The following is a 72,089-nucleotide window of genomic DNA, read 5'->3' on the forward strand; positions in this document are numbered from 1 at the left end:
CCAGGTACTTAGAATAGTATTTTTATGTTTTAATTCCAATATTACATCTCGATTAGCTGAATTCAACTAGACTACATTCTATGCTACACTCTAAATTCATCGTTTGAATCTAGCTAGGATCATGTTTAACTGACTAGATTAAAAGCGATAACGGGATTTTTGGAAACAAAAAATATAGTTTTTGGCATTATGTTGTTTTCAAAAAAAATAAATCCCTTATTTTTTATTATGAAATTAATTTTTTATATTTTTTCTAAATGACTAACCCCCTCCTGGCTTATTAATGGGGCAGCAACTTTACTTTATGTGTTGGTGGTCTAGTTGTTGGTGCAGACCAATGATCCTTGGGTTTGGTATGGTTTGTTTGTTTTGGCTATTTTTTGTTTTCTTACGCATTTGTCCCCTTTGTGGGTTTGGCTTCTTAGCAAAAATAATAAAAAACAAAAAAAAATATCATGAATGAATGATGTACAGAACAAAATTATTTTAGCTATAGGTGGACCATTCCAAAATTCTGAATAAAAACAACATTGCACCAATGTTTATTCATTCATTGCAACAATAAATTAACAAATACGTACATTTGGTCATCACTTACATAAATTGAACATATGCAAAAATAATAAATTGAATAAAATCCTTCGCATGAACAAAGGAGTGAATCTAATATAATTAATGACAATAAAGGTGATGTAGACTTCAAGTGATTGTTCTATAGGTTGAACCTTTGTTTGTACGTGGGGATCTTAACAGTCGAAGTTTCCTTTCATCTGAAAGCAGTTTGGCAAACCTGTTGGGTTTATGAAAAACATGATCAGTGAAATTACTATCAAAATATATAAATTATTGACTAGCAACAACCAACAGTAGTGTAAAAATTATATATAGTTTTATACCTTTTCAAAGCTTCTTCATTGGTGCCTCCATTCGGCATTGGATCACATATGCCCATTTCTAAGTTTACCCTTGAAACTGGTTTCTTTAATAGTGTTTCACCAATTGTCACTAGTCTATTTAAGTTCTCTTCCGTGGAAACATCAACAGAAGATTCTGTCCCAATTAAGGTATCGTCCTGATGATAATAAACAATTAATATATTTTGATGAAAGGTGTGTCAATTATGAAAGCAAAGGAGTTATCTAGAAAATTCATTATTATATAACTTCTATTAATTAAGTTATATATAAATAATACAACCCCATCCTTTTAGTGAATCTTATAGTTTAAAAAAAGATTCGCCAAGCTTATTCATTATCACAAGATTAGGAATTTGAAGTGTATATAATTAGGGTTTGTTTCACTTACTTGAATACGAAGATATTTGTCTTCTGAATGGAAAGCTTGGAAAACTACAAAATTAAGAAGATCGACTATGTCTCCACTTGCTTGACTAAAAACATCCACTAATGGAGTGGAACCCCCATTAAGCAACCAACCAAGCACACCCCAGCTGGCTGCCATTTTAGCACTGTACTTCTTTTCCAGCTTTGCGGAGCCAGTGCCTATGGATATAACCAGCAACCGTTCAACTTCCATGGCCTTAATTGGGAAAAAATCCGGATGCTGGTTGAACATCTGCTTTGTCACTTGGTTTATTGCAAGTAAAGCCTGGAAATTAAGCATGCATGGTAACAATTAATTATTTGAATGCCACAATATATATACTAATATTATATTTAAGCACCACTTAATTAATATATATATATATATCCCAATCAAAATTATACCGGATTATTTGCAGCCACTCCACCATCGATGAGATGAAATTCCCGAACATTTCCTTGATCATCTTGGTTCTTGAAATGATAGGCTGGAAGGTAAGTTGGGGCTGCGGATGTGCTTATGCATATGTCAGACAGCCGAGCATCTAACAGTGGTGAGTCTTTCACCTGTATGTATCAATATCATCCACAATTATTACTACTCTCTACAAACTACAAGATGCTAGAGAGGAGGTGGAGAGCAATTAAGAGAGCCACCTCATAAGAGGAGAAAATGGTTGGCTGCATATTCTTGATATCGAATGTGGGAATAACAACGTTGGTCAAGGTCTGATGCAGCCGGGATTCTCCAAGCTTCTCCCTTATGATGTGGTGAAGGTAAGCTCCGTCGTATTTGGGCCCATTCAGTAACTTGAAGGTGTTTCTAATCGATGCAAATAGGCCCCTTCAATTAATTGGAAGCAAATTGAAGTAAGTTTTACCTTCATTATCAGTTAACAAACTACGTTAATAGTACCCAAGTAAATCAATTAAAAGTACCGATTTTGTGGGAAGATCTTAGGGGAGTGCTCCAGATAGAATTCCTTGATGTCTGTGGCAGCAAAAAGAGGACGGTTATGTTCATTCGGAGCAGTTAACATGGCCGTGACAAGACCACCTGTGCTTGTTCCAGCAATCACATCGAAGTAATCAGCAAGTCTTGCATCCTTCCCGTCCAGCTCCTATAATAAGTCCAACCTTGCATTACTTGGATTGCTATTATGTTTTCGAGTCCCAAAAGAAGAACGTTAATTAATTGTATAGGAAACAAAGTAATTAGTGTTGCTCTCGCTCTCAACAAGATTGCTTTTATTCTGCATAACAAGAAGATTTTTAACTCTTGAAAATCAAGTATAGCTTTAGGTGACATTCTACATACAAAATGAAAACAAAGACAGAAGTCAAACCTGCAGCTGGGATTCAAGATAAGCAAGGATGGTGGCAGGAATGATTCCTCGAACGCCGCCTCCATCAATGCTGAGAATGGTTACCAAATTCCCATAAGTTGGGGGCTGGATTTGCAAAGAAGACGATGCTGCTCTCTTCGTCAACATCATTAATTCAAACTGATTACGTACGCCCAAGAATTGAACTTAATTTTGATCAGTTGAATGATAGAACAAATTAAATGGATTATCTATAAGAACGAATGGATAGTTAAGAGGCTAAGTTTGGTATAGGACAAATGGATTATATGAGAACGAATGGATAAAAATATTGAACTTCTAAGGTTTGGGATCGATGTTTGATATTTCCCGCTGAGTATGTGTATTTATAAGCCTCGGTAGCTGCTTGTATATACGACTTGGTCCATGTTTATTCATTGGCTGCATACGGCAGTCATGGAGGCCGCAAGGGGAACAATATATGAATATAATCACGACCCAATCAATCCACAACTTCACCTTGAAATGGTCCAAACAAGTGCTTGCGCACACTTGAACTTGAAGTTAAATTAGTGCTCAAACTAAGTTATTACAACTTGTGCACATAACTTGATGTTAATTTATTCTCCAATCATTAATTATTGAAACTTGTGCACATGAGATATGACTAATATAGAGTAAGTCCTCCTCCATACATTAAGTTTGGGTGGTCATGGAATAACTCCTCTCCCATATCCATTTCTTAGGAGTTCTATTCAGAAACACAAACCATATTTCTCATTTGGACTCCATATAATTAAAATCCATTACGTGGTACAATACATTAATTAATTAATTAATTAGTCATTATAAAGATTAGTTCATGCCGTTGAATGGTTGCAATTTAGAAACTGATCATACAATTTAAAATGAAAATGGAAACGTGAACATTAATTAAGATGTGAACTCGGGTTTTACAAATACATATAAGCTTAATATAATTATTAAGTAAATAAAGTTTAAGGTAAATCAACTTCATTTGAATATCATATTATATATGTCCCTATTCCCGCCAAAAAAAAAAAAAAATTATTTAGGTTATCCTTCTATTGGGAAAAGCGAAGGCTTGACCCATTCTACTGGGAAAGATTTGGCATTCTTATTTCAACTATTCAAGCCAATAAGATTATAAAATTTAGGTTATCCCTAAATCTGCCGCAGTTGTATACCAAAATATTTAGAGATACTGGGTTTTAGTTAATTTTTAAATAATTTTTATTATTTTAATCTTTTAGTTATGTAAGTTCATAATGGTTTCCAATATTCCTATTCCCCCTTTGAGTTGTACGTAAGTACTATCATGTTGACTATTTATACACAAATTTAAGGTATAGAGAAGTTAAATACAGGATATATATCAACTTGACGAGGTATGAATTAATTAACCAGTTAAACGTTATTGTAATTGAACATGCATGTGACATCTATACAAATAATTTTTTACTTATTTAGATTAAGATTTATAAAAGTTAGGCAATCTTGTTCAAAACGTGACATTAAAAGTAAGAGATAATCTTATTTAGATTAAGATTCAAGGTAAAAAAGTTGTTTGTTTCCGGAGTAGCCATCTCTCCACGACGAACCAAAGGAAAAACATGGCCCTCTCTATTTAATTCTTTATTGGTTGTATGTGCCAGATTATAGTTTCAATACGTAGAACCTATATTAATATATAAATTCACAGCATTTAAGTGTTAAATATTGAGGCAAAGGCTTTCGTGTTTTATCTCATTTGATAGTGTCATCGACCACTAATTATGTTTCTGTGATCCCTTACTATTATCAATCAAGTTTAAGGATAAAGGGACTACCATTAAAGTTCAAGGAACGATATTAGAAGTGCCATAAATATTATCTAGGCGTAGCTGAATCTGGTAGGATTTGCATAAAGTGGCTAGAGGCTGCTTAGATTATCTTCATGAGTAGGCAGGTGGACGCTGAATTTGATCTCTGTGCAGAAAGATTTATTGATATTGAATTTTTTTTAGCGTGAAAATCCAAAAGTCCCCACTGCAACAGTCTTTGGTCAGGATGTCCCATTTTCCTTATATACCAGAGCCCCTTGCACCTTGGGCTACGCAGAACAAACAAGTGAGTCAGCAAGTTAAAATTTAGGTTTTGGCCTCATAAATATATGTAGATTATTAATAGTCACGTGGAGACAAATTCGATCTCTCGACTTTATAATAACTTAAACTCTAGAATGTGTGCAATAGACCATCTATGCTACCTCAAGAGATTTTGATATCAAATTTATAGATATATACAAATTATCAATAGTCGCACGGAGACAAATTCAATCCCTCGACCTTGCGGTAACCCAAATTCTCGAGTGTAATTAATAACAAATGACAAAACAATAAAACGTGAATTAATACACAAAAGACAGCTGGAAATAGAAATAGAACGGAGGACCAAAGACAAAGTCATAGTCATAGGAAAGAGCCATTCCTTGAGCGTGCAGCACGTGGTTTGCTTAAACAAGTGGGGGTGCTGAGCTGTCAGTTTTAACTTTGGCTTTATCGTTTCCATAACAACAGATTGGCCCTTTCTGAAGGATGCAACCAACGAGAGTCGATAGCTTGTTTGACAACGAAATTGTTTTCCTGATAACTGAACGTCTGCGTGCTGTTAAGATATCTATATTTGTTCCAGTCCACGATAACAGTGGGTTCATGCATTCAAGTTGGCCCTGCAGCACATATATAGAAATACTAGTCAAACTGGCTATCAAACCGAGAATTGGAAAAATATCTCAAATTCTCATTCATGAAAAATGTTGTGTTTCAGCTTTTAAATACATCTGCCCTATTTAGCCGAAATAACTGTACATTGCCCACTGCACCTAACTAATCCATATAAAATGAAAGATAACAACACAGCCAAAAAACATGCGAAGATAATACAAAATGTTTATTACTCCCCCTCAAGATGGATTCCGGACGTCAAGAACAACAATCTCGGATAACAAAGGAAACAACTTGGCCACTGGAATAGACTTAGGAAAAACATCAGCTAGTTGATGTTGACTCCGGATAGGAAGTAACTTGAGACTACCCTCGACAACTTTGTCCCGAACAAAGTGGCAATCAAGCTCAAGGTGTTTTGTGCATTCATGAAACACCGAATTAGTAGCTATATGTACAGTAATGTGTGATTTATACATAATTAATTCGGACAAGTGTACCCTAATCAAATATGCATATAGTGATAAAAGGAGTGTTGATCCCACCAGAACTAGATCACAATACCAAAACAATTTTAATTAGCCTGTGTTGAACTAATTAATTAATCGGATAAATAAAAAAGAAAAATAAATAGAAACCTGAATTCTTTATGAGAAAAATTAATTAATTAATGCACTAGGGTTTAGATTTCATTTAATCTGGGACATGTAATTATCTATTCAACTATATTCAAAATCACAAATACCCTTATTATATTTTATAATTATTTGCATGTGATGGTAGATTTCCCTCAATTAATTAATAAGATTTTTCAAGTCATATTAATTCTTTATTAATTCAATTTCACTGTCAGATTTCTGAATAGATATCAACGAAATAAATAAACATTAAGTTCTTTGGAAACCTCTAATCTTGAAAGGAGATTTGACTCACTAAACTTTCTCGATTCCCACACATGAGCTAATCATCTTTCGATCTCATAGTGAAGCATGTAATTTATATTGCCTATGAATTTAATTTATAACAATCTTTTTGTTAGTTATGTATAAATTATTAAATTATTAAAAGGTAGTCAATCTTTTAAAACATTAAAAACAATAATATAAATTTTTCATACAAATAATAATCAGGTTTTGAATCGAACTAATCAAATAATCACATAACCCTAATATTAAAATCCATCTAAACCCTAGTTGAAACAATTTAGTTAAGTATTATTAAAATAAAAAATAAAAATAAAAAATTAAATAAAAAAAAAAAGGTTGCTTCCTGCCTAGATCTGTTTCAGATCTAGGTCGCGTTGCTACGCGGGAGGCGTGCGTGAGCCGTCTCTTCAATTTCTCATTCCGTGTGCGCCGTCCCAACAGCCTCCAATCTCTCCTGACTGTGCGCCTAAGTGCTCGGCTGATGCTTCAATTTAATCTCTCTCACTGTGCGCCTCCCTCAGATCTTCAATTCCTTGCTCTCTGTCTCCAATTGCGCCGCCCCCAGCCAATTCCCTTCCTCTCTTGTTTTATTATATTAATATATATATATATATATCATTTGCTCGGCCGTTGCCCCCTCCTTTATATATTATAATAATATATGTATAATATAACCCTAAGCCTGAAGTTATAATAATTTAATAATATTATAACCAAAATACCATCCCCGCATCCACATTCACGTCACTTATAATATATAATAGAATATATATATTTAAATATTATAATATATAATATTTAATATATTATTAATTATATTAACTTTAATTATATAATAATATTAATTATATAAAATATTTATTTATTTTTATTTATATTATAATATAAATTTTGAAATTAACTTTATAATATATTTTTTTTCTTTTTATGCCAAAATCTTTAAAATAATATCATTTTTTGGGTTCCTACAAAAAGAGATTAAAATAATATAAAATTCATATAAACACACATTGTATGTAGAAAAAATAGCATAAGATTAAAATAAAAATTAGATAAAAATATATAAACAATTAAGCCCTATCATACGACAGCTTGATTATCACAAAACAGTAAGGTAGGAGAGACAGAATTAACTTGGAATTCCAAGAGCAGCTATGTGAGCCAAACAAGCTCGCTGGCAGTAGATGCAAGCGCCAGATACTAAGCTTTAGTAGAAAATCAAGAGACAGTGCTTTGTCCCTTTGCTTTCCAAGATACTAAGGAGTCACCAAGAAAAACACAAAAACCCGTAGTAGACTTTCTTGAATCTAAACAAAAATCCTAATTAGCATCAGAAAAGGCCCAAAGTTGAAGAGAGAAGGAAGCTGAGAAAAATAGACCCTGACCTGGGACAACTTTTAGGTATTATAAGAGATAGTGGGTTGAATCAAGATGTGGTTGTCAAGGTTGAGATATAAACTAGCTCAATTTATGAACAACAAATGAGATGTTAGGGCAAGAAATAGTCAAATAGGGAAGTCTACCAATAAGTCTTCGGTATAAAAAGGGATCTTCTAGTAAGTTTCCTTCAAAGGAGCTTAACTTGGAATTAGAAATCATAGGCACTGAGGCAGGCTTACAAGCCAAAAATCCATAACTTCAAGTAGTTGCAAAGTGTAGTGGCATTGAGAAATAAATATACCTGTAACGCCCGCCTTCTAGAAACTCATTACCAGGGAGAGTCAAGAAGGTGGAACATTAAACTAGATGATACGGATAAAATGGAATCAAATCAACCTTCATTATCGTTGTTCCAAAGGCAAGGCCACAAAATTTATTACAACTCCTACTCACAACATTGGCCTTCATGGCCTAGCTTCTCATACAACTCACAACACATAGGGCACAATAAAAAGGTAAAATACACCTAAAGTCTATCTTTACGCCCTCAACACGCCCATGAATCTTTCGATCTAGGTGTCACTGTATACAAGCTACCCAAGACTCATGCTCTACTACACTTAGCCCTTTCCTTGTAACAAAGAAGTGAGTCACAAGACTCGGTAAGTATAATCAAGGCATGCCATAAATAGCATACATTATAATGTGAATAAAGCAATGGAAGTTCAATAAGTCTAAACAGGTCATAACATCACACCACCCCTTCCCATACCGCGTCACGACATATGTCAACAGTATTAACATATCGAGCGAATATCAACAAAGTAATTGTATTGTTATGAGAATTAACGAGATAGCTACATCTTATGTCCACAACTCCGCCATAATGTCCTGAGGGCTAATATAACAATACTCTGCCACATCAACATTGGGATCAATGTCCTCCTATGCACTATTTGGTGTGTTAAGATGTTTTTTAGTCTCCTGTGGACACATTATCATACTAGATACCAAGATATGTGCTCGCACGGCCAACGGACAACGAACGGACCACCATAGAAGATATGTGAATTCATCGCCAATAGACAAACCACCATAGAAGATATGTCGATTCACTGCTAACAGAAAGACCGCCATGATATGCAGATTCATCGCCAACGAACAGACTGCCATAGATGATATACGGATTCACCGCTAATGGACAGATTGCCATAGATGATATGCGAATTTACTACCAATGGATAGACCGCCATAGAAGATATGATGATTCATCGCCAACGGACCCGCCACCATTATAAGAATGTGCGGGCATACCGCCTTGGAAATACGCAGGCAAATCGCCAACGGACTCACCGCCATGGTAGGAGTTCCCAGACTTGTCGCCAATGGACACACCGCCATTATAGGATGACAGGTGTTTATACACCTACTCACAACAACAGACACCAACATGCATGATTATGAATTTAATTCCATTATCTCCTTAGGAACATTTTATGAAGATATTACTCTCTTTCATGCTTCCCTACATCCACAACATCCAATGCTTACTCTCATAGAATATTTGTATAAGTGCATATCTGTAATTGAACAACCATTTCCCCTTTCATGTGATGGTTTGGGAGCATATTATAAGCATGTTAAGCACAGTTACATACTCTTTAAGGTTTTATTTATATTAGTATGCTATAACACCCTCCTATATAAGCCCCTTACGGCCATGTTCCCATTCTTGCCAACAATACCTAAACTAGAATATAGTAGGTGCCCAATTGTTTGGGCATTGTTTTCCCCCACTAGGAACACACATGTAGGCAACCACTAGCATATTTATGGGATTAAGCCATGGATATACAAGCATGAAGATTAGGGTGCAAACTTTCTTAACATTTCCATACACATGTACAAACGTTATGCATCCCAAACCATGCATTTGTTTGCTTATAAACACCATGCACAACACCACTTACCAACTTAATGCACAATGCCAAACATAATGTCATGTTCATGTTCAAAACGCGTAGAACATACCCTAAAGTGGAAAACATGATTTAAGTAGGTGGAGATGGGCATCAAAGCTTTAAGGAACTATTTGAGTAGGAAAACCCAGGTTTAGTCAACAGTTCCATAAGCATTGGTCGACAGATGCCCCCAGTCTATTAATCGAGGCAACATCTGTCTACAGACAGAAACCCATAACTCCCCGAAACTCAGCTTCTCAACCTCGAAATTGTGGCAAAATGAACCAAAACCTTGCCAACTCTTCACCCTACCAATCAAGCATCATTCCCAACAAAAGAAAGGAGAATAAATCCCTTTGGAAGCACTCACAAGGACATTAAATAAGAAAATGAAAATATTTTACAATCATGTAGCTATTTTTGTAATACCCGAGATTTTTGAACTCAAATGCTTGGAAAAAAATGACATTTCAAGGGATTATGAAAGTTTTGAGATAAAAGTACAATTTTGGAGTTGGTGGCAAAATCGTAATTTTTTAGCCTTGGTAAAAGTGTAGTTTCAGAAAAACTCAGAGCACATGTGTAATTTATCAAAATCTTAGGATATTAACGAAATAAACCTTTCTCCAGGGGCATAAAGGAAATTTTAGGACACCCCGAGGACCAAGTTGCAAGGGGTCTAAGTGCAATATTTGAAAGGTTCGGGCCAAAGAGAAATAACATAAAGGTTACGTGAAGTCTTATTCCAATCTTTGGACTCCAAATTTAGTTTTGAACTTCAAATCTTATTAAATTTAGTTTTGGATTCCAAATTACATTTCAATATAACTTTGGATTCCAAAGTTTATTCCAATATGCCTTTGAAAGGTTTGGATTTCAAATCACATTTAAATCTACCTTGAGGACTCCAAATAACATTCTGATTTAACTTTAGATTCCAAATCCTATTCAAATATAGTTTTGGACATGTGGCAAGATAAGGATTGGGGCAAGTGGCACCATCTCATTTGATGCACATGAATAGTAATAATTGTGCACAAAGATCAAAGCAACATGTGGCGCGATATGATTAGCCCAAAGAAAAAGACATTATGAGGCATGAGTTGGCATAATATTTAAAAGCCTTTGATTGGTTGCACATGGGAAGTCATGATGATGGTGCTTAGGTGTTATAAAATTATTGGCCATTAGAAAAGTAATGATGAAACCACATTAATAATAACCCCCAAGGTGGAAGAAAACTATTGGCTTATTTGAAAGTCATGATTAAACATCATTAATGACCTCGAAGTGGCGAAGCGTGATTGGCCACAACTTGGAAGGCGATTATGAGACATGAAGTTCAAGGCACAGGTGGCAAGAAACTATTGGCCATGCACAAATCTCAAGGCACAAGTGGCATGGACAAGTGGAATCTCATAATGAGATTAGAATCTCGAGGCGACATGTGGCGGAAGATAATTCGCTGAAGATATCTATAAATAAGGCTTTTGGGAATGGTTTTGGGGTATTCATTTGAGAAGGAAAGGTGAAGATTTATAGGCAAGATATTCCAAAGAAAAAAAGGGGGGAGATTCTGCAATAAGAATGAAAGAAATCAGTGAAATAAGGGAGAAACAAGCTTTGCCGGAAAGTTCGGAGTTCATACCAAAACTGCCAAAAAATAGCAAGGTAAGTCCGGTTTAAGCTTATATTCCTATAGAGGGGAAAGAAAGGAATCCATTCTTTAACTTGAAATTTCTAGAAATCTTGTTTAATTAAGTTAGAATAATCCTATGTAAAAATATTTAAAGTCTAGTTTATGAAAATACGTGTTTTCTACAGAAAATCCATTCTCGTAGACTATGAAAAGTACACTTGTAAGGTAAACAACCAAGGTGAGTGGTTTATGCATGCTTCTTACTTCTTCTTGTTCACCCTTGGTTTCATTTGTGAGTGGTTTATTGCTTACATTTCATGTTTTCTTGGTTTCAAGCATATCCTTTCTACTTTGTTGCATCGGATTTGACCATGACGGCTTTCGTGCGTGGCTTGTGGCTCACATATCATATTCCTTATGCTTTATCATACAACATGTCATGGTTGGTGGCTTACATATTATGTTTCCTTGCTTTGAGCATATCTTGCCATTTTATACACATCTAGGTGTTTGTATTTATGGCTAGTTGAGAACATGATGATTGGCAACTTGTTGGTGGAACATCATGATAATCAGGGGCGACAATCTCGTGCCTAGAGGAGAGGCATGAGGGGTTGGACCACGATCACATGCCCAGAGGTGGGGCTTAGCCTAGAAGTGAGGCTGAGATGTTCGACACGAATGCTGGCAGGGATGATGGTGACTCGAGAAGATTTTATATTGACATGATCTTGGGAGATTTGTACTTATTTCTGCATATTTCCTAGCATAACTATATATTGCTCTTGCATACATAGTTTCCTTTCTTGTACCACTCACTTAGATGTAACAATCTAACTCGAGTATTTCATACCCTTGGAATATTAGACATTCCAGGTATGTCAGATGTGATAGGTATCCCAAGTTCCAGTTTGAGTAAAGACAAGGAGGTGGTGGGCATTTAGTTTTAGTTTTCTTGATTTGTTCGTACAAACTTGTAATTCAAAGAGTTGTATTGTAAATATGATACTTAATAAGAGGATGTATGGATGTGGGTGTGCTGAAGTGTGTACGGCCTCGAGAAGTAGACTACATTCTGAGAAAGATCCACGAAGGGATATGTGGAAGCCATATTGGAGCCCGAACCCTTAGCTAGAAGGCTCTTCGGCAAGGGTATTATTAGCCAACGATAACGAGGGATTCGGAGCAGCTGGTCAGAGCCTGCAATAAATGCCAACAAACCTCCAACCTGGTCCATTTTCCAACCATCACTTTAACCCATCTAATCACACCCTGACCTTTTGCTCAGTGGGGCATTGACATCTTGGGTCCTTTTCCTCCAGCAGCTGGGCAAGTTAAATACATTATTGTTGTTATAGATTATTTCACAAAATGGGTCGAAGCAGAACCACTGGCCTCCATTACTGCTCCGCGAGTAAAGCAATTTCTATGAAAAAATGTGGTGTGTCGGTTCAGAATCCCTTGATTCTTAATTTCGGATAACAACACTCAGTTTACTAACCGATCGGTGCAGGAATGGTGCTAGGAGTTCGGAATAAGGCAGCATTTCACTTCGGTGGCTCATCCGCAAGCTAACAGCCAAATCAAGCTTGCTAATCGAACCCGATTGCATGGCCTAAAGGCCCACGTGGATAAAGCGAATGGAAGCTAGGTGGATGAATTATCTTATGGTCTTACTAAACCACGACGAGGGTATTTACGAGCGAGACATCATTCAACTTATGTTATGGTTCAAAATCTCTAATCCCGATGGAGATAGGGGTGCCAACCCTCAGGGTAGAACATTTTAGCCCAGAGTCCAATGAGCAAAGTCTAAGAAACAACTTAGACCTCCTAGATGAACTTCATGATCAGGCGAGGGTTCAATAGGCTACTTACAATTAACGTACTGAGATGTACTACAACCGAAGGGTTAAGGCTCATAATTTCCTTCCCGGAGATTGGGTGTTACGGAGAGCAAATGTTCGAAGCACTTGGGAGGCGAACAAGTTGACACCTAATTGGGAGGGCCTGTAGAGAGTGGTGGAAGCCCTCAATCCTAGCGCTTATAGACTCGAAACCGCGGAGGGTACACCTATCAAAAATACTTGGAATGTACAAAATTTGAGAAAGTTTTATCAATAATATTCCGTCTTGATGTGACCCTCGGGTGGTTAAACTTGTTTTCTCCCAACATTTCAGTTCCTCACAACAAAAATTCCAAGGGACCACGCCTAACAAAAAATAGGACAACTTGAAGGATAAGATATGATCCTTAGGGCTCCCGAGCCCCCGATAAAAAAAGGGGTCAGATATGATCCACGGCGGCCCCGAACCCTCGATAAAGAGAAAAAAGGATCAGATATGATCCTTGGGGGCTCTGAACCCCCGATAAGGAGGAAAAATAACCTCTAGCAAGAATCGAGAGTGAAGACACCTAACTTTCTCTCGAATAGTGGTTAATTAGTGCTAGTAACATTCAGTCTTCATGAAGAAATGCAGAAATTTTGTAAGATTTTGAAAAACAAGAAAACGAAGAAAAAAGAAAATGATAATGCTAAATTTTATTAAGATGTTGTGTTTACAAATACAAAGGCATCTATTCCAAAAGAAGATAAAGCAGCCGAGACATCAAAAGTAATGGAGTCCACGTCCAAGTTCAAAAAGCGCCCCTTCGCAAGTTTTCTCATATACTCAAATCCACCCCGAAGAATGCCTTCTAACTCCAAAGCGTAAGCCTTGAAATTTTGGAATTCCTCGTGACCATTTTGAAAAGTCATGTAGACATCTTTAAGGGCGGATTAAAGCTTTGTGTTAGCTACTTGGAGGTTTTCCTTGCACTGGGAGTAGGACTCCATGGTCTCATCTTGGCTCTTTTTTCTTTTCTTCATCTCTAAAGATAGCCTCTTTACATTATCCCTAAGCTTCTCATTCGCGGCCTTCACATCATCTAGCTCATCCCCGAGCCTAGAGTTGGCCTGATGAGCTTCCAACATCCCATTGTATGCCAGTTCCAGCTCCTGGCGAGCTTGAGCCTTGGCCTCGCTGGCAAGCTTCACCTCCTCTCAAGCCAGTTCAACAGATTTGTCTAGAACGCGCACATGGTGCTCGAGATTTGCTACCTTGGAAGAGAGGGCTTCGGACTCTTGAATCCTCTGGACTTTAGAGTCCAAAGTCTCAATGCAAGCCAGGTGGTCAGACTCTCATTGGGCTTCGAATTTCTTGAAGGCCGAGAGACACTACCAAAAAATACAAGAATGGTATTATTATCAAGCCTACTGGTATAACCAAGAAAAAGCCTAAAGAGGAAATCAAACGATTAATACTACCATCAAGGCCTCGGCATAGTAGTCTGTGTCGCCAGGGACAGGCGAAAGGTTATAAATGGTTGGGTACAAAGGGTCCACTCCAGGCTCAGAAGCAGAAGCTGGGGATGAAGTTGGAGCCATCAAGACGCTTGCAGAAGCTTCGCCCACCTTGGGGTCTTTACTCATCTCAGTCGAAGAAGAAGTGGAAGTATTTTCAACTTTTCTCCACTTTACTCTTCGGGCTAGAATTTCCTTAGGAGATAGGACCCAGGTCTCCTCAAATGAAGCTTTCCCTGTTAATTATGGGTGGTCCTCTAGTGATAGGGACATTAGTATGCCCCTAAAAATGGAGGGAATTGGAACAGTGCGGTGTACTAAGGTTGACCCCATACCTGAAGAATGTTGACTCCTCGGAGCCTCCGTTCCAACCACCTCAAGCGCCTGGGCGATTGTTTAATCATCATCGCCGGATAAACCTTGAGAAGAAACAGGCGATGTTGTCAATTGGTGGGAAGGTTGGGAGTCCCTCCTACTCTTTGGAGCTCGGGACCTGGAGGAAGGGCTCTTTGGGCAAACCCCGGCACTATCTTTCGAGGCCTCCTGAAAAGTCCTAAGTCTTCCTCGGCCGTCTTCTTCGACCTAGAAGGAGCAGGAAATCCTTTACCTTGGGAGGTCTTGGGAGCCTTCTCAGGGGGAACAGAGAGTTCTTTACCCTGAGAGAAGGTCTTGGAAGCCTTCTCGACTATTTTCTTCGATTTGGCTGGGGCAGAAGGTCCCTTGCTTTCAGGAAAGTCTAAAATCATCCTTTCAGTGGCGGGGTAGTAGGATATCTCCCAAGGATCTTTAACTGCGTAAGAAAAATAAGAGAATCAATACTCAAAAATAGTGAAAAGAATAAGGGAGTAGGGAAAGAGGATAAGAGTTAGCACTTACAGGTCCTACCATCCAGGCCAACTTCAGATTTGTAAGCCATTCCTCTTTCCAGACCCTGCTTATACCCAGGATCCTACTAGCCGATTCTTTAATAGCCTCGACGCTCGGACGCTTATGCTTGGTGTCCAAAGTCCACCCGTTGCACACAAACCAAATTCCTAGGGCAGGGTTGGAACCCCAAGGGCGAATGGAGATGTAACGCTCCTTCCAATCATCTAAATCTTTGGATCCCCTGGACAACATGAGAGACGTGGACGTGACCTCAAGATTGGAACCCTCATTGGACACAAGGAGGCAGCCTTCCTTCACAACCCTTGGCGAGATGGAAATCCAACTTTCAGGATCATGGTTGATGGTGAAAAAGTAATCGAATAGCTCCCCCAAGGGCTATATTCTGTCGAGACTGCAAATGACGACAAAACCCATCAAATATCTCCATCCAAATGGAGATAGGTGGGCTAGAATGATGGTGAGGTGTTGAAAGAGGAACATGACCCTTCCTCGCGGGGGGGGGCAGGTGAAAGCCCCTATCGCAGGCACATTTGTAGACGCAGAAGTGGCTGAAAATAGGATGACATGTCCTCAAATGGGTGTTGAACTCGACCTCCCAGTCTTCTGGAACATTATACTTCTCCCTAAAATGCCAGCATTCTGACTCACTCATCCATTGGCAAGGGATGGAGGAAGCAGGGTGAGTTTCCCACTTAACTAGCTCTGCACCTGCCGAGTTGAGTCTTCCAAATCCAATAATCGCCATGGAAAGAGAAGTTTGAAGAGAAGATGAAAAAGGAGCAAGAGGCGAAGGAAACTCTAAAAAGTAACAGTAGGTTAGCCAAAAACCGATTGAGGAGAAAGAATGAACAGAAGGGTGAAAGTTGCATATCGGAGCCTTATAGGTAGAGAATAAAAAGGCGGGTAATGATGAGCATTAATTGCCCTAGATTTGTGAGTCTCGAGAGAGAAAATTCAGACAACACCAAGACCAATGGTGGCCTTGAGGAAAATTATAGCAACTCTATGAAAAGACAAAACTCCTCGTTAAAATCTAGCCTTTGGGAAAAATGAGGCTCGAGCCCTCGGAGAAAACTTTAGGGATGGTGCGAAAGTCAAGTCCTTTCGAGATGATCGGCCTAGGTACCTCCCAAGCACAAGCTGACTCAACACTCCTTGAGCCATTGAAACCAAATGACTCGAGGAATGGGGGGGGGGGGAAATGATGAGGGAAATGTCTCCGGGCTAGTAATTACTGATCAGGCTTAATTGTATGCATATTTTTATCTAATTTTTATTTTAACCTTGTGTTATTTTTCCTAAAAAATGTATGTTTATATGAATTTTAAATTATTTTAATCTCTTTGTAGGAATCTAGCAAATGAAATAAATTCAAAAATTTGGGCATAAAATAAAAAAGAAAATAATAATAATAAATAAATATTAAAAACAATTAATATTATAATATTAATATAATTAATAGCATATTAAATATTATATTATATTATATATATTATATTACTTATATATATATTATAATTATGTTATTAAGTGAATGTCGTGAATGTGCAAGGGAGGGCTAAGCCCATGTGCATACATCTATATTATAATATGCGCACAGATGAAAGGAGGATTTTGGAGACTGGGACGGCGTAAGGGAATTGAAGGCTTCTTGGATGGTGCATAGTTAAGAAGAAATTAAGGAGAAGGCAGCGACAGAATTGCAATGCAACATGAAGAAATTGGACGGCCGCCCACAATAAAGCAAGAACACGTTGTTCCTCCGAAATAGCAAACGGATGCAAGCGGCAAAACTGTTGGATCCGTTTTGAATCAGATCTGGTTCTAGATCTGGACAAGGGCTTCTTTTATTCCTTCTTTTGCCTTTTCGTTTTCTATTTTTTTTAATTGTTTAGGATTTCAATTATGCAGCAACTCTTGATTGATTTTGAGAATATTTTATTTATTATGAGTAGCTAAATAATTGTCTAGGGTATTTAAAGGATCCTATGCATTGAAACTTTATTGGTTACTCAATTTTTGGTTGTGATTGTTACATTAACTATGTTTATTTTGTTCTAAACTTAATGCTTGTAATTGCTTGATCACTAATTATATAATTTGAGATTTCTTATGATGCTAGACATAGATAAATAAGAAATAGACTTTGGACAAAATAACATATGTTAATTGGGGAAGACATTTAGTTGATTACATGTGCAATTTGTGATTATATTTGTAATGAATATTTTCATATAATGAATACCTATGCTTAATGTATTCTCTAATTTTAATTCACATAGATACATAGTGAATTAGGTTAGTTGAATAAACTTGTTAGACCTAGACATAGGCTAACAAATAAATTAAAGTGCTCCATTGACATAGTTTGTAATTTAATCCACCAAAAATTGAGGTAATTTGATAAAGTGAATTTGCTGGGTGAATTTAGAAAACCCTAGGTCTTAACCAATTGATTTTTAATTCTTAGGCAATTGTTAGTTATATATTAATTAATTTCCTTAATTAATCAATTGTCCAAATATAGTTAATTGTGAATAATTTTAGTATTTAAAAGATTAGTAACCAATCTTCGTGGGAACGATATCTTATTCATCACTTTACTTGTCTTGATCGCGTATACTTGCGTGTTATTCGTGGGTTATATAAAATCACCCAATACCCCAGGAGAATAGCCAATGAGAGCGAAAACACGTGTCTGCCAGAGAACCAAGCTAAGGTCGCCATTTAGCCCAAGTCCGGAATACACACGTGGCAGATACGTCTCAACTAATCAATTAGGAATCTTAGCCTTTGCCCAACGAAGATTCCTCGAATTCCTTGGGCTGCAACCATCATTTCAAAGATCATGGAAGTAGGGATTATCTCGAGCCCCTGGAAAACCGATTACCATATCCATACCATCAAGATCATGGCTCCGCAAAAGATGGGATCTGGATCCCGGAAGTTCGAAAAGGGAATTCTTATCTTGACAGGAGGATAAAAAGAAGCGATCAAGACGAGTAAGGGGATCATTTTCTTTTTTCCTTAAGTTTTTCAACTACAGACTTTCACTTGTATAACCCGGTGAACTGACTTGAACATCGGAGTGATCACGGGGGAGTGAGTTCCCAACTCCGTTTTGTAGGTACCTGACCCGAGGCAGAGGATGATCGGCTCTGCATCATCAGGCATTAACCTCCCATATTACCCTTAGCATGCATTTGGTCTCTCCTATGGCCATAGGACTCTACTAGATCACCTATAGAACATACACAACACGCAATTGCACACAACATATATTTATCGATTTTACCAGACATTTGTAAGGCAGCCACTTTTGGGGTCGTCCCTTACCTGGCTCGAAGCCTTATCTTTGCGAAGGGCCAGAATACCTAGCTGAACTCCAAACTCTACTAGGATTACTGCCTCCTCAGTAGAACCTAGGCACAATCACACAAAAACCCCAAATATATCAAAAATTAAACTCGGGACTTTGCCTTTACCATACACTACAAAAATTCACCCATCAACAATTTCCAAATAACCTCAACCCAAGGTTTAATCTAACCAACTCTCATTCTACACTGTCTCTCATAATGCAAATAACTTGAAAATAATAAATTAACTTACCTCAATCAATCTGGAGGAGAAAATCGGCAAAATGCGCGCACTGGCATCACCTCCCTAACTACTACTTTGCTTTCAAAATCCCACTTTTGAGCCTTTAGCACGCTCATCGAGTCCCAAAATAATTTTTAGGATATTTCCCAATTTTTTCGACATTTTCCCCCATTTCTCATTTTTTTTCCAAATTTTTCATTTTCTTTTATTTTATTCTTTTTTCTTTTTTTTTTCTTCATCTTCTTCCTGCTGCTTCTCCTACGCGCGCACCAGCGCCGGCCATCGCTTGGCCTCCACCCACTAACTGCTATCGCGACCAGCCCTGCTGTTGCTAGTCGCCCCCAATGGTCGCGCCACCGTCAGCCTGCCATCGACGCCACAAACCACCACGACAAGTAGCACCACGCGCGGCTATAGCCGATCGTCGTTACTCGCATCTGATTTCAGATGTCGGCTGGCCACCGGCGCCCTTGGCACCACTGTCTTCCGCAAGCTTCATCGTCGGCCGACGCGGCTCAGCCCAACACCATCGTCGATCGACGATTCAGCCACCCACAACGCATGTACGCTGTTGCTTCGTCGCTGCTACCATGGTCACTTCACGCCGTGACCATACCACCAGCTCGACCAGCCATCGGCCAACCATCTTCGTCGAGTGCCATTTCCCTTTCTCTCACTCGATCTCCCTACTGTTTTCTCTCTCTGGCGATGCTCTCCTCTCTCTCACTCTAATTTAAATTTCAGAGAAAAGGGGCACTATTGCTCCCTTAGCCCAAGCCACTTACATATATATATATACATGAATATTACACATTTAACCCCTCTTACTCTCTTTAATTTTACCTAAGAATTCTGATAATTACACTTGGACCCTCCAAGTTTTAAATTAAATACCACTAGACCACACCATAACTTGATTTCTCAAAAATTAATAAATGACTTTTACTCGATAAAATCGATTTTATCCTTGTGTCTGCACGAGACCTTTTCTCCTCCCGAAAATACTTTAGGGTTACCTCACTGGCAAAATCGGACCACCACAAAGGTCCCATCGACTTCGCAGAAGTCCCTTACGACTATTCAATACCGTCAACAATTTGGGCTTATATAGAAATTATTCCAGAAACTATTCCTGGCCTGATTGCTTTCAGCGTCATTAGTCTCATCTCGAGATTCTCACAAATCTCATCCCCTCTTTTCTGGACTTCCAAGTCTTAAGGCATTCCCAGTCGTTGATTTGATAATTTTATTAATTAATTTTTAGAAATTCACTTTTTAAACTCTCCGAACCACCCAAGGTCCTTTAAAATAAATTATATATTTTTTAACACCATATAATACCTGGTATTACACCCATCCCACCAGCCCAACCCAAAATCTATTATCCTATATAGATATATTTCTTTTAAATAACTTGACATTTTGACCTTATTTTTAAGAAGACCTAAAAATACCAACTCCATCTGATAATAGCAAGCCACTGGGGCTTGGAATTTTTTTTTTTGACTACCTTTGCCCCTGCGGAGATTCATTGTCTATTTTGCAATGGTAGTATCATAAAAAGAAGTTTGAAAGCCTTCGAGATAAAAGAGAATTTAGGTTGTGTTTGATTGCATTACCTAAAATTAATATTGTCTAGAAAACAAAAACCACCCCACTCCATTGGAAAATGAATTCCATAGAAAAAAGATTTAAATGCTTGTACCATACACATTTTTTCATAGAAAAGTTAAGAGTGTTTGATTATTTTTATAAAAAATATGATAATAATTACACTTTTTTTATGATAAATGTGTGCAATCAAACACACTCTTAGTGGTGGTGATGTTCTTTCTAACACTCCAGTCTAGCCTAGGGCACCACAGAAAAGCCGCCTACCTCCTAAGCTCAAGAAAACACTTCACAAACTATTTAAACTAGAAGTATTAAGATCCAAAATGATTTGAGACATTTTCCCAACCCACCTGGGCTTACCATGGAAGCACATAGTATTTCACTTGATAAGACTTGTCTTATTATTAGATGAAAATGTTACAACCCTAATTTTCAAGAAAATCTTTCCCACGAGAAAATTATGCCACATAATTAAACTAGCATCCATACAACAACATGCATTGATAACCTAACCCATAATTGGAATGTCCCAAATGGGTTTTGGCCAACAAACCCATTGTGTATAAGTTGTGATAGAACCCACTCGAATGGGACCCGTTTTGGTTTCGTCCAACAAAACCCATGTGGGTTCTAATTGAGAGGGGAAAATGGGGTGGAAAGAAATGTGGGGGGGGGGGGGGGTGGGGTGGGGGAAGAAAAATACTCAATTTGTATAATAAAGGACAAGAGAGGCAAAAGACATCTTTAAAAATAACCACAATGATGATCGCTCTTATTTATCCTCTTATCAAGAGAACGAAAGATAGGTGAGTCTTGTCTTGCTATCAAAGAAATCGAGTTCGGAGCGGTGAGGGGAAACCAAAGGCAGATAAATGTCAGGGATGGAGAGATTGCAGAGAATGTTTGCCGGCGCTGGAGGGGCCTTGGGACACCCGCCGCCGGACTCGCCGACCCTCGATTCATCGGAGCAAGTTTACATCTCCTCGCTTGCTCTCCTTAAAATGCTCAAGCACGGTAAATTTTTCGGACTCTCGTTCTTTCAGTTCTAGGGCATTGTTGTTGGCATAGAGAGTGTATATGTTCAGATACTAAGGTCCGTATACATACACATGGTATGTGTGTTCCGGAGTCTAATTAGGGTTTTTTGTGTGTATTATGTTTTGATCAAAATTTGGGGGAATTGGGACAAACAGGTAGAGCGGGAGTTCCGATGGAAGTGATGGGGTTAATGCTGGGTGAATTTGTGGATGAGTACACGGTTCGCGTCGTTGATGTCTTTGCGATGCCGCAAAGTGGTACCGGCGTCAGCGTCGAAGCTGTCGATCATGTTTTCCAGACTAACATGCTTGATATGCTCAAACAAACTGGAAGGTATTCATTCTTTTCTTCTTTGTTAGTTTTTTTTGTCTCTATTAATAAAAGTTTGGTGCGAAGAACCTGCTGTTATGGAGCCTGATTACTAACAAAAGTGTTGCACTGGGAGTTAATATGATACACACCAAGAGGGGGTGAATTGGTTATTTTAAAAACTTGATAGAACTTGAAATCCTTTTGATGGAAAATTCAATGCAAGTGAGGATTATTGAAATGCTTAAAATAATAAATGAAACAAATTCGCAAGCAAGAGATGAACGCAAAGATTTATAGTGGTTCAACTTAACGCAAGTATAATCCACTACCTTAACTCCTCACAAAGGATTTTCCAAACAATCCACTAAAATTCCTACTTAAACCAAGTAGGTCCTCTAGTTCAAGATTAGGAATTTACAACTTCCTACTTATACAACTAGGCCCTTTAGCTACACAAGTTAGGAAAAACAAGAAAGGTAGAATATGAGAGAATCTAAGAGATGAATCTTTTAGTTACAATGTCTCTCAAAATACAAATAAGGCTTAAATGAATGCATACAAATTAATATCAAAGTCTTGAAGAGAGAAAAATAAAGCACAATCAATATAAATACAAATGTGTATAAGATGTAAGCTCAAATCATTTCCTTTCCATCCATTAACCTCTTCTTGATTTCCTTGATTTGTATTTATAAGCATCCCAAGAGCCTTGCCCAAAACTAGTCGTTTTGTGACCGTTGGAGTTGAAAAACTAGCCGTTATGCCTTTCTACGAAAAAAGTTAGTCGATAGAAGACAATAGATAGTCGACAGATCAAATTATTCTGTTGACAGAACCATGAGGATAATCGCCAGATCAAAAACATAGTTGACAGATGCAAGGCATAGTCGACAGATGCAACCCATAGTCGACAAATGCAAGGCACATAGTCGACTATACTCTTAGAAAAACTTAACACTTAGTCAATAGATGCTACAAAAATGCTTTTAACTTCATTTTTCAATATTTTAAGATTTAATGTGTTATTTTTCCAATCTCCTAAATCATAAACAACACATATATATTGGAAAATATTTTGACCACGAACATATGAGATTGCTTAAAACATCATTTAATTTGGAGCATTAATATAATAAACACAATGGTTTTTCATTATCAAAACTATATCAAAGACAAAACATCAAAAAGGAATTTATAAGCCCTAATGTTAGAAGAATAGTCCGGTTTCTAGATTTCAACTTTTGGTTTGGTCTACGCATTAAGTACTTGCCAAAATACATACGTCCATATGTACACATTGTACACTCTTAAATTTTGAGCACATCACAATAAAATCTGAGGTTAATCCATGCTATAATTGTTTTTTTTAGGCAAGTAATCCCTGCTATAATTGGCTCCTCTAGTATTGGGCAGAATTTTTACAAGTGATTGCCAATGTTGTACTTCCTCTGCCCCTTCTTCTAGATGAAAAAGGCACAAGTGATTGAAGATTTTGACACGAATACTCTCCTTTTGTCCAATAGTTTTACGAGTTTTTAATTGAATTATTTTTTGTATTTTACATAACCAGCATCGGGTTTAAGGTTTTTGCCAAAATACTATCTGATGTTAACCAAGCCTGGGCTGATTGGCACCTCTCTTGCTTCTCTTTGCCAACACTTTAGCAAAAGGTGCCAAGTGTTTGACATCAGAAAGGCAACCCACCAGTGCAATCGGCAGTCTTGCCTTTGCATAAGACAAAGCTAAAAGAATACATCCCAGTTAAGAATGATCCTGAAAAAGAAGAAAACTGATATATATATATATATACAAGCTTTCTGCACTCTGGAAGTGCTTCCACTAGGATATGAATAAGGAGATAACAAAAGGAAACAACATGCAGATAAAAAAATCTTTTAATCTTGAACCATGTATCCAAACAAAAATTGATGCAAAGGCAAACCTGCTATTGTGATTGGTGGCTTAGCTTTCCCTTGCTTCATAGACCCGCCAGTCTAACTGGAAGGTCTCTCTTAGCCCAGGTTCAAGAGTCATCCGATGCTACTTTGGTAAAAATCACAAAACTGATGCTAGTTATGTAAAACACAAAAACAGAAAAAAAGAGCTAATTTAATAAAAAATTCTGTTTAGAGTGATGACAAGATGCATCACATTTTCATTAGTTCTTGTAGCTGTCACAGTTAGCTTGCTCTTTTGCTTTTCTTGCAGACCAGAGATGGTGGTGGGATGGTATCATTCGCATCCTGGATTTGGCTGTTGGCTCTCTGGTGTGGACATTAATACACAACAGGTTAGTGTTATCATCATTTTCTGTTGTCTACAGTTGCAGCTTTATATGATCCATGGTTAACCGTAATTTGTGTATGGGGTTTAGATGGTATTTTATTCTTGTATTGTTTTTGCATTGAATGTGTGCAAGCACTACTGAAACTGGAAGATAGTTTGTATTCTTTGCTTTAATGTCCAACTTTTCATATGTTGTCACATCAGCATTTTGTGGTTGACCTCTTCCTGGGGGTATAAAATATGCATTCTCATTCATATTTGCCCATCTTTTAATTTATCTTTTCACACCGTATGAACACTTATTTTGGATTTCTGTATGCTTTTCATCCATTCTTTCATTCCTAAGCTGATTCCAAGAAATTCTTGGCATTTTCCTCTGTATTTTGTTTAATTTTCTGTTGATTAATGTATATTGAATGCTATGGAAAATGAACTGTGAAGAAACTTCCATACCCATCATTGTCTTAGGAAGGCAGGCCATATTTTGAGTCCTACTAATGGTGACTTTCACAACGGAAGTTCACATCTGATTGGGATGATGCACAGTCAGTACTTTTCTTTTGTCATGTGTAGTTATAACCATCTGGGTTTAACATAGCTCTACCAACCCTAATTTTATCCAACAGTAACATGTCACCTATAGTGTGGTGGAGGTCTTATATGCAAACTATATGGTTAGAATATGATGATGGTTGATGGTATCCAGCATAGAGGTAGAATGTTGAGCCATGACGGAGAAGCATTTATGTGACATAAATTTGTCACTTATATTATTTATGTGGTTAGGAAATGATGATGCTGATAATCTCCTGCAAAAAGTGAGAATATTGAGTCATGACTCAGATGAATTCCCCTTGGACATGCATGGCATGCATGCAAAATTGTTAGAGCTGATGTTTTAACATGAATGTGAGATGTCAAAAATAGGATTTGTGTGCTTATGCAAGTCCTTGTGTGTATATGTGCTTACAGGCACGTTATCTAATTGTTTGTCTTATGTGATTTGACTAGGGATTTAGGATGTGTTATCTCTGGAAGGTAGTGGTGTCCCTTTGCATTAGTTAGAATTACTTTAATGCTAGCAAAGCATGGTAATAAGTGATACAAGGACAAGGTAGCTTTTGGTGGGGTGCTAAATAGCCTAACCAAAGTCAAAGAAGGTTAGCTAGGCTTAAGAGGTTATTGCTAAGAGTAGAACACCCTTGAGGAGGTCTATCTGTATTAGGCAGCCATATTCTGGAGCTTATCCAGTGTAGAGGGAATACTTTTAGAAAAAAGGTTATAACTTGTTGTGTCCAAGAAAGTGGGCCAAGCCTAAGATAGGCCCAAGAGAAAAAAGCCCAAAAAGGGAAGCCCAAGAAGCCTTTCTAATAGAATTGTCCCAATAGACTTTCTCGGGGGCCTCTCTTGGGTACTCCGGGAGACCTTCCTAGAAGTCTCTCCTAGGTTCAAGAATGTTTCAAACCCACCTTTGATGTCTCTGGCTGGACATCCGGAACAGATGATTTGAAAGACGTAGATGCTCATTTTCCTATCAACTTTGACTTCTATAAATAAGAGGTTATTCCTCCGATCGAGGTAAGACAAAAACTCTATTCAAACTATAATCTTCTTGTTTTCCTATACTCTTCTAGAGACTAACTTAAGCATTGGAGGGCCTCCACAGGAGACACCCCGTGCCCCTAACTGCTTCCTCTTTTGTGGATCTCCCAAAGACTAGAAGCTCGAGACAGATACTCTTCTGCAATTACAAATTTATGGTTATATCAAGTGTAAAGGAAATACTTCTAGAAAAAGGTTATTATAACCAAATCAACTTTCTGCTAAGAATATGGGAAATTAGAACTGTAAGTATCATCAGGTTATTTTTCCCAGTGTTATAAAATGCGGCCAAGGCAACCACCTAGGCACTAGGCGGCCCTTGGCCGTCGCGATTAAGCCCTAATCGACACCCTAGGCGTCGGACCGATTAATTTGGCCCGATTGGCGCCTAGGTGGCCCAGGCGGCGCCTAGCCACCTGGGTCGGACACGGCATGGGCTGCCTACCTACTTGAGTTGCGCACGGCCTGGCCGCTGCGATTTGTAAAAGCCATGTAGGACGAAGGTGGATGAAGTGTCCTCGCCTCTGAAGCTTAAGAACGCGCCATAATTGTCGCTGCTCCGAGAAGCGGAAGAGGAGGAGGCGGGCTCTTCACCTTGTCTAGGAGCAGAGAAGAATGGAACTCGTCCGGGACTGGGAGACGAGAGATTTAGGGGGGAAGAATGGAACTCGTCCCCGCGGGGGGGGGGCGTCGGGGGGAGGAGAGAGAGAGAGACCAAACATAAGTCAAAGTAATGGTCAAAAAATGGGCAACAGCTAGGAAATTTGTGGGAAAAAAAGTCAAGAAAAATATATTTTATGGGTTAAATTATTGTTAATATATAATTTAATTTGTGTGTGATTTATTATTAGATGAAAGTGCAAAATAATGCAAGAAAGCAACAGATGTTACAACATAATACAAGTTTATGCGCTAAAAACAACAGTTTTTCTAGGCTCTGCCTAGGTGCTAGGCCCCGGTCTGGCGCCCGACTAGCGCCTAGCGCCTTTTAGAACACTGATTTTTCCAGGACCTTTGTTAGCTGTTAGGAGCATTTGGATGCAGCAGGTACCAATATCACATAGCTGCTGATTGTACTGAGAGAGGTTAGAAAATACAAGTCTCTTTTCCCCTTCTCTAATCTTCTTCTTGTAGCTGACTGCTGGCTAATATTTTGTGACCTAATCTGTTGTATCATTTGGTGCACTCTTAGAGAGGAGACATTGCTTTGTGCAGTAGATCTAAGTTGCTTGAGGTTGCCATTGAGAAGCAAATCAGAGGTGCTTACCCTTCTCTCTAACTTGCAGAACAACCAAAATTAAATAAGAAAAGAGGTTGATATGTTGGTGATTCCATTGTGGTGGCTGCAATTGGAGAGGATTGTTTTAGCTTGAGGCTAACAGAGGTTGAATTGCTTCACCTTCTATTTCTAAGTGCAAGATCAAAGGTAAGCTATAACTGAGTTTCTAGCCAAGGCCATTAAACTAATATTCCTGGATTTTCAAAATTCCATTCGCCTTAATGCAATCCATCTGAATTTCTTTGTGCGAGAATGGCTAGTTAAGGTTGAGCAGCACTTAAATTATCATTAAATGTAAGAAGAGCAGAAATTTCAACTGGCTGATTTCATTTTAATGATCTGATAACACCCTAGGGTTTTATTGGAAAAATTGAGGAAAATTGCAAAGATAATAGACTAAAGAAAAAGGGATTTTGATCATTTCAAGGGGATCAACCTCCAAATTAGCCAAGGCTTTGAATTGTATTCAATTGCTTGTAAAAAATAAGCCATATGCAATGTCACGACCTAGATGAATTAGGAAGTTATTTTTTATTTCTTTTATATCTTTATTTAGTTGTTATTTACAGTTATGTTGGGTATAATTTACAGTTATGGCGTAATGGCAATTATAGAATAATGGGTAGGTAGTGGAGGAGTGGTAATTGCTTGGTATAATCTGTTGGTTAGCTTTATATGTAAAGCCATAACCCATGGTGTCGAGTTTAGGAATGAATTGTCAAGAAGTTATTGAAGTCTCTCATTTCCCCCTATTGTTGTCTCAATTTCTCCCTACTTTCTGTTAGCTTCTCTCTCATTTCTGTCTAATTCTCCCTATTATTCTATCTGTTTCTCCCTCAATTCTTCCTATTTTCCCCTCAATTCCAATTCTATCTTCAAAGAAAACATTAGTAAGGAATAGGGTCCTGACATTTGGTATCAGAGCAATAGTTTCTCGTCCTTAGATCTAGCTTTTCTTTTTCGAATTTTCTCCATGGTTGAAGGTTTCCAAACGCTTGTGTTAGGATTAGAGATGGCAAACAGGCTGGCCTGGCCCGCCACCAAGTGGCCCGCGGGCCGGGCCAAATCGGCCAGCTTAAAAAACGGGCCAGCAGATTGCTAGCCCTAGCCCAGCCCTAGACGGGCCAAACGGGCCAGCCCAGCCCGCCCAGATTTTTTTTTTTTGTTTGATACCATTTTTGGTCATTTAGCCCACTTTGACTACGTGGCCCACTTCCGTTTACCTACTTCCTTCTTTAGTTGCAGGTCAATTCCCTTACACCTGCCATTCTCAAAGTTGTAATGTATTATATTAGAAGTTACAAAATAGACAAATAATTTTACAGATATTTAAAATAATTAAAATTAAATTAAATAAGAAAATGGCAGCCACCGCAACTAAAATGCTGCAAGGTTACACATTGTATCAAAGAAAGTGGTATGTGGCAGTAAACTGGTAAAGCAATCCAATCACAAAACATTCAACTATCTAACTAGAGAAGCAATTAAAATTACTACTACATGAGCATACAAATTCCAGATGAAGAAAAACAACATGCTCAAAGAGCCATTTCTGGAGGCCAAATTACAAATAAGAAGAAAAAAAACAATTAAAAATTATGCCTCTAATCTTCATCCTCTTCATCAACAACAACATTTGAGTCTTGTTTAGAAAGTCTTATATCATCAACGCTTGACTCCTCCTCATCATCTATAATAAAAAATTACATATGTTAATTATTTATCATATAAGAGAAATGTTTAATGTTATGTTAAATCTCAGATATTAGAAAGTTTAAAAAAAATTACCTCCAAAACCATGCAACCAACTCCGTGTGCACAAGAGAGCTTGAACTGTTTCATCATGCAAACGACTTCTATACTTGTTCAAAATACGAGATCCAATGCTAAAAGCAGACTCCGATGCTACGGTTGTTATCGGAATACTCAATATATCACAAGCCATATTTGCAATAATTTCCCCTCTATTAGCTCGCTCTGTCCAATATGCCAAGACATCAAATGCTCCCGATATTGGAATCCTTGGCTCTTCCAAATAAAGATCAAGTTGGGATTTTCCGGCATCGTTAGAAACTTGGCAATCAAATGCTTCAAAATCCTATCAAATAATCAAAAAAATAGTCAACCAAATATTTATATCAATTATATATGAACAAGTTTTTAAAAAAAATATAGACTTACATCATATATATTTTTTGACTTCTTTGCTTGTTCACCTCCAATGGAAATTTGTGATCCACTAACATTTGAGCAAGGCATTGAATTTGAACTTAATAAACCATTGTTAACATATTCACCATAAAGCCTATACAAAGCCGTCTTCACCCTTTCCAACTTCTCTTCATAGTTATAAGGATTGAGCTTTGAATAAGTGTACCTCAAAAAGTTAAACTTCTTGGTTGGATCAAGAATCGCCCCAAATGCAAGAACCATTCTATAATCACTCCAATACTTATCAAATTTTTCTTTCATCCTTGCACTCATACTTGCAATCAACTCATTATCATTTTCCAAGTTGGAAGTCAAGAGACACTCTATCCTCCAAATTTCCCCAAAATACAAATTAGATGTAGGGTAAGAGGATCCATAAATCAAATTAGTGATAGTATAAAATGGCTTCAAGAATTCACAAATTATCTCCCCTCTTGTCCACTCATCACTTGATGGGCACCACCTATAATTTTTATCACATAAGTTTAAACTATGAAATGCACGACGATACTTGAGTGCACTCTCAAGCATTATGTAGGTGGAGTTCCATCTAGTGACAACATCCGGTCTCAACCCAATTCCTGTATCAATTCCACCAACTTGCTCAATACATTGATAAAATTGTCTCATCCTAGCTTCTGAATCCCTCACATAATGAACACTTTGTCTTATTTTATGCAATGCCTCACTAGTTACCTTCAAACCATCTTGAACAATAAGGTTCAGTATATGAGCACAACATCTAATGTGAAAGAACGCTCCATTAAGCAACAAAGTATTCGACAAATTTAAATGTTCTTTCAATATATTTTGCATGTTGTCATTTGAAGTGGCATTGTCCAAAGTGAGGGAAATTTTTTTTTTTCTCCAACCCCCAATCCTTTAAAAATTCCAACACCTTCAATGATAATTCATGTCCACTATGTGGTGGCTATGAGCAAATGACAATATCTTACTATTCAACTTCCAATTGCCATCAACATAATGAACAGTAAGAGAAATAAATCCATGATTAGTGCATGCAGTCCAAACATCAGAAGTCAAACAAACTCTATCAGGAATTTGGGCCAATTGTTGTTTTAACTTCTCTTTCTCTATTTCATATGTTCTCAAGACATCTGCTTTAGCAGTATTTCTACAAATAAACTTACAATGTTCATTCAGAAACTTTTGGTAATTTCTAAACCCCTTCCACTCAACCATATTAAAGGGAGCACCATGTGAAATAATCATCTGAGCAATAAGTTCACGATTTACTTTAGGGTCAAATTTTTTTCTCTTCAACTTCCCTTCATAATCAATAAGCATATCTCCCGCATCATTATACTTAGAAATCATCATACATTTACGAATATGACGACTTAAATGAGAGGTTCCTGATTTAGATGGACATGAATATTCTTTACCACACCCCTTGCATTTACACCTTGGTTTGCCATCACTACCAACACCAATTTTCACAAAATGGTTCCACACATCAGAGGTTAAAATCTTAGGCTTTTTTGATTGTGATTGTGATATGGATTCCTCATTAACATTACTAGGGATTCCTCTCAAAATTTGATCATCACCATCCATTCTAATTTCTAACAAAAGAATCCACACTGTAAACAATTAAAACAATTCATTTTAAATTATGATCAAATTTAAAAGAATCCACACTGCAAATAATTAACACAATTCATTTAAAAGAATCACACTTGGCAGGGGAATAAAATTTGAACTTACCTTTAGCTAGGCTAGGCAACAGCAGGCAGGCTGCGTGAGAGCAAGGGCAAGCAGTGAGCGAGAGAGGGCGAGGGGCGAGACTGAGAGCGAGGGGCGCGAGCGACAGAGGGCGAGGGCGAGGGGCGCGGGCGCGAGCGAGGGCGAGACAGAGGGCAAGGGGCGCGGGCGAGGGCGAGACGAGGGTGAGGGCGAGGGCGACAGAGGGCGAGCGAGGACGAGCGAGGGCGGCGACCGGTGAGCGAGAACGAGCGAGGGAGTGCCCTAGAGCTTAGATACTTGAAGACAAAGATATATTTTTGACGAGCGTCTCGAGATGAGATTTATGACACTGAAAGAAATAAAATAAGAGACGATTTTCGGTTAAGCTAAGTTGTAGCCTGAAAAGACCGAATGATGGTAAGGGCTTCCCGGAAATCATATATATCGAGAAATTTTGAGTTATAAATTTTGAGATTTTAAGTATCTCAATAAATTTGATGTTTGAGAGTGTAATTATAATTAAAGAATTATCCAAATAAAATAAGGATGAAATTTGGAGCTTATGTGGTAAAATATTAAAGTTGAGGATTTGAAATAAGGGCCAAAGTGTCATTTGGAAGAAGTAAGGGAATTAGCTTGGATTTCAAAAGTTAAATCCATTCTAGTTTTGGATTTCAAAAGCCATTCAAATATATCTTTGAGTTTTCGGAGTCCATGGCTTAGATTGTGACAAGTGGCATAATGTGATTGGTTGAAGAAATCTATAAAAAAGCACCATGGGTTGTTCTCAAATCATTCCAAACAACTTTGAGAGTTGAGGCACTCTAAGAGGAGAAGCTTGCTCTAGAGAGAGAGTAGAAAGTTCGGTAAGAAAGCGGGAAGGAATCGAAGGAGAAGCCGGGGAGAACGAGCCTCGTCGGAGTTACGAGCCTTCGCCGGAGTTCGCCAAAATCAGTCAGCAAAAAAGCGAGATAAGTTCGATTGTTTTTGATAATCCTGTAGCGGGTGAAGAGAGGGTTGCGTAGATTCAAATGGGGGTCGAATCGGAGTTAAAACGAGGGAGATATGGCCGAAATACGAAAACGACGCAATGCTGTCCGAAATCTGGTAGCAGCGCGTGAGATACATGCGTCGGAAGTGGCTGCGCATGAAGGCACGTGAGCCACCTTCCTAAGGCGCGCGAGGGGTCCATTTTCCTTCAAATTTTCCAGTTATGCCCCTACTTTAATATCCTTCAACCCTATGTAAAAATATTTGAAGTTAGATTTACCAAAACACATGTTTTCTGCAGAAACCTAGGGCGTTTGTTGTGAAATTATATTGTCCAAGAGATAAACCAATAAGGTGAGACTCCTACACTACAAATCTTATTTTTTATTCTCTTATGAGAGACTTCTATTGCATGAGACGTGTTTCGTGAAGTTCTTATACGTAAACTTTTGTTATTCTCTACGTGAAATTATGTTGTATATATGAAATGTATTTTTCTGAAAAATATATGCTATTGGCTTTTTAACTGTTGTATCTATAAAAATTTGTGTGGCCATACTGTTGTATCTATTTGTTGTTGGCCGAGGCTAAAAGTCGGATATCTCCCGAGAGGCGCTATGCGTGCGTTATCGAGAAAGTTCTCGTGGGGAAGACTGTGAGTCTAAGGAATAACGAATGTGGTGTTTGCATGAGTTCTACGGGGTTGGGCCGAAGTGACATGGTTAGGGACCTTCCGAGAGGCGCTATGCGTGCGCCATTGAGAAAGCTCTCGTTGGAGGAGGCTGATGTGTTCACGAGGCACCTCGGAGTAGTTCTCTTTGTCTTCTATACATTTTATACCTGATCATGCATCGATATAAACTGTTTTTGGAGTTTCTCACTAGAAGATTCATCTTTTAATTGGACTATGTCCCTAGAATATTTAAATGTTTCAGGTTCGACGAGCGACTCTAAGGGAAAGGAGGTAGCTGAAGAATTAGCTTAAATTACTGTCTGTAGCATGATTAGCATATTTTTGTTTATGTGCGAACTTATGTAATTTTGGATATGTTTAAGATGTTCAATTATCACTTGATGATGTTCATGTAATATATTTTATAGACGTCTTGAACAATTTTATGATAAATAAAGTATTATGGTTGTGAACCATATCAGGTTCGATCTAGCTTCCGCATTTGAAATTTTAACACTTGTCTTAGTTATTCGATTATTGGGTTTATTAAGTTGAGAAGGTAAAAATTAGGGTTTTTGGGATATTGTGTAATGTATGACAGCTATTGTGATATGAAAAATTTTATATTGCCGAAATCCTAAGTTATAACACGCTCGAAAAATTTGGAGTGTTACAGTTGGTATCAGAGCTTAAGTTTATTGGAAGACTTAAATGACTCTGATATAGTTAATATTAGAGCGGAATGTTATTTAGAGACTTAGGAGAAGTTTGACTTGGAGACTTAAGAGGATCCGATATTAATAGAACCAGCTAGTAGGAACCCCAAGTGACGGTTTAGGGGAAAGAGACTAATGGTTCATAAGAAAAAACTCCTATTTGGAGATTCGGAGATTGACGACTGAAGTCTTAAAGGTTATGGATTTAAGTGTGGTGTAGTGAAAGTGCATGTCTAGGAAAGTTCTGGCTAAGGAAAGACTTGGTATTTAAGTGTGTCCATTTGTGATCCACCTCTTTTTCCTGGGAACTTACCTGGTGTACTATTCACGTACATGCACTATTATAGTATACAGTTACTATTCTCAGTAAATAGTGAAAGCTGATGGAAGTTAGTTCAAGCAAAATGATCTAGCTATTGAAGTTAGGATTCAACGATATGATTCGAGTGTAAGGTTGACTCGGTAACCATGATTATGGATCTAAGAGGTTTAGAGACTATTGATTTAAGGTCACTAGCTGAAATCCTCACAGTGAAAGCTAAGATAATTGGTAGTTATTGAGGATGACCGAATCATGAATGATTAATCTGATGTGGCATGGCTTAGCTGATAAGTTAAGGATCAAATGATAAGGAATTTTCGAGAATTATTTAGTGCCACGAAAATAAGATGTATAGATAAGGGATCCAACGGATTGGATCAAGCGAGAGACCGAAGATGGTCAAGGGACGACGTGTGAGTTACGTCAATTAAATGAGGTGATAGTGGTGCACTTGATGTGACTCGCAAGGACGGGATAAGGAACCTTAGCAGCGTGATGGTACTGCTGATTCGATGTTCGCAGTGACAGATCTGGATCTAGGGACCCGCGTGCAGAGGACTGATGGATGGCTTGCGGTAAGGTACGGGAGGCCCGTCGACCGAAACATCATAAGCAGGCTGCATGGGAGACGATCAGATGCTAAAGATTTGGGATAACCCAGTAGGGTTTGTGCCTTATAGAGGTTTAAAGTCCCAATGGTCTAGGATGCGAGATGTGCCGCTAGCTGTGATTGATCGAGGCCGGAAGCCTCGGGAATCTAAATGTGATGAATTGAATATGGACTGAGTGTCCTATTTAAATAATTGTATCTGGGTTGTGGTTATCTTGGGAATGGGTGACACGACAAGCAGTGCGTGGCTCGAGGAGTAGAATACCTCGATGTCTAGTGCGGCAATGCTAAGTGAGATCATGGGATGGTCATGTCTGCAATTGCCTTAAAGAAAGAGTTGGGTGGCGCAAAGGAAAAGCTACCCGGCATATGAAATGGACAGGAAAGATGCATGGAATCATCGGCCGCGATGAGGCCTAGAATGAATGTTCTTGCAGAAGGAGTTAAGACTCGTGGTAGCGACAACGAATGTTAGTTCTTGGAGAACTATGATAGGACCGTGCAGTTTCACCCGAGGCGTACCCGGGTGGGGGTTAATGCTTGATGTAGGAGCAAACCTACTATGCGACCGGGTTGATGGTGACAGTTTGTGTGCTGGCTGACGGTAAATGTAGTGCTTAAGAGGAACTAATTTGATAATCGCAGGTTGATAGTTAGTTGGATTTGAAGAACGAAATACGAGAGTCAGTGGATTCTCGGTAAGTGAAATTTCAGGTAGTAGAGCACGACTAGCCTAAAACCTTGATGATGAGTTGTGAGATGGAAATCTCAGTTCAAGGAAGAGTTTGTGTGCCAAAAAGGCAAGAGTTGCTCGATAGGTCGTAACAACCATAAAGGGAATGATGAGATACCTAGTCAACAGAATTTGTGACTACGGTTTAGTGTACCAAGGGGGCTTGGAGATTTAGAGATTGTGGACTCAGAGTAAACCTAAGAGAAGGTTTGCATGAGGAATACCATAGAGGTTAACGTTGTTAGAACCTGATAAATGAGCAGAAAGTTGAACGTGGCTAGATGTGCGAAGCCACCGTGAATCTTGGGATTTAGGCCAAGAATTTCGAGCAATCTAGCAGGTTCGAGGATTTGAAAAATGTTGAGAGCATGCGATGGAGGCACGCCTTAGAGTTGACTTCCAATAGGCTAAAGGGTGACCCTAGCTTTGTGGTCACCCATGGGAGAACCTTGGTCGTGTGATGGGGTGAGGGAGGTGCAATGACCTGCCTAAGAGTCTGGTAGGCCCAGAACCTTACCCATGATAAGGTGAGGGAGGTGCGATGACCTGATCAAAAGTCCTATAGGTAAGGTGGGTAACCCCAAGTTCATTGTTGGAAATGGGTGTGTGTGACCGCTAGCCCTGAATGGGGGTAAGGGAGGTGTGAATGTCGCCCAAAATCTGATCGGCCCGAAGTAGTTGAGGGAGGAGGTTTCTATAGTGCCTTGAATTTTGGAATTGAGGTAAGGTTACCTTGAGAAGGTGACTCGTGGGATCGAGTTATGTAAGTTTGGTGTTAACTTAGCTGATGAAGTAGCCAAGTGAAGTCTTGGGCCTCGTAAAGGTTTCGAATTGGAAATTTTGATTGTCCATGATTTGGGACGTGATGATTTGATGTATAAAGTCATTGAGATGATAGTATATATGTGGAAGGATGACACGCGATAATCAAAAGTCTGGGTACGATCTGTGAGATGGGACATGTGGATAGGTTATGCTTTAGGCAACCGCATGGGACCCAAATCATTATTAGCTGAAAGGAGGATCTTTGGAAGATTTGTGTAAAATGGTTTGAGGTGTATAGCTCAAGACCATAGTGAAATTTCGTTGGGAGTTGAAATTGAACCTATGGGATGTCTGATGGTGGTTTCAACACCTATGGGAAGGAATATGGAGTCCTCAGAAGTGAGTGACCCGAGGATCCATGAGGTTTGGAGTTAAGTCTGGTACAGGAAATAGTGCTAGAAGTGATGGAGGAAGAGACCAAAGCTTTGTGATAGGATCCTTAAGTTGTCTGTGAAAAGATTAAAAGTATGATTGGCAGGCTTTTGTCGGAGATTCGTGAAGAGAATTTCTAGAATAGTTGTATCTATGTCAGGACTCGTGAGGAGAGTCAAGTGAGAATGGTTTGTTGGATGCAATGAGAGCTTGCGGTAGCTCAAAGGTTTGGGTTGCGTGATAATGCAACGTGAATGGTGATCGTGTTTGGATCACGTCAAGGCACAAAGTGAACTACCCTATGTATGACTTGGAGTTGGCAGTTGAGGTATGTGCTCTTAAGGTTATGGAGGCACTACTAGTAAGATGAGACGTATGAGGTGCTCACGGACCATAAAAGTCTGAGGTATGTGTTATCGCGGAAAGAGCTGAACATGAGGCAGCGACTGTGGATGGAGTTCCTGAGGACTACGACTGCACCTTTTGTATCACAGAGGCGTGCCAATGTGGTGGCCGGGTTGATGGCCCAGGGGTGGCCGCTGATTGAGGCTTCTAGCCTGATGTCAGTGAGTGTAGTGCTGAAGGGTTCGTCCGTCTTGATAGCTAGCCTGACAGTTTGGTTAGATCTGGAGACTGAGATACTGGAGACTAGTGGGGGTGACCGGTATATACATCTATGGATAGATGAGTGTGGCCAGTCCAAGGGTTTTGATTTTTCGAAATACGAGATGTCATTCTCAAGTTTCGGGGTAGGATGTGCGTGCCTAAAGTTTGGGAGGAGCACCTGTCGTTGGTTGAGTTTGTGTTACCACGGCAGCGTCGGGATGGCTTCTTATGTGGTTTATGGTGGAATAGCACTGTTGATCGCCCGATGTACCAAAACTATCGACTGTTGGACCCTCAATCAAGCAGTCCCTGTGGTTGAACAGAGTGGGTGGGGCAGTCCATACCCAGGCTAGGAATGTCGGGACTGCTGGAGGTGAGGAAGCCTCTGCCAGCGGGTGCGCTAGATTCCTTTGGGGAGGAGCGATCCCACGTCGGGCCAACGGAGGGAATGCTAGATGTGTGGGTGTTAGCTGTCGACTGTTGAGATATGGTTGTTGGCCGTTCTTGTTTGCTTACCACCATAAAAGTTAGAATGAAAATTTGAAATTTTGTGGACTATGAGATATGTTCGGGCTGTGAAATGGCTTATTTTGATATTTGGAGATTGCATGTATGAGCTAATTTCGAGGATGAAATTCTTTTAAGGGGGGTAAATTGTAATACTCCATATTTTCGTAAGGTTGCTATGTATTTTAAGTGAGTTTAAAATACTAAAAAAATGGGTTTGAGAGTGCAGTAAGTCGCCGAATCGACTATAGGGAGTGCCCTAGAGCTTAGATACCTGAAGACAAAGGTATATTTTTGACGAGCGTCTCGAGATGAGATTTATGACACTAAAAGAAATAAAATAAGAGACGATTTTCGGTTAAGCTAAGTTGTAGCCTGAAAAGACCGAATGATGGTAAGGGCTTCTCGGAAATCATATATATCGAGAAATTTTGAGTTATAAATTTTGAGATTTTAAGTATCTCAATAAATTTGATGTTTGAGAGTATAATTGTAATTAAAGAATTATCCAAATAAAATAAGGATGAAATTTGGAGCTTATGTGGTAAAATATTAAAGTTGAGGATTTGAAATAAGGGCCAAAGTGTCATTTGGAAGAAGTTAGGGAATTAGCTTGGATTTCAAAAGTTAAATCCATTCTAGTTTTGGATTTCAAAAGCCATTCAAATATATCTTTGAGTTTTCGGAGTCTATGGCTTAGATTGTGACAAGTGGCATAATGTGATTGGTTGAAGAAATCTATAAAAAAGCACCATGGGTTGTTCTCAAATCATTCCAAACAACTTTGAGAGTTGAGGCACTCTAAGAGGAGGAGCTTGCTTTAGAGAGAGAGTAGGAAGTTCGGCAAGAAGGCGGGAAGGAATCGAAGGAGAAGTCGGGGAGAACAAGCCTCGTCGGAGTTTGCCAAAATCAATCAGCAAAAAAGCGAGGTAAGTCCCATTTTTTTTTTATAATCCTGTAGAGGGGGAAGAGAGGGTCGCGTAGGTTCAAATGGGGGTCGAATTGGAGTTAAAACGAGGGAGATACGGCCGAAATACAAAAACGATGCAATGCTGTTTGAAATCTGGTAGCAGCGCGTGTGATACACGCGCCGGAAGTGGTTGTGCTTGAAGGCGCGTGAGCCACCTTCCTAGGGCGCGTGAGGGGTCCATTTTCCTTCAAATTTTTCAGTTATGCCCCTACTTTAATATCCTTCAACCCTATGTAAAAATATTTGATGTTAGATTTACCAAAACACATGTTTTCTACAGAAACCTAGGGCGTTTGCTGTGAAATTATACTGTCCAAGAAATAAATTAACAAGGTGAGACTCCTACACTCCAAATCCTATTTTTTATTCTTTTATGAGAGACTTCTATTGCATGAGACGTGTTTCGTGAAGTTCTTATACGTAAACTTTTGTTATTCTCTTACGTGAAATTATGTTGTATATATGAAATGTATTTTTCTGAAAAATATATGCTATTGGCTTTTTAACTGTTGCATGTATAAAAATTCTTGTGGCCATACTGTTGTACCTATTTGTTGTTGGTCGAGAGCAAAAGTCGGATATCCCCCGAGAGGCACTATGCGTGCGCCATCGAGAAAGCTCTCGTGGGGAAGACCCTGAGTCTAAGGAATAACGTATGTGGTGCTTGCATGAGTTCTACGAGGTCGAGTCGAAGTGACATGGTTAGGGACCTCTCGAGAGGCGCTATGCGTGCGCCATTGAGAAAGCTCTCGTTGGAGGAGGCTGACGTGTTCACGAGACACCTCGGAGTAGTTCTCCTTGTCTTCTCATAAATTTTATACCTGATCATATATCGATATAAACTGTTTTTGGAGTTTCTTATTAGAAGATTCATCTTCTAATTGGATTATGTCCTTGGAATATTCAAACGTCCAGGTTCGACGAGCGGCTCTAAGGGAAATGAAGTAGCTGAAGAATTAGCTTAAATTACTATCTGTAGCATGATTAGCATATTTTTGTTTATGTGCGAACCTATGTAATTTTGGATATGTTTAAGATGTTCAGTTATCACTTGATGATGTCCATGTAATATATTTTGTAGACATTTTGAACAATTTTATGATAAATAAAGTATTATAGTTGTGAACCATATCAGGTTCGATCTAGTTTCCGCATTTGAAATTTTAACACCTGTCTTAGCTATTTGATTATTGGGTTTATTAAGTTGAGAAGGTAAAAATTAGGGTTTTTGGGATATTGTGTGATGTATGATAGCTATTGTGATATGAAAAATTTTATATTCCTGAAATCCTAAGTTATAACACGCCCAAAAAATTTGGGGTGTTACACTAGGAAGGATTCCAACTCTTGCTGGAATTTGTTTTGCAATGGACCTTGAATCAAGATCCACTGGTATTCTAACTTGAAAGACCTTTGATATCAGATCTAGTAAGTTGTCCATCGAATTCCGTCTCAAACTTGTACTCATCTCCACAGTTCAATTCCTTTTGGAAATTCAAAAATTTGCCTTCGAAATAGCTTTTTGATAATTGATTTGATTTTGCTTTGCCCGCAGAATTAGCTTCACTAAAATTGCCTAGATCACTGCTTTAAGGAAATCGATTTGATCTAAAATCGTTTCCTATGATAGTATCTGATTTGATACCACCTCCTAACTTTAGCAACCTAAATTCACCAAAACTTGAATTCGATAAACCTAATCTGCCTCTGTCATAGTCAGAATTGAGAAATCTACAGCTTGTAGATCGCTTGACTTCAGCCAAGGACCGATTGGGAATTATCCTCCAAGAATCGTCGAAAAACATAACTGAGAATCAACCTCTTGTTTTGCTTGCAAAATTCGAACAAGGACTGCCAGAATTCACAGCTGAGGAACAATCAGCTTTGTTCGCCTTCAATTCCAAGCTGAGAATTGCTTTGCTCTCTCTCAGTTACAATCGGTCTTTGTTTCCTTTAGAATCGGATTGGAAACAACTGCTAGCCTATCAATAGCTGAGACAATTGTCAAGTCTTGTGCTTTATTTGATCTACTTAGTTGCTCGGAATCGTGCCAAGAATTGTTGGCTTGTTCTGCTTTCAAAAGTCGAATTGGAATCAGCTATTGAAAATTTTGAACTCACATCCAAGAATTGTCAGCTTTGATACCCATTTGTAAGGAACCTAGGGTTTAGAGGGGAAAATTGAAAGAATCTAATGGAATTAGGACCGTGGATAGAGAGAATTAGAGAGAAATATTAGACAGAATGGAAGAGGAAATGCAGTTAGAACAGAACAAAAGAGAAAAAATTAGAGAGAAATGAGAAAGATTAGACTTTAGAGAGAAATCTGAGATTTAATTATTATTCATCTATCTGTGATGTCTAACTAATCTAGCGGCCTATTTATAGGTTGTACAATTGATGGCACTAACAACTACAGTAGAAGAGTACAACCAAAAGAATTACATATAATTACATAATTCTTACTATGTCCTTGGGATCCTTGGGGTTGTGATAGCTCGAAACTTCTATGATAGATTTGAAAGAAAATTGGATGAACTCATGATCGTGATGGCCAAACAGTATCAGGTTAGTCTCCTAGCAAAATTACTTTCTAGGGAATATTCTGATCTCCTAGTATTCAACAAAAAGACCAGTTCTTGTGACAATTGGAGAACCACTCTTACTAGGAAATGACTTGATTCATAGAACTCTGCATGAGGATTTTCTGTCAGAGGAGCAGGATGAATAAATTTTGGAAGACAATGAGTTTTCATTGGAAGAAGATGAACAGTTGGCCAAAACTATACAAGAAAGCTAGAAATCAACAGGGTTCAGGGTATGTGCGAGTTGCAACATTGTGATCGGTTATGAAAGCGTGAATTGCTTTGGTGCAGTTTGGCATCCAAAATGTTTTAGATGCTATGCCTACAATCAACCAATTTGCGATGATGAGTTTTCTATGTTTGAGACTGATCCTTATTAGGAGTCTTGCTATAAGGAGCTCTATCACCCAAAGTGTTGATGTCTGCAAGCATTTCTTATGGAAAAATGATGTTGGGTTAATTGAATATAAGGAGCATCCTATATTTGGGTTGAGAAGGACTACATTTTTCATGAATTCAATGGGACTCCTCTCTGTTGTAGTAGTGAACAAATGGAACTGTCATGACCTGAGGGCCTAATTGTAAAATTTTGAATGTATTTGCAGTTGCCGCCCAAGTTAGTCACATGTTGAATTACTATTTTACCCCCCGGTATAGTTGTAACAGCAGGGAAAAGCCTATATAAGGCTTAGTTGCGCGAGGATGGGAACTCATGTGTGAAGTAATACAAAATTCTTTCCCTCCTAATTCTTTCCCTCTCAATTCTCTCTCTATTTCTTTCAAACTCTCCCTCCAAAATTCTCTCTCTCTCATGGTTCTTCTAAACATTCTGATAAATCAAGTCTCATTCAAGAGGCTTGACATGAACCAAGGGAAACAAGATTTGTTGTCCTAGAGGATGGGTGGAAGTTCTGCCTAGAGTGTATCAACTTGGCAATAATGGAAACTCATGAAAGTCAGCCCCTTTATCTTGATATGCAAGAAATTTTTGAAGAAATTTAAGTGGATGAAGGGATGGTAGAAGAAAAGGACGCTACAGGGATTGGATGAAAAAGGAGTGGCTAGTTACTATGATTTCTTAGGGAGAAGAAATCTTTAAGAAGAAGGAATGTCACGACCTAGATGAATTAGGAAGTTATTTTTTATTTCAGTTATATCTTTATTTAATTGTTATTTACACTTATGTTTCATGAGTAGTGGGTATTGTTTACAGATAATTTGCAGTTATGAAGTAATGGCAGTTATAGAGTAACGTGTAGGTAGTGGAGGAGTGGTAACCACTTGGTATAATTTGTTTGGTAGCTTTGTATGTAAAGGCATAACCCACAGTGCTGAGTTTAGAAATGAATTGTCAAGAAGTTAAGGAAATGTCCCATTTTCCCCTACTCTTCTCTTAGTTTCTCCCTACTTTCTATCAGCTCCTCCCTCATTTATGTCTCATTCTCTCTATTATTCCGTCTGTTTTTCCCTCAATTCTTCCTATTTCTTCCTCACTTCCAATTCTAACTAGGGTCCTGACAGGCAATTACATATTTATAGAGTTCCCTTAGATATCTCTAATAAAAAAGTAATCAACTTCCCTAAAATTAAGATATCTAATAAATATATATCTAATCAAGCACCTTGTAAAGCCCAAAGAATCGAGGGGACAACTTCATGGAAGACTGAACTGCCATGGACATTCACGCTCACTATGATGCTTATAAGGCTGATGGTTAAGAAAAACCCAACCTGCAAGGTTCACGCTCATTGTGATGCTTAGTGTCAGTTAGTTGCGTCATGCAACTTTGGCTAGTTGCAAAATTATCATTTGAAAGTTGAATCACATCGTCTCTATCAAATAATTCCCCATCCACTTGGTCAACCCTAAAGGAACCAGGCATATATTTAGCAATCAAAGGAGTTTGGCCATAAACAACCTCAATGGGAGTCATTTCACCTATTGTCCGCCGTTTTGTTCAAGGAAGCCATTTCACCCATTCTTTGGGCTTATCACTAGTAAAGCATTGAAGATAGTTTTCTAGGCACCTATTCACCACTTTAGTTTGCCCATCTATTTGCAGGTGATAAGTAGTATGCATGTCAACTGAGTACCTTGCAAGTGCAAAAGCTCCTTCCAAAAAATACTTGAGAGAACTTTATTTTGATCTGCCGGCACATCCTCTTTTCCCTTCTAGTACTAAATTATATAGTGCTATCAATTCTGACCTTCCTTTCTGTCACAACCCAAGGATATATTAAGAATTATCTAATACATGTATTTTTTCCTTTGTTGTACTTTGCTGCTTTCCTGTTTGTACCTCTTAGTTATATTGTAATTAAAAGGAGAGAATAACCTATAAATAGGCTAGAGTAATCAGAGAATGTATGTTGTTGAATGACCTTGAATTTTGATTTCCCTTTCAGTTGTTTTGATTTCTCTCATTTCCTTCCGACCTCTCTCTTTTTCTCTGTTCTGTCTGCATTTCTCACTCTATTTTTGTTGTTATCTCCATTTCTATCAATCTAATTTTCCCTCCATTCTATCTAATTTTCCCTCGGTTCCTTCCTAAATTCCAATCTAAACCCTAGGTAAACTCTAGGATCATGACAAATGGTATTAGAACTAATGATTCTCTGTTGTGATTCTAAAGATTCTTAGCTATAATTGAAGCAGGGACATGCAACTTTAAACTATTGATCCAAAGTTGCTGGGTCTCGGTTATTGCATTGCAACTACAATGAATTTTGACAATTTAGGTGACGAAGCAACATCCAAGCAAACTCTCAAGAAGCTACTTCGGAGCTAGTGGTCTCGGCTACTGCATTGAGGTTGAGGAGAGAAGGAAGGCATGGTCAGAAGTGAATCTTGAGCAATCATTGAACAACAATGAGTGCGATCGTCAATGGTTAGTTACGGTTGATCTGAGGTGATACTTACGATTGAATTGAGATAATAAATTACTGGAGGATCGGACTAAAACTAAGCCAATTGATTCTTGACTGTTTGACCTAAGCAATCCTCAATAATAAGCCAGAGAAGCTAATCCTAGGTTGCTGACTAGTGAGGCTATCGATTATCCAACAGATCTAGGCAGATTCAGTTATTGAGGTGGATTAAGTTTTTGTAAGACCTAGGCGACTACTGGCTGGAAGCCGTTCATTCTGAGGCGATTAATCCTAGCTGCAAAATTGAAGGTGATTTAGTGACATTCAATCATCACTGATCTTAGTATCAGATCAGATCATATTACAAGAGAAGGTTTTAGACCAGATTGATTTCCTTGAAGCAGTGGTTGAGGTGGATTCAAGGTGTTGTTGAATTGAGGTTTAGGTGACACCTGGAAGTAGTTTCTAGGGACAATTCACTATCCTCAATAGAAAGCTACGACTTCTTAATTCTATTTTCACAGAAATTTTAGGTTAGTATTTTGGTTAAATATTTTTCTATCCTCAATAGAATGCTTTTTCACTTACCCCTAAATACAAGTATATCAATTCTCTCGTTTCAAGCCAAGTTAAGAGTGGGACCTCCTTCAAGTATTCCTTTAGGGTTTTAAAAGACTTTTGACACTAATTAGCCCATTTGAATCCTTTTCCAACCCTCAACGTGACTTCGTTCTACTAGCTTGGACAAAAAGCGACTTAGAACTGCTATCTTCCCGATCAATCGTTGGACCTCTTTTGTGGAAGTTGGAGGCGTCATATCGAATATGGCTTGGATTTTCTCAGGGTTTTCCTCGATTCTCCTTTGTGTAATCATGTATTCCAAAAACTTCTCGGATTGGACTCTTAATGCACTTTTCGTAGGATTTAGTTTCATGCTATTTTGCCTAAAGACTTCGAACACCCATGTCAATTTTTCAATGTGGGACTCATTTTCTCGGCTTTTCATGATCATATTGTCAATGTAAGCCTCCATTGTGTTGTTGCCTAATAGGTCCTTGAAGACCTTGTTCACCATGGGCTAATAGGTTGCCCCAACATTTTTGTGTCCAAAGGGCATGATGCAGTAACAATATGTCCCATTTTTTTTGTAATGAAGGACGTTTTCTCTTGATCTGGAGTACATCATTATTTGGTGTTACCTAGAGAAAGCATCCAAGAAGCTCAAAAGATTGTACCCTGAGGTTTCGTCTATCAACCGATTAATGCGAGGCAAGGGATACGAGTCTTTGGGATAGGCTTTGTTGAGGTTTGTGAAGTCTACGCATACCTTCCATTTGTCGTCGGCCTATTTTACCATTACAACATTGGCCAACCAATTCGGGTAGTGTATTTCCTGGATGAATCCGGCTTCCAATAGCTTATTGATTTCCTCTTCTAATGCTGGTAGTCTATCACGGGCAATGTTTCTCTTCTTCTGACGAACATGCGTAACTTATGGGTCGACATTTAAGTGGTGGCAGATTACGTCCAAGCTAACTCCTGGCATATTAGCCAGCGTCCAAGCAAATATATCCATGTTGCCCTTGAGGCAGTCTACAATTTCCTCCTTAGTCTCCTCAGGGAGTTGAGTGCCCACGTAAGCAAGTTTTTCAGGTTCAGCCTCACTTAGTTGAATGGCCTCCAATTTCTCTACAGGCTGAGGTTTATGAATGGCCTATTCAGTGATGGACAAAGTTTTCTCCTTTTTCTTCCCTTTCATGGAGGAAACATAACAAGTTCGAGCCTTCTTCTAATCTCCTCGGACTTGCCCTACCTCCCACGATGTAGGAAACTTAATTAGCTGATAACATGAACAAACAATTGCCCTCATATCATTGAGGAGTGGCCGACCCAATATCACATTATATGCCGCCGAAGATGTCTTCACAACCATAAAGTTGGCTTGGTGAGTTACATGTTGTGGATCCATGCCCAGTGTGATAGGTAATTGGACTGAGCTTGCAACTGGCATTGCCTCTTCAATGAAGCTATATAAAGCAGAGGAGACCTCCTTCAACCGGTTAGGAGAGATGTGCATCTGTTCAAAACATTTCTAATAAATCAGGTTGACTAAACTGCCACTATCCACTAATATTCTCCCTATCAGATGCTTTACGATGACAACTGATATCACAACAGGATCATGATGTGGAGTGATGATAGCCCTTTTGTCTGTCGGCATGAACAGAATGGGTTCCTTGTTCTCTTGCACCTCCATTATCGAATTAACTTGATAGGGCTGATGGGCGCAGGCCTTGCGAGAGATTAATGAATCTCCAGCCAGAGTTTGCCCACTAGAAATAAGATAAATGGGGTGAGATCTAATAAAGGAGCTTGTTCACCCCTCTTGTTCAACCCCTAATCCTGCCTTTCTTGTCCCAGCCTTGTGTTCGCCTTCTTCTTTCTTACTCTATGGTTGAAACGGGAATAGTTGTGTATGACTAAAAGATTAATCAATAAGTTGCATCTAAAGCAAATGTTATATTCTAATCGAATAGCAGAAGGTATGTCTATTGAAAACCATTTAATAGTTTTTAAAGAATTTTTTTTTGACTTGAAAAGCATGGAGATTAAATATGATGATGAAGATTTGAGTTTAATTTTGTTATACTCTCTACTGGTCTCGTATTCAACTTTTAGAGACACTATACTTTATGGTTGTGACACTCCCACCTTAGAAGAAGTTTATGATGCTTTGTTCTCGAAAGAAAAAAATGATAAATAGTTATTGGAAAATTCAGAAACTCAAGAAGGGGGCCTTTTAATTAGAAAGAGAACACATGATAGATAGTTTGGTGGCAAAGGAAAAGGTAGATCCATCCTAGAAATAAAGATAAAATTTGTAACTACTGTTAGAAGAAAGGACACATAAAAATAGGTGTTTTAAGCTGTAGAACAAACTTAAGAGACAATAATCTAACCAAAAGGAAAACAACCAAAGACTTCAGGCAAAACCGTGTTATTGAAAATAACAGTAGTGATAGGGAACTTTTAATGGTAACTCATGAAATTACCAAATCTTGTGAGGATTGGATTATTGACACAACATACATGTCTCATATGTCTCCTAATAGGGATTGGTTTTTGACATATAAAACTATATCTACTGGTGATGTGTTGATGGGAAACAATTATTCTTGTAAAATTGCTAGCATTGGAACAACTAAAAGTAATATGTTTGATGGCATTGTTAGATATCAGACATGTTCCCGATCTTAAGAGGAATCTTATCTCATTGAGTACTCTTGATTTAAATGGGTATAAATTCTCATTGGTAAAGGTGGAGTCATTAAGGTCAGTAAAGGTACTTTTGTTGTGATGAAAGGTAAAAAGCAGTATCAAAGACTATATGTTCTGCCGGGTTCTATTACTATTTCTTGTTTGTTAGATTTTGATATCTTTAAATTGTGACACATGCGTCTTGGACATATGAGTGAAATGAGTATGGTTGAATTAAATAGAAGAGGACTTTTAGAAGGGCAAATTATTGGGAAACTAGAGTTTTGTGAACATTATGTCTTTCAAGCAAAAACGAGTCAGATTCAATAAGGCATTCATAACACTAAAGGACACTAGACTGTCCATTTTGATCTATGGGGTCTTGCCAGAATACCCTCCAAAGGAGGTGCCAAATATACGTTAACTTTCATCGATAACTTTTTGGAAAAGTTTAGTTATTCTTCTTGAAACAGAAGAATGATGTTTTTGCTACCTTCAAACAGTGGAAGACAATAATTGAAAAATAAATGGAAAGGCAAATTAAGAGTTTCCACACATATAATGGTTTAGAATTTTGTTCAAATAAATTTAACGATTTCTGCAGAAAAGAAGGAATTTTAAAGCATTTAACAGTTCTAGATATGCCACAGCAAAATGGTGTAGCTAAACGGATGAACAGAACCATGATGGAAATGGTATGTTGTAATTCTGATTTACTTAAGTCTTTTTGGGCTGAGGCTGTAAACAAGGCATGTTTTCTCGTTAATCAGTCTCCTTTCACTACCATTGATAAAAAAAGTCCAGAAGAGGTATAGTTTGGTACTCCTACAAATTATTCTGATTTAAAAACTTTTGATTGTCTTGCTTTTGCACATGTTGATGATGGAAAATTAGAACCAAGATCTAAAATGTGTCTTCCTATGTGTAAATTTGGTGTTAAGGTCTATAAGTTATGAAATCCAGAAGCATCTAAAGTTATAATTAGCAAAAATGTTATATTTGATGAAATTACCATACTTTGTGGTTTGTCTCTAAAAGAATCTAACCCTATAGGACAACAAAGTTCTAACATTCAGATGAAACTTGAAATTGATAATAGCCATACATCCGAGTCCATGTCTCAAATTAAGTCAAACCCCAAGTTAAGCCCAAAAGAAAATATCGATCCATCAGAGTATTGTATTGCAAAAGACAAACCTAGAAGAAATATCAAACCCTCTCAAATGTATGTTGAGATTTATCTTATTGCCTATACTTCGAGTGTGGTTGAAGATATCGATTGTACTGAGCGTTGTGTGGATTTGGTTGGTATTCGTCAGGCAGATTAGTTCTCCGTGATTTTGCTAGAAGGAATTTTCAATAATTCCATATTTGAATCTCATGAATTCAAATTTGACTGTGATTGAGATATATTTACAAGTGAAGATTATCTTCGTGGCTCATCAAGATTTATTTTCTTCGTGACTCATCCTTTGATTAGAATATATATTTGTTTAAATCTTTTATTTTATATATCTATAGATGAGCGGTAGATTTTTAAATAGGTATCTAATACCATAGAATTATTGTATCAATATCATCATAGTGATATTTTATTTTTTTTGTCCGTAGTTTTTTTTCCGATTTGGGTTTTCCACGTAAATCTTTTGTGTGGTTGAAGGTTTATTTGTGATTTATTTTCAATCCTAAATTCTTACAAGAACCATAGGAATCAATTGGTTATTTTATTAGAGCTTTTTGTTAGCTGTTGGATGCATTTAGATGCAGCTGATACCCATCTGAGAGTTAGGATTGTATTGAGAGAGTAATCAGAAAATACAAGTCTATTTTACCCCCTCTAATCTTTTTATTGGAGCTGACCACTGGCTCATATTCAATGATCTAATCTGCTGTATCAAGCAGGTGAAACTCTTGGAGATTTATGTTTCAGACATGGAAACTTGTACATTCTTTTATATTCTTCATTGAAATCCCATGTTTAAAATTCTTCAGTTAGACTGGAACTCTTAGGAATTGCCCTCCCCTTTCTGTGTCAGTGTGTGTTTGGGTGGCCCCTGGGTGGTGGGGAAGGTTAGTGTAATTGATATTACTGACATTTGTGATATCCTGCAGAGTTTTGAAGCTCTGAATCAACGTGCTGTGGCAGTTGTCGTGGATCCCATTCAAAGTGTGAAGGGTAAGGTGGTCATTGATGCCTTTCGCTTAATTAATCCACAAACTATGATGCTTGGCCAAGAGCCAAGGCAGACAACATCCAATCTTGGGCATCTGAACAAGCCATCCATTCAAGTGAGTGCCTTTGCTTTCATACTCCTATAAGCTGTAGCTTCTTTAATTCTTTATCTTCTTATGTTCATTCTGTTTTGTAGGCTTTGATCCATGGTCTGAACAGGCATTATTACTCAATAGCCATTAATTACAGGAAGAATGAACTTGAGGAGAAGATGTTGTTGAACCTTCACAAGAAAAAGTGGACAGATGGATTGACACTTCAACGATTTGATACCCACTCCAAAACTAATGAGCAGACTGTCCAGGTAAGGCTGTGTGTGTGTGTGAGGTTCTCGTTATGGTTGGCAGTTAATGTGCCTTCTATTAACTTCTGTGTTTCAATAGGTTTGTTTCAACATAAAATAGAGGGCTAAACCTGGCATTTCTTTTTGCACTCTGTTAACGCAGTCCTTGCATCTTTGTGTTTAAATTATATGTCCCATACAACAGACTATGCATCTTTGTGTTTAAATTATATGTCCCATACAACAGACTATGCATCTTTGTGTTAAGTGTTGTCCTTTTCTATGAAAATTCTCCATGTGTATTAATGTCCTTGACAGGATAAAAATATCAAATATGCACACCTGATGATTAGATAATGACTTGGGCGTATTATTGGGATGTGCAGGAGATGCTAAATCTAGCTATCAAGTATAACAAGGCAGTGCAGGAGGAAGATGAGTTGCCACCAGAAAAGCTAGCAATTGCAAATGTAGGGAGACAGGATGCCAAGAAACATCTCGAAGAACATGTCTCCAACTTGATGTCTTCAAACATAATTCAGACTCTGGGCACCATGCTCGACACAGTGGTGTTCTAGGTTTCATCGATGTTTTGATCATCAACCCAGTTTTATCTTAGGATCAGTTCAAATTAAAAAACAACGCATCTACAACCAACGCATCGATGTCACTCAGTTTATTTTCCTGATTTGTATTTAGTTGGGTCGGTTTGAATTTTCTTTCCGTAAAGCAAATGTATGTGTTGATCACAGGTGTATGTGTTGTAAAATCTTTCCGGTCATTCCTGCTGTAAGCCTTTCTACTTGAGTGCATTGATGTGATAAAACTGATTGTTGTCTCTTTGCTATCAGTCAACCAATCAATCGACGGATTGTGGATCTAAGGCTAATCTTTTATTCACAGGCACTTTTTTCTCTTAAGATATTATGAATTTTATTTTGCAAATTTGGAAAAAATCTCCATTTCTCTAAAAATTTTAAAGAATTTCCCTTTTTGTCATAAAATTAGAACCATTATTATTTGTGTGTGGTTACTTTTTTAATCAGTGCCATAACTTATTTATTATATGTATCATCTATGGTAAAAATTCTTGGTCTTGTGAATGGGTAAATTGTCGACTTAGTGGTTTGCATAAAGATGCTTTGTGGTTTAGAAATGACTTTGTTTGTCCATGTAGTTTTTATTTATTAATCGTAGAGCTCTTTTGTAAATGACAGTGTTAATTAAATTAAATTAACTTAAATTTAACAAAAAAAATTAATAATAATAAGAAACATATCGTCCATGGGTTGGAAGCCATTAAACCAAGCATATGTCTTCCAATCCATTGAGTTGACCTGGAGAAATATTTTGAAAATTTGATGAAGTCTAACCTGAAATTAAACTTGACTAAGTATGTTTCGGGTGTTACTCCAAGGAAACTCCTCGCATTCATGACCACATAATTAAAGCAAATCTAAAAAAAGATACAAGTCGACATGACTCTGCCAAGAAATTTGAAGGAAATGCAAAGGCTAACCAATCGAATGGCGGCTTTTGGACATTTTCTCTCTTAGTTTGCGAAAAAAGATTCCCTTTATTTAACCTTTTTCAAGACTCGGGAGTTTGACTGGTCAATAGAATGTTAAGAAGCTTTTGAAAGGCTCAAGTAGTAATTGAGTCAACCCTAGTCTTAACCAAACCCAAAGCTTGATGAACCTCTCTTTCTTTACCTTGAAGTAGCCAATGAAGTAGTTAGCTCGACCTTAATATGAGAAGAAGACAGGAAGAAAAGGTTGGTATATTATATCAATAAAAGATTGACTATGTTGAAGTTAGATATATTCCAATGAAAAAGCTCACCTATGCTTGGTTGTGTTAGCTCGAAAGCTCTAGTCATAGTTTTAGGCACATCCAATGATCATCATGACCAATCATCCTATGAAACAAATCATAGGGAAACCTAATCTCTCTGGAAGGATGCTCAAGTGGGTCGTCGAACTCATGAGCTATGGCATTGAATACTGACCTAGGTTAGCAATCAAAGGGCAAACCCTCACAGACTTTATTGTAAAAATAACATGGATTGAACACTTGAGAAAACGAACCAATGACCCATGGTATTTGGAGATTAAACTAACAAACAAATAAGGGCGAGACAATTATAGGTTCGGTCTGACTCTAAATTAGTTTTATGATGGGTGATAAATTAGTTTTATGACGGCTAGAAAAGAAACGATAGTATTCCTTGAGAACAAGCTGATGTGGATGGACCCGATTATGTTACACTTGGCTAAAGAAGGTTTCCTTGAGGATGAGAGGGAAGCCTGGGCCTTGACAAGTGTGATAAATAATAGACATCCAAGAGGAGGTGAATTGGGTTTTCAAAAAACTTTTCCTAGTTTTAAAAAGACTTTGAATAAATCAGTTTGGGTTTTTCAAAATAAAGCTTTGGATATATCATTTATAGAAAAATGTATAAGATAAGTATAAGATAAGCTCTGTTGCTGCTAAGTTACAATAATAAATTTGTAATAGGGAAAATACAGAATCGATATCAGTGTCCAAGAGTAATCAGACAAATGAGAGATGAATAGTGAATCTCGTGATGATGACTTGTTGCTGATGAATAATTACATCCTGACGGTACTGCTGAAAGAACCGATTGGGTCTTCATAAAAATTGACTGCCTCCTGATTAAAACTGACTGGCTGGAGAAACAACCAGCTTCTGATTAAAATTGACTGGCTAGAGAAATGATTGGCTTCTGATTAAAATCGACTGACTGGAGAAACGAATGGCTTCTGATTAAAATCAACTGGTTGGAGAAATGACTGAGCCTTGATTAAAACCAATTGGCTTGGGGAATCGATTCGCCGTGGAATCGACTGAACTTGAAGAATCGATTTGCCATGGAACCGACTGGGCCTATAAAACTAGCAATCCGTGAGAGGCGCGGGTAACCCCGCGCAAACTCTCCGATGCTTAAATTAGTACTTATTTGAGAGAGAAAATAAGTCTTGGTAGGAAGAATGAACGTACCAGAAATGAGGAGTCAAGCCTCTTATTTAAAGGAGAGTCTGAAGGGGACAAAGTGGTTGGTGGCCACTTTGTGTGGCCACTGTTTGAACCGAGTGGGTCTCGGTTTAACTGAGACTTGGTTTTCACCACCAAAATCAGGTGGTGCTGTGCCTTTCTTCATTTTCAAAATTTTGCTTTTAATTTTCCCTCTCCTCTTGCATTTACATGCATTTATTTCACTTTTACTTATCGATATTTTCTTGGGCATATCAATTTCTCCCTACTCTTTTGGCCAGATGCTTTGGATGAAAGAGTAATTCGCCCTACAAATTCAGCGGATAGCCCTTACTCAATTTTTGTAATTTTCCCAACTATGGAACTACCGCATTTGAACTATTCTGTATCTATGCATGTTTTTCCACACTTTTCTGCTTTCTCGCACCCTATAAATAAAGGTAGTGGGAGTTCATTTCCATTCTTTGCCTTCAAGAATTTAAAGGTTTTTCTCTTGTTTTTTGGCTTCCATTTGAGGGCACTCAATTTTTTATGGCCACTCGGTTCAACTGAGTGGCAACTAATTAAATTGGGGCACTCGATTCAATCGATTGCCCAAACAGCTTCTTTAGTGGCCAATCAAATTAAATTCGGGCACTCGGTTCAGCCAAGTGCCCAATCGATTTTAGGGCCACTCGGTTGAACCTAGTGGCCTTGATGCTTCCGCCAACCGAGTGGCCTTGCCACTTTCACGTGGTTTGAATTGAAGAAAATGTTACTTGATAGAACCGAGCAACCTTTGGTCTGTTTAACTAAGTGGGGCCCACCTGATTTTCTTTGTTGACCGGCCTTTGCTTATGTCAGGTGGCATGTTTGGATTCTTCTTTTATAGTTTCGAGTACCCGGATCTTCTTCATTATTGTATTAATTTTTCCTCTCATGTTTCTTTTGCAGGAACTTTCTTATCTTTCGCGTCATACCTTGGTGCTCCCAGGTTATTCTATTTTCAAAGGTAATCTCTTCAATTTTCATAATGGTGTGTATGAAGCATGCTGGGCCCCTCAACCCTACTCTAGTCCCAGAGAATACCCCTTCCAAACTTCACATGAAAGATTTTTTAAAGGCTTGGAATGCCATCGATGCACAAACCGATTTTATGGTTAGATATCTTCAGATGAATGAGCCTAATGTCACTTAAGTAGGCGAGGGATGTTTGGGAATCCATTATGCATCATTTGATTTTGGTCTTCAATTTCCCATGCCTAAATTTATCATGGAATGGCTTCGTCACTATTAAATAGTTCCAGCTCAAATTCACCCTAACGGTTGAGTACAATTGGTTGGCTTTTCCATCTTATGCCATAAAAGAGGCATGGCTCCCTCACTTTATCTTTTATGTTGCTTTTATCAGCTTAGGAAAGTTAACAAGTAGAAGCGTTTATACACTTTATAGAAGGTGTTGGGCATAGATCTCTTAACAGTTCTCCCCAACAAAGTGAATAAGTTTGAGTCAAGATGGTTTGTAGTCATTCCACCATCAAGTTGGGATGCCTCGTGAGTTTGGAATTACGAGGATGCATGTGACAGGGGATTACCTCTAGCCCGAGATGTTCGTCGGGTTTATAAAAAGATAATAAACGATCTCATGGCTAAGGGATCGATAGAACTGTCAAGTCTGCTTTCTGTTGAGAATATCCAAGAGGCAGGTTGGGGGGTTCTTGTGCTCGGGGATCATCCCCCTCATCTTTTCTTCCAACATGAAGGGTAAGGTGATGAAGATGTCTTGGAAACTGAGGGGGAGGATGACGAAGATGTCCTCGAGCATTCATCGCATACTTTCAGTGCTCCCTAAGAGGATTCTTCTAAGGGTAGATATTTCACAATATTCATACTTTTTTTCTTATACTTAGACACTTCTTAAATGTTTGATTTGTTTTTGTCATTTTGCAGACATGAATATGGTTAGAGAATTCGCTCGTTGTCGATAAGATGAGGACGACAATTTGATTGCAAGGGGCAGAGGCTTATCTTGATCCTCTCGAGGAGCTGGCCCTCCTTCTGGCTCTCAACTGTTAGAGTTATGCCCTACAAGTCAATTATATTTACATTTAATTAATCATATTTTACATTGTGACTCTTTGTCTTCAATCAATTATTATTGCAAGGCATTATGTTTTTATTTGTCATTGTTGGTTGTCGTTATTATTTATTGTATTCCATACTTGACAAAGTCCATAGTGAAAGTAAAGTAAGATCGCTACGGGGTAAATAGCGTAGTTCAAAATTTTGAACTTACCCCGATCCCGGCGATTGGATCAACGTCGAAATTAAATCATTCAAAAACATAATAAAGTAAATCTAACCTTTAGATTTTTCAGTCGTTTGCGGATTCAAGCCGTCCAAGTGTCTGGCCTCTAACTTGTGATACGCGACGCGCGTCCGTTGGCGAGGAGAGCGGAATGGGAGTGCTAGCTCCTTCTCCTAACAAGGCTTATGAATGGACGGGAAAATAATTGATTTTCAACTCTTGAAAACCAACAAAATAAGAGGCATAATTTGGACATCCCATAAAGGGCTATTTATAAAGAAGCAACCTCCTAGGGTTTTCCCAAACCCTAGGGGACATGGATTGGGCTAGCCCATTAATCCTAGTCCAACTAGAAATTAAAGTGGCCCAAATTCATTTATAAATATGTGGCCCAAATCTAATTCAAGCCCAAATAATTAATATTTAATATTTGGCCCAAATCTTATTTAGCCCAAATATAATATTTATTATTTAATATTTGACCCAAATCTAATTTAGCTCAAATATTTAATTTAATTTAATATTTGGCCCAAATACTTTATTTGGCCCAAGTATTAAATTAAGCCCAAATTATTAAATTAGAAACTTCTTTCTAATTTAATCATTATAGGAAACCTTTTCCTTTATGACGACCCCTCGTCATATCGACGTCATTACGTCTGTTTGTTCTTTTCCCGTGAGAACCTACGACGGCACAACTTCTTGCCGAAGTGTGCCAGTTAACCATACGTCCGCTTTCCTAGTTTAAGTCAGGGACCGTGCCTATTGCGTATGACTCATTAGGCTCCCGAATATGTTGGCAATGTGTCGGTACGAACACATAAGACAAGATTGGCCTCTAGCAAGGCATCATGCCTACCCAATTATTTAGAAGGATTCATAATCCGCAAATAACCTTTCATGAGCATGGTTACCGCGTAATTCGATCCTCTCGTCAATGTATCCTATGTGATCTCAAGTTGGCAATGTGTTGCTTGATTATGATCACATAAGTCTTTCTTCGGTTATCCGGATATCTACACTTAATAGAAAGTGAATCAATAACTCCTTATTGATCTCTTTCACCATGGCCATGGATTTAAAGTGAATATCCACCGAAGGCACCTTAGATACATCATCCTCTATCAAGGGATAGACGAGTCCCATCTTAGTTACGCACCCATCTCCATAAGCCTCACGATATGCCCAACGATCGCCCACGTGCAGCCTTTATCTAGGCCCATCAAAACGATGTCAAAGCATATCGGTCTTCTTATGAGATGACTGTGACAACCTCAGGTCCAAGGATTAGTTACACCCATCTCGTATGAGAATTCCATCAACATTTAACCAAAATGGATTTTCATGGCGAGTCATGTCCAGTGACATGTTCTCTAACATTGGTCACCTATGTACTTGTCTAGGCATCCCCATGCCTATGGGTGTGAGTCCCCCATTGCTATCACATAGCAAAAACATAGCACATACAAGTCTTATCGCAATTGTCAATGTCCATTCTTGACATTGCTACGACTTGGGACATTTAATGATGTCGAGAAACTGTGATGCATCATCTCACATCTTTAAAGATTAATCACAGTATACATCATATGGACTTCTATCTAGTTTCATCCGATCATTACATTAATAACAAGAAACTAATAGAACGACTTCTTGTAGAATTAAATAACTCTTTATTCAATATGAAATATGATTAAAAATGTCAGTGTACAATTTGCCCAATCTAATTGGGTCTAGAGCACCTATACTAACACATAGATCAAATAGGCTTATGGAATATGGTCGTGCATAAAAATGACGATCATGAAACATATTCCTTACAAACCTTGATCTTAAATGTTCCTACTCATAGAGTTATTAGGATTGGACACTTATAACTTGGATAGACTAGCATATATGATGCATGCTCAATCAGGAGAATGTCTTGTTTCATGGACATTGGTGTGTGTGGACACTAGTGCATATATGTGGGTGCTTATTATAAGAATAAGTACACTGAACTGACCCTCTACAAAATTCCTAATGGTTATTGTTTAATGTTGAATTGGAATTCTTGTGTTGCAATAATGTAGGTTGATCCTTAGACTTGGGACATTATGGTAGTCTTATATTTGACTGATTACGTTTTGGTGCTTCTTTGGATTCTAAAGGAGTCATTAACAAACTATCACTGGGTGTGACCATATCATATATGAAGGCTTGTGAATGTCGAAATATGATTCATCACTTATCATTAAGATGAGAGGATGTCCTATGTATTCCAATGATTTTATGAGTGAGGAAATCCTTGGCCAAGGTGAGGTGGAAATCAAAAAGTGTTTTGATTTCACCTATCAAGTCATAAATCTGGAATGGATACATAGTTATTGAATGATTAGGGTTTTGTTATAAAACCATACCTTAAATTCAATCGGGACATAGATTGATGAAATGATTTTACTGCACGGTAATTGTAATTGAAAAGGTCCGTGTTTTTCCATCGTTGGCTAGGTATTCATGGCATGTTGCTAGATGTTAATCATGATATGTAGGGTTTTAGAATTAATTTGATTAATTCTAAAACTATTAATTAAAGAGTTTAATGAAGAAGCCCATGAGATGTGTTAATTAAGAAGCCCATAAGTTTAATTAATCTAATAAGTTGGGCCTTAAGATAGTCCAATAGAATTGACCCTACATCTAGTCTAATGGTAGACCTAAGGGGTCACACACTTCGGTCGATGTAACGCCCCGCTCCCACCTATGTGTGTTATTCACGAATAGACAGCTTACTATTCACACGCTAGGGCAAAGATGAAGAGACGACTACGTTTCAATGAGAAATGACCTAGGTGGGAACTAGGCTTAGCCTTTCCTTCGCTCCACTCAAGGATCCGGGAAATATCGAAACAGCCCCGCAAAAATAAAACCCGAAATCTCGCAAAGTGTCACCTATTCTCAAACTCTTAATGAAGAGCTAAGGATAACTTCCCAGGATTCGACAAAATAAGCTAACTTACTTGCTCCATATAAATTATGGAATAAGGCCTTAATTATAAGAAAATAATTTTTCTTTGCCCCAACTATTAACCCATTTATCTCACTTCCAATTCCTTTAGAAAATATTGGATTAATATTTCTTTGAAAAAATTTAATAAAATTTTCCTTATCAAATCTCCATTGATTTTTCTTTTTAATTATTTCAAAATACCTCAAATTTCCAACCCTTAGGAAATTAATTTGGAAATACAAACATTAAGCATCCTCATCCATTTTTCAAAATTTAAGGAAAATACTCTATTATTTATTTTCCAAAATATAAGAATTTTTTCACAATTGTCTCAAAATTTATATTAATTTAATAATTAATTTGGAGGCTTAAATACTCATTTATTTAATTATTTAAACATACTTTATTTCAGAAATTCCCAGAATGTTGTAAATAATTAAATAAACAAAAAAAAAAAAAAATAATAAAAAAAATATCAATAGCAGTAGGGGGCGGGCAGTGGCAGCTAGTCGCGCCCCAGCCCGTAGGCCGTACGCGCCCTGGCCGCCTGCCATGCGCGCGCATGCTGCGCGGCCACGCCTAGGCATGCCCAGCACACTACCTCCAACCTTTTTTTAATTAAAAAAAAAAATATATTTTTTTAACTCAAACTTTCCAAAATACTTAAATACATTAAACGCCTTCCAAAACATCCAAGTTTTTCACCATTCATCCACATTAAGCATTCATACATATTTAACAAAATAAAAACATCATCCATACACAAAATCATACACCAACACAAATTCTTCTTGTTTCATTACCTTCAACCTTCCCAAACTCCATTTCCTTTAGAAGATTCCCCACCTACATAGAGGTCAAAGGACCTTATGAGCCAATGCTAGTAAGGGTGCTATGCAAATGTAAATGTAACATGAGAAATAAACATGTAATGCAAATGCAATGCATATAATGGGTAATCCTCCATGCCCTCATAACCACATAGGTTAAGGCACCAACCAACTCCTCCCTCATCACTAGTCCTCCATATGACCATAGGTCCACTAGAACACAAAACATGCAATATGACCATTACATGCAACTCATTCAAAACATGTACAAATGCAAGCAAACTCGACCACTTGGGGTTATCCCTTACCTCTTTATCCTTGAAGCTTCAATCTCTCACTTGCCAAGACTCTTTCTTTGGTTCAAGCCACCTTAGAAGAAAGAATGCAATCTTAGCTCATATACAAAATCAAAAGCTACTTCATGAGAGGGAAAGAAGACTTACCTCTTGCTTGCCTTTCTTCTTCCTTCTCCTAATCTTCTTCTTACTTTCTTTCTCTTAACATGTGGGAAAACCTTGAACTAAAATCTCAACTTCCTATTTATAGAGATTTCCTACTCAATCCATGCCAAAACTCAAGATTACATCTTAGCCATTAGTTTTTCTTTAATTCAAGAGACTCAATCTCAACCCTCAAATACGAGCACAATCCTTGTGCTTCTCCTAAACTCAATATTAGCCTTTGATTTTAAGGGAACCCATCTCTACTCTCTAGAGAAACACGATCCAAGAGACCTAGTCTCTTTAAATCTCATCCCTTGATTTTCTTTGGGGGTTAAATCCTCACCCTCCCTTATCTTTTTTCTTGAAATTATCCTATCCATCTGGCAATCCATGCCATTGGTAGGCTTAAATCCCAACCATTGGATTTCTTCAAATTTCAAGACTCAATCACCACCATAGGATCAAGGCTACATTTCCCATAATTCTCCAATTTTTAAAATTAAGAAATAATGACTAATTTCAAGATTGACTATTTTCTCCATTTTTCATTTAATTTAAATCCCATAAATTTTCAAGCATTTAATGGAAACTAATATCCTTTCTTTTTGATTTAATTTAAATTGCTCTTGAAAGACATAATTCCTTTTTATTTGGCATTTACTAAATCCACCATTTTCCCACATAAATGCATGACTAATTTTCATTTAATAAAGAATTTCTTTAATTCTCTCCATAATGACTCTCATTTAATGCTTGAGAGACTAAATTCCTTTTCTTTTTTGAATTTCTTTAAATCCCACTCTTGCTTCACAAGATCATGCCAAGTGTCCCACTTACACTTAATCAAACTAATTTATTATTCCCAAATTAAATTAAATCCCATTCCATAAGATCTTGCCAAGTGTCACCAATCTAACCTACTTGGCGTCCATTTAATTTCTAATTATCCATGCACTTAAACAAGAATTAAATTCTCCCAAAATCAATTCTTCAATATAAATAATTTCTCCAAAAATAATTTACCCTTTTATGGGACAGAACTCCAAATTACCGTTTTGCCCCTCTTAAGGCATCCTATATATTATGTGCCTTTTCTTTAATTCAAGGGCAATTATGGAAATTTCCATATATCAATATTTTCTTAATTGATAATTTTATCATAACTTATCAAGGGTATTACAGTCGAGCCCATTCCACGATTTAAAGAGAGATTCAGCCCAATGTGATTAAGGGCCGAGCCTAAATTATTTAGGGTTTTTCCAAGGCACGATTAGGGTTTTGAACTCTATTTATATGTTGCTTAAGAAGCTGGAAAAAGTAGAATAAAATTCTGATTCTCTCAAGAGGCGCCTAGGGTTGCTAGCACTACTCGAGGCATTCGTGGGAGGGTCAATTGTGTGGATCGACTTAGAGGAGATCGCGTTTGTGTCTCTACGGATTGGAACTGGGAAAAATCAAAGCCTTCACGGTCGGTGGTTTCTAACATCAACGTTCTCGAGGGATTATCTCCTCCTCGAGTTCTCAACCTTCTCAAGAACTCGATCCTTCACTGAGCTCTCGCCAGACTCAAGGAACTGGCTCCCCAAGTGGATCTCGTCCTCCACATTCTTAGAGGCTTGGGCGAGCATCTTCATCAAGGGCTCGCGACTCTTCGCGCAAGCGTTAGAGGAGCAGGGATGCCGAGGCTGCCCAAGAGGATCAGGACATCTCGTTTCCTGCCGTTGAAGTGCTAGTGCAAGACTTTCCTCCCCCCACTCCTAACTCTAGAGGGGCTCCCTATACTTCATCTCGCTTCTCTTAAGATATGGAGTGAATCGATGAAGAGTGTTGTAATCCAGCGATTCCTCATCGTATTGACTGGGAGCGCTCTATGGCGCGCCCTCCTATTTCCCCTCATATGGATGAACTTTCACGTGGTCCGTTTATTCTTGCTAACAGCATGAAGGTTTTCCCTCAAGACTTTCAGGTTAACTCTGGTGCTCTGGAATCATATTCTATCATGGATCCAGCTGTAGGCGCTCGCCTTATCTATTCTACAATTCTTCCTTGAGATGAGCATCAACATTTTAGTTCAAATTTTCCCCGTATGATGGGTGAGCCTGAGCATCAACTTGTTAATGTAAGTTAATTTTCATTTCGTATCTCTAACTCGTGCTCCTTTCTCATTCAGTCTGTTCAAGGGATCGTGGCCTCGAATGCCCACGGTCGAGCTTACAATGAGTGGATGGAGGGTGAGCTATCTAGATGGAGGGATAGAAAGGACGATTGGGACAGCGAGCGCTAAGATCTAAAAGGAAGAATGAGACGTTACGAACACGACATATAGGGGTTACAGGCGCAATTGACTGAAACTCATGCTGACACCTCTAACCTCCATGGTGAGATCTAAGACTTACGAAAGGGGAAAGCCACATTGGAACATGAAAACACCGAACTATGAATCATTCATGAAAACCTCATCCGGGAGCATTTCTTGAGACTCTCAGAGCTAAAAATTGGTCGTGAGGAGTTGGCAGCAGCTAGAAGACAAAATCTAGAGCTTAAGGATCAACAAAGCTCGGCTTGTGCAGAAGTCGTTAAGTCTCATCGCTTTTCGAAAGACTGTCAGTATAGGAAAGGCCAATATGCTACTGGATTTACTAGGTATGGATTCTACCTAGCTCGCTCATATTTGGAATCTCAACATCTAGGGGAGACGTTTTCAGAACTGGTTTTCACTCGAGAGGCAAAAAACTTTGAGGCTCTATACGGGCATAAATATGACCCACTTCCCTTGAGTCCAAATTCTTATCTAGTGTCTCGACTTAAGGATAACTTGGAGAATTTAATAGGTCCATGGGAACCATACGAGTTTTAGCCTGATGACGATAGCATGATTGAGGCTCTATAGGATTTGGGAGTTTTTGGGAAATGACGTCAACCTTCCCAATATTACAATTGAAGAAGATGAGAAAGGTGAGATCCCAGATGTAGATGCTGATGATTAAGCTCAGGTTGCCCGTATCTTCATCATCAATTTTTTTTTTTTGTAACCTCATCCTTCTCTTTTTTTTCTGCGAATGAAAAATATGTCTTCATCACTATACTGCTCATTATAATATTTTCTTTCTTATGTGAGAGTTCACGACGAAAATAATTTTAAGTGGATTGTTTGACTTTATTTATAATAACTGAGCCAAACGTAGAGTATTGAAACTGTGTTTCTTTGTTGTCATGCTTAGGGCACGATGATGAGATTGTCTTAGTATGGTTGTTAGACCATTTTCCAGATAATAAATCCGTTCTTCTTACCGTTACTTGGTCATAAGTTGGATAAATGATCTTTCGTATCTACCTCATTGTTGGGTCATAAATGGGACAACATGCTTCGATATTTATCTCGTTGTTGAGTTGAAGACGGGACAATAGGTTTTGATTTTCATCCTGTTACCGAGCCTCAGGCAGGGTAACAAGCTTTGATTTCTACTTCGTTGCTGGGCCAAAAGCAGGACAATGAATCTTGACACTCAACCTCATTGTCGGGCCAAGGGTAGGACAACGAATCTTGATTTTCTTCCTCATTATCAGGCCAAAGGCAGGATAACGAGTCTTGATTTTCTTCCTCGTTATTGGGCCAAAGGCAGGATAATGAGTATTGATTTTATACTTCATTATCGAGTTAGGGGAAGAACAACGAGTCTTGATTTTCTTCCTCGTTACTGGGCCAAAGGCAGGATAACGAGTCTTAATTTTTTACTTCGTTGTTGGGCCAGAGGCAGGACAACGAGCTTTTGTATAGTAGATGTATAATTGAAAACCAATAATGTTAGTATATCGGGGAAAAGCAACAAACATTTTCTGTGAATCAGTTTAACATACCACACATCTACATTCTCACATGGAGTTCACATCACTATTACCAGTTATTACATTTATCTTTCATACTTGAAGGGGATAATATAGCTTGAGGTGGTTTAGATTCCAAGTTTTTCCCATACTTTCTCTCTGAAGTGTTTAAAGAATGCATGTGTTGGGCCCAATCAACTTTTGGATACGATATGGTTCTTCCCAATTGGCTCGCAATTTTCCTTGTTCCCGGAGCATATTAGTAATAGCTGACTTTCTGAGCACCAAATCATCCTCTTTCAGCGGTCGACTTCTCACTCGAGAATTGTAGTAGTTGGAAATTCTCTCATGATATGCGGCTAATCGGGTGGCAGCTTTGTCTCTTTGCTCTTTAACTAGGTCAAGATTTTCTTTTAGCGATGCAGAATTGCTGGTATCTGGGTTGCCCTCATAAGCGTTTAGTCTAGGAGACCCAACAACTACTTCCACAGGGATCAGGGCTTCCGTTCCATAAACCAGATTAAATGGTGTTCTCCCGTTGATATTCAACTTGTGGTACGATAGGCCCACAAGATGGTTGGCAACTCCTCAACCCACACTTCTTTTGCTTCTTCGAGATGAGTTTTAGACCATGCAAAATAGTGTGGTTACTGGCTTTAGCTTGACCGTTAACTTGAGGATATGCCACTAAGGCAATTCGCAAATGAATTCCCAAACTTTAAAAAAAACTTTGAAATGAATCATAGTCAAATTTCTTTCCATGATTAGTATTAATTATTTGTGGGACTTTGAATCGATAGACAACATCTCTCCAGATCATATTTTCGACCTTCTTGGTAGTGATGGTAGTAAGTGCTTCAGCTTCAATCCATTTTGTGAAGTAGTCCGTTGCCATCAGGAGGAACTTTCGTTGACCCGATGCTTGAGGAAATGGGCCTAAGATATCCAAACCCCATTGTGCAAACGGTATTGGTTGAAAGATTAGTTGTAGTTTTGAAATTGGGGTAGATTGTATTGGAGCATGGTGTTGGCACTTGTCACACTCTTTAACTTTCTTTGATGCATCATGTTGAAGCGTGGGCCAAAAGAAACCTGCTCACATGATCTTTGTTGCTAAAGCTCTATCTCCCAAATGCTCACCACAAGTTCCCACTGTGAACCTCTGATAGCGTAAATTCTGCATCTTGGGGACCCAAACATTTTAAGAGCGGCATGGTAAAGGCTCGCTTATACAACATCCCATCAATAATGGTGAAACGTGCTCCTCGAGTTTTTATTTTCCTTGCCTCGACCGGATTGCTCGGTAATTCTCCTTTGAGCAAATAATTGCAAATAAGTGTTCTCCAATCGTTGGCCACATCAATGCATACCACTTCATCTTCCTCTGTACTAGGTTTATGGAGAACTTCTACAAGTACAGTTCTTCCAAGAGTTTCCTTGGCTGATGCTAACTTGGATAAGGCATCTGTGTGGCTATTAAGGGACCGGTTAATCTGTACTAACTGAAAGTTTTGTAATGATTATGCAAAGACCTTGACTTTTTGTAGATATTGTGCTATCATTGAATCCCTAGTCTCATATTGCCCATGAAATTATTGAACAATTAATTAAGAGTCGCTATGAGCTGTCAGTTGGGTCACCTCAAGTTTTTGAGCCAACCTCATTCCAGCAATTAATGCTTCATATTTTGCCACATTATTTGAACTGGGAAATGTGAATCTTAAAGAATATTCCAAGGTGTCTCCTTCGAGAGGAATGAGAACTATCCCAACCCTACTTCCTTGTGAGCTAGAGGCTTTATCAACAAACATTAACCATTCTGACTGGTTTTCAAATTCTGATTCACTAGTGGTTGTGCATTCAACTATAAAATCTACTAATGCTTATCCCTTATTGGCCTGTCTTGGTTGAAATTGTATGTCATATTCACTCAATTCAATCGACCATTTAGTGAGTCGACTAGAACACTTTGGCTTTTGCAAGACACTTCGGAGTGGTTGGTCTGTCCACACAATGATGGAATGGGCCTGAAAGTATGGCCTCAACTTTCGAGCAGCATTTACCAAGGCAAGGACTACCTTTTCTACAAAAGGATAACGTGTTTCTGGACCTTGTAAAACCTTACTAACATAGTATACCGGCCGGTCCAATTGTCCCTCTTTCTTAATCAGTACTACACTTATTGCTCTCTCACTTACGCCCAAGTACACATATAATGTCTCCCTAGTTTTCGGGCGTGTCAATAGGGGAACTACTTTCAAGTATTCCTTTAATGCCTCAAACGACTTCTAACACTGCTCTGTCCACTCAAACTTTTTCCTAGCCTTTAATGTTTGAAGAAATGGGAGTTTTCTTTCGGCTGACTTGGAGAGGAAACGTCCTAGAGTCGACATCCAACCTGACAACCGTTGCATGTCCTTAATTGACGTTGGGGGCTCCATATCCAATATCGCCTAAATTTTTTCAGGGTTTTCCTCGATGCCCCTCTGTGTGATCATATACCCCAGGAATTTACTAGACTGCACTCCAAAGGCACATTTTGAGGGATTCAGTCGCATGTTATATTGTCGAAGTACTTCAAATACTTGAGACAACTTTTTTGCATGTGACTCTTGCTCTAAGCTTTTTAGAATCATATCGTCCACATAAGCCTCCAGTGTATTGCCCAACAAGTCTTTAAAAACTTTGTTTACCATGCATTAGTAGGTAGCCCCAGCATTCTTAAGCCCAAAAGGCATGGCTTTATAACAGTAAGTTCCATTTTTCCGTAATGAAGGAAGTTTTTTCTTGATCTGGGGGATGCATCATTATCTGGTGATACCCTGAGAATGCATCCAGGAAACTCAATAATTGGTATCTAGATGTGTCGTGCACCAATCTATCAATTCTTGGAAGTGGATATTAGTCTTTCGGACATGCCTTATTGAGATTTGTGAAATCCACACACACTCGCCATTTGCCATTTGGCTTTTTGACCATTACCACATTTGCTAACCAATATGGATATATTACTTCTCGGATGAACCCAGCCTCTAGCAATTTATTGACCTCTTCTTCTAGAGTTGCCAATCTATCAAGAGCGATATTCCGCTTCTTCTGGCATATTGGTCTGAAATGAGGATCCACGTTCAAATGATGGCAAATTACTTCTGGATTGATCCCGGGCATGTCAGCTGGTGCCCAGGCGAAGATGTCCATTTTTTCTCTTAAACATGCTACTATCTCATTTTTTAGCTTCTCGGGTAGCTATGAGTCGATGTGTGCTGCCTTTTTTGGCTTGCTCTCACTTAATCATATAACCTCCAATTTTTCAACCGGTTGAGGTTTGTATACGGCCTGTTTGGTGAGAGAATTTTGTATTGCCTGTTCAGTGATTGATAAAGTCTCGTTCCTTCCCTTTCCTTTTGTGAAAGAGACATAGCAAGAACGAGCTTTCCTTTGATCTCCACGCACCTGTCCCACTCCTTGAGGTGTCGGGAATTTTATTAACAATTAATAGGATGAAACCACTACTCTCATGTCGTTTAGTAAGGGATGCACCAAAATTATATTATAAGTGGCTGATGAAGTTTTCACCACCATAAAGTTGGCTTGTCGGGTTACACTTTGTGGATCAGAGCCTAACATGATTGGCAATTATACTGCACCTGCGACTTGTACGGCTTCTCCCGTAAAAATGTACAAAGGTGAGGAGATTAATTTCAAACGATCATGGGAGATGTGCATCTGCTCAAAGCAATTCCAATAAATGAGGTTGACTGAGCTGCCATTATCAACCAAATTCTCCCATTTGGGTGTTTTGCAACGACAACTGAAATTTACATGATCATCATGGGGAATAATTACATTTCCCTTATTGGTGGGTGTAAAGATGATGGGCTCTTCATTGTCTTGCACCTCCATTATAGAGTTCACCTGATAGGCCTGACGGACATAAGCCTTTTGAGAAGAAGTTGCACCGACTAAAGTTTTACCACCAGATATAACGTGTATTTCTTGATGCGTAGGCATGTTATCCGAGGGCACAACTGATATATTGTCCATTCCCCCATCATTTTGTTGTGGGTTTTGTCTTTCTTTCCTTTCAGGTATTTCTTCTCTTCTCCGGGGCTCCCTGTTTGCTCTTTCTTCTTCCCTTATATATCTTTGCAGATGCCCTTCCCATATGAGCATTTCGATTTGATTTTTAAGTTCTCGACATTGGTCGGTAGAGTGTCCTCGACTTCCGTGATATCTACAATATTCTCCTTGGTTTCTTCCCATGGGGTGATTGACTTTCTTCGGGAGTTTAATAAGACCCGAACCTTCCACGATTGCCAATATCGCCGATCAAGGTTGGGTAAGCTGAGCATAGTGATTAAACCAGCGTTCAGGGGCGTCTGATCTTCCGAGCTTTTCTTGTTGTCTGGTAGAGTGTTCTTCATCTTCTCGATCTTTTCTTTTCCGCACTCTATCTTCTCCACCTATTACTGTTCTCATAACTTTGGTATGGAGTATATACCTATTCGCCCTAGCAAACAAATCTGCCATGGATCTTGGGGGATCCAAAGACAAAGATTCTTGAAAAGATGTCAATCGCGCCCCCTACATCATTGCAGATATTGCCATTTCGAGCAGTAGGTTTGAAATTTCAAGAGTGGCACTCCGAAATCTGTCCACATACTGTCATAAGGTTTCTTTAACCCCTTGCGGAATACTGAGGATATGTGTCGCATCTCTTTTCTTCTGACTATTAATTACAAAAGCTTTGAGAAATTCTATCTTCAGCTATTCAAATGATGAAATGGATGCCTCGGGCAATCCTTTGAACCATGTTCGAGCATGCCCAGTTAGGGTTAGCGAAAATGCTCGACACATGATCTCGTCTTCCCAGCTGTGGAGTATCATTAGTGATTCGTAATTCTCAATATGATCATCTGGGTCATCCTTTCCAGTATAAGAAATAATCTATGGCATTTTGAATTTTTTCGGCAATAGCTTCTCCAATATGCTTCGGGTGAACGGGGATTTCTTCCTGGACTGCTCTTCAGTGGCTAGGACCAATTTCTTCTATTCCAACACTTATTCTATTACTTGTCTCATATCGTTTCGCATACTCACTACAGTATTATCATCACCTTCTTTATTTCTTGGTGTTGAATTCTTAGTGGGGCTTTGTTTTCCACCTATGGGTGTACTTACCACAACCTCTGGTTGTCTTTCGGATTTTAGGCTCCGCCTATCTCATTTTTCTCTTTGATATCCCAGCCTTTTCCCTTAATTTTTTCGTGTGGTGGCTCTATGATCTCGCAATGGTTTCTTTGAACAATTACCTCGGTGGGGTGAGGGCCGAGAGTGAGTGTTAGATGCAACTCCTTGATAAGAATCAACTTCTTTATCTCTTAGGTGAGTTTCCCTTAGTGGTGCTATTTTAGGGATAAGCCTTCTCAGTGTCGTGGGCAGTACGGTACCAGGAACCATACTTTGAAGTATTCTTGCCATGTCTCATAGGGCTTGCATTCCTTCGATATGCTGTTGTCATAGTGCCTCATAGTCCGCCAAGGGGACAGTAGGAAGAACCTGGTGTGATGGCCCAGGTTGATGGTGAGCTTTATGCTGATTCACCAGGTGACTGTTAAGTTTGAATAGCAATGGCACCAACACCAAGAGGGGGTGAATTGGGTTGTTTTAAAAAATTGATTGAACTTGAAAATCCTTTTGATGAAAAATGAGAATTTAGTGAAAGTGAGGATTAATGAAATGCTTGGAACAATAAATGAAACAAATAGCACAAGCAAATAAGAGACACAACAATAAATGAAACAAATAGCACAAGCAAATAAAAGACACAATGATATATAGTGGTTCGGCTTAAACCAAGCCTAATCCACTACCTTAGCTCCTCACTAAGAATTTTTCAATCAATCCACTAAAACCTCCTATCTATCCGGATAGGCCCTCTAGCAACAAGCTAGGAAATTACAACCTCTTGCTTAAACAAGCAAGCCCTCTAGCTATCTTGCTAGGAAATACAACCCTTTGCTTCAACAAGCAAGTCCTCTAGCACTCTTGCTAGGAAAACCAAGAATAATGCAAAAGAGAGGATCTAAGAGTAGACATTCTTAGTTACAAGATCTCTTAATATGAATACAAGGCTTGAACAAGATAATACAAATGATAATCAAAGCCTTTAGAGAGAAAAATGAAGCACAATTGAAATAATGAATCTCTTGAAAGAATGAACACTTGTAAGCTTGAAATCAATCCTCTTGGCTGGTTTGAATCACCCATTTGACTTGTATTTATAGTACCTTGAGAGCCTATTCACGAATCTTGTCGTTGGTAGTGGAAATAGCACTTTGGGTGAGTGGAAAAACTAGCAATTGGGGGTTTCTGCGTCACAAACGGTCGACAGATTAGGAAATATTTAAAATCCGGTCGACAGATGAAGAAGAATGGTCGATAGATGCTTGTGCAAGCATTCTGTCGATTGAAAAATGCATAGGCATCGGTCGACAGATGGCTTGAAACACCACGAAATGACATTCTGTCTGTCGACATATGCAAGAGCATCGGTCGACAGATAGGCTAAAACTAAGAGGCCGGTCGATAGATGATGAGGTATCTGTTGACAGATGAAGCCATAATTCAGGATATGCATATAGTACAACTTATTTAAAACTAAGAGGCTGGTCGACAGATGATGAGGTATCTGTTGACAGATGAAGCCATCCTCACTACAAAAAAACAGGTTTTTTACGGCGATCTTCAAAACCGCCGCAAAACATGGTATTTTGCGGCGGTTTCTCAACCTCCGCACAATATGTTTTTTACGACGGTTTATCCAATATTTTGCGGTAGTTTCGAAAAATTGTCGCAAAATTAATTAATTAAAATTATAAAATTAAATTTAGCAATGGTTTTAAAAAATCGCCGCTAAACTCAATAATAAAAAATTAAAAAATTAAATTTAGCGGCGGTTTTCGCAAAACAGCTGCAAAATTCACTAATAAATTTTTTTAAAAAAAATTAAATTTAGAGGCGGTTGTTAAAAACCGCCGCAAAATTTAATGATAAAAAATCAAAAATTAAATTTCACAGCGATCTTTAAAAATCGCTGCAAAATTCAATGATAAAAAAATCAAAAATTAAATTTAGTAATAAAAAATAAATAATTTCAAAATTCAGTAATAAAAAAAATTCAATTAATAAAAAATGAAATTTAAAAAGAAATTAATAATTTCAAAATAAAATAAAATAAAATTTTACAAAATAATCTGAAATTTTTTATTTTTTAATCAATTAATTTATTTAATTTCATTTAATTAAATTAAATAATTTATTTATTTTAAATTTATTAATTAATTAATTTATTTTAAATTAATTAATCAATGAATTTATTTTATTTAATTCATTGGTTTAAAACATAAAATTATTTAGGTGTTTTGAGAGTTCAATTAATTAATTTAATTTAATTCAATTCAATTAAAAATAAAATTATTTTTTTATTTTATTTTATTTGGGGCTAAGTGTAATTTGTAAAACTTGAGTTTGTGGGTGCAAAGTGAATTATAAAAAATAGTGGTTCGAGTGCTTTATAATTAATATGCGCGAGTATATTACAAGGTGGCTTTGCAGATCAACTGGCTTCGCGCGCGTAGGGGTGGTCACGGCATCGAAACTTGGGGATTACAATTGCTAGAATAAATTTCAGCAGGTGCGGTGGGTGGGCGGACGCGCGGGTGGGCGCACACGCATGGCCAGGGGTCGGGGCACGGTGGACGTGCAGGGGCGGGGGCTGACGTGCGCTTGTTTTTGGCTTGCATGCGGTAAATAGTGGCAGTTTCAAAATCGTCGTTAAATTATTTTTATAATTAAATTTAATATTAAATTAAATAATTTAATATTAAATTCAATTAAATTTAGCGGTAGTTTTAAAACCGTCGCTAATTTAAAAAACTGCCGTTAATTGCGACAGTTTTCAAATTGCCGCTAAAAATAGCACTTAGCGGCGGTTATACCAGCGGTCGATAAAAATCGCTGCTAAATGCTGTGCAACGGCTGTATTGCCGCTAAACACCTTTGTGGCAGTTCTAAATGCCAAAAAAACCGCCGCTAAAAATCTTTTTTTTTTGTAGTGGGACCTTCAGGACATGCATACAGTATAACTTATTTACATTAAAAATTAAGAAAGTACCTCTCATTTGGATTCAATAAAAATATCTAAAAAATCAAAATCCATAAGAATAAGAAAGTTGAATTTGGGTTTTAGTACAAACTTAGAATTTTACGATTTTACCACCTCCAAGATATACACTTTCTATTTCTTGAAAAATTCATTAAAAATTATTTTAGCACTAATGGATAGAAGATATCAAAATATTGAGAGTTAGTTTTCTAAAAAGCAAACATTTTCTTATATGTCTCCTTATAAGGTTAGTCTTCCAGACTTAGAAAAATATTGAAACCTTACCAAAAGGAGTTTCGAAACATGATGCATGAACTAAATGATTTTTCAGACATTTGAATTTCGAACCAAAACCTTTCATGCATGTTTCAAAATATGAAAAGCTTGTTTTGAAAGATGAGATAAACATAAATGATTTTTCATATTTAAGATTGGTTTTTCATCAAATACATTTATGTTCTAGTTGGTCTTTTGCCTTAGAACAATTTTAGCTCTATGTTGACCAACAACTTCAAAGCTAATTTGAAAATCATTTTAAGAGATTCTTTTAAAACTAAATACTTGACTTTGCAAATCTCCAACTGATATGGAAAATCATAAATCATTTTGGTTTTCATTTTAACAAAGCACTTGAAATTGATCTTTGTTGAAAACCATAGACTTGACTCATGACTTAGGGATAAAACAACGTATTGTTTTTCATCATCAAAACTAAACACAAGGGTAGAATATCAGTGATGAGAACCTGGTGGGGGTGATTGGGTCTCCACTTGTAGCTGTGGGTCGAAGGGAGTTGATTGAAGACTCCCTTATTGTTGGA

The 72,089-nt window shown here is 38.1% G+C and overlaps 2 protein-coding genes across 2 annotated transcripts; one reads left to right on the plus strand and one right to left on the minus strand.

The window, feature by feature from the left end:
- Positions 1-530: 530 nt before the first annotated feature.
- Positions 531-3,003, minus strand: LOC127807328 (patatin-like protein 2). The gene is made up of 7 exons (XM_052345057.1): positions 2,669-3,003; positions 2,262-2,443; positions 1,980-2,166; positions 1,728-1,889; positions 1,306-1,608; positions 897-1,072; positions 531-790 (listed from the first exon to the last, which is right to left on the minus strand). The coding sequence occupies exons 1-7, from the start codon at positions 2,816-2,818 to the stop codon at positions 700-702; spliced, it is 1,251 nt and encodes a 416-aa protein (XP_052201017.1). The 5' UTR covers positions 2,819-3,003; the 3' UTR covers positions 531-699.
- Positions 3,004-21,467: 18,464 nt separating this feature from the next.
- LOC127808395 (26S proteasome non-ATPase regulatory subunit 14 homolog) lies at positions 21,468-50,615 on the plus strand. Its single transcript, XM_052346921.1, has 6 exons — positions 21,468-21,742; positions 21,922-22,099; positions 24,287-24,368; positions 49,310-49,486; positions 49,567-49,734; positions 50,100-50,615. The coding sequence occupies exons 1-6, from the start codon at positions 21,601-21,603 to the stop codon at positions 50,289-50,291; spliced, it is 939 nt and encodes a 312-aa protein (XP_052202881.1). The 5' UTR covers positions 21,468-21,600; the 3' UTR covers positions 50,292-50,615.
- Positions 50,616-72,089: the final 21,474 nt, after the last annotated feature.

Source organism: Diospyros lotus, chromosome 8, assembly GCF_014633365.1.
Source record: "Diospyros lotus cultivar Yz01 chromosome 8, ASM1463336v1, whole genome shotgun sequence".
Taxonomy (NCBI): domain Eukaryota; kingdom Viridiplantae; phylum Streptophyta; class Magnoliopsida; order Ericales; family Ebenaceae; genus Diospyros; species Diospyros lotus.

Bases quoted from the DNA above. Each gene is read 5' to 3' on its own strand.
- LOC127808395 (XM_052346921.1), top strand. From the start codon at position 21,601: ATGTCAGGGATGGAGAGATTGCAGAGAATGTTTGCCGGCGCTGGAGGG. The intron at 21,743-21,921 runs GTAAATTTTTCG...TGGGACAAACAG, and splicing joins CCTTAAAATGCTCAAGCACG to GTAGAGCGGGAGTTCCGATG. The intron at 22,100-24,286 runs GTATTCATTCTT...CTTTTCTTGCAG, and splicing joins ATGCTCAAACAAACTGGAAG to ACCAGAGATGGTGGTGGGAT.
- LOC127807328 (XM_052345057.1), bottom strand. From the start codon at position 2,818: ATGATGTTGACGAAGAGAGCAGCATCGTCTTCTTTGCAAATCCAGCCC. The intron at 1,890-1,979 runs GTGGCTCTCTTA...TGATACATACAG, and splicing joins CCATTTTCTCCTCTTATGAG to GTGAAAGACTCACCACTGTT. The intron at 1,609-1,727 runs GTATAATTTTGA...CTTAATTTCCAG, and splicing joins GAGTGGCTGCAAATAATCCG to GCTTTACTTGCAATAAACCA.